Source organism: Panicum virgatum, chromosome 7N, assembly GCF_016808335.1.
Source record: "Panicum virgatum strain AP13 chromosome 7N, P.virgatum_v5, whole genome shotgun sequence".
NCBI classification, from domain to species: Eukaryota; Viridiplantae; Streptophyta; class Magnoliopsida; order Poales; family Poaceae; genus Panicum; species Panicum virgatum.
Genome location: NC_053151.1, coordinates 43,448,666 through 43,518,723, shown reverse-complemented (window position 1 = coordinate 43,518,723; position 70,058 = coordinate 43,448,666). Strand labels below are relative to the sequence as shown.

At 49.0% G+C, this 70,058-nt stretch overlaps 4 protein-coding genes, 2 long non-coding RNA genes and 1 pseudogene across 9 annotated transcripts; 5 read left to right on the top strand and 2 right to left on the bottom strand.

Annotated features, from left to right (window-relative positions):
* The first annotated feature begins 1,799 nt into the window (after positions 1 to 1,799).
* LOC120683116 lies at positions 1,800 to 5,356 on the top strand. Of its 4 annotated transcripts, XM_039965137.1 has the most exons (11): positions 1,800 to 2,267; positions 2,636 to 2,684; positions 2,952 to 3,071; positions 3,170 to 3,264; positions 3,433 to 3,638; positions 3,781 to 3,969; positions 4,047 to 4,256; positions 4,462 to 4,615; positions 4,745 to 4,808; positions 4,892 to 4,966; positions 5,070 to 5,356. In XM_039965137.1, the coding sequence occupies exons 1-11, from the start codon at positions 2,199 to 2,201 to the stop codon at positions 5,147 to 5,149; spliced, it is 1,311 nt and encodes a 436-aa protein (XP_039821071.1). In that variant the 5' UTR covers positions 1,800 to 2,198; the 3' UTR covers positions 5,150 to 5,356. The 4 variants fall into 4 exon arrangements, 2 of the variants coding, with proteins under 2 accessions (XP_039821071.1, XP_039821072.1); XR_005678678.1 differs by having other exon boundaries at positions 2,947 to 3,071; positions 4,047 to 4,615; XR_005678679.1 differs by having other exon boundaries at positions 2,947 to 3,071; positions 3,433 to 3,969.
* Positions 5,357 to 6,497: 1,141 nt separating this feature from the next.
* LOC120681655 (WEB family protein At5g16730, chloroplastic-like) lies at positions 6,498 to 9,504 on the bottom strand. The gene is made up of 3 exons (XM_039963241.1): positions 9,287 to 9,504; positions 8,916 to 9,138; positions 6,498 to 8,831 (listed from the first exon to the last, which is right to left on the bottom strand). The coding sequence occupies exons 1-3, from the start codon at positions 9,304 to 9,306 to the stop codon at positions 6,771 to 6,773; spliced, it is 2,304 nt and encodes a 767-aa protein (XP_039819175.1). The 5' UTR covers positions 9,307 to 9,504; the 3' UTR covers positions 6,498 to 6,770.
* Positions 9,505 to 15,559: 6,055 nt separating this feature from the next.
* Positions 15,560 to 17,210, top strand: LOC120683775. Its single transcript, XR_005678940.1, has 3 exons — positions 15,560 to 15,732; positions 16,739 to 16,814; positions 16,907 to 17,210. It is a non-coding gene; the product is annotated as an uncharacterized LOC120683775 (long non-coding RNA).
* Positions 17,211 to 20,919: 3,709 nt separating this feature from the next.
* LOC120682252 lies at positions 20,920 to 36,055 on the top strand (annotated as a pseudogene).
* Positions 36,056 to 39,837: 3,782 nt separating this feature from the next.
* On the top strand, positions 39,838 to 42,583 carry LOC120680493. The gene is made up of 2 exons (XM_039961988.1): positions 39,838 to 41,151; positions 42,458 to 42,583. The coding sequence occupies exon 1, from the start codon at positions 39,928 to 39,930 to the stop codon at positions 40,543 to 40,545; it is 618 nt and encodes a 205-aa protein (XP_039817922.1). The 5' UTR covers positions 39,838 to 39,927; the 3' UTR covers positions 40,546 to 41,151; positions 42,458 to 42,583.
* Positions 42,584 to 55,471: 12,888 nt separating this feature from the next.
* On the top strand, positions 55,472 to 56,138 carry LOC120682760. Its single transcript, XR_005678598.1, has 2 exons — positions 55,472 to 55,779; positions 55,854 to 56,138. It is a non-coding gene; the product is annotated as an uncharacterized LOC120682760 (long non-coding RNA).
* Positions 56,139 to 57,546: 1,408 nt separating this feature from the next.
* On the bottom strand, positions 57,547 to 58,116 carry LOC120681302. Its single transcript, XM_039962812.1, has one exon. It carries the CDS (start codon positions 58,114 to 58,116, stop codon positions 57,547 to 57,549), a length of 570 nt encoding a protein of 189 aa, XP_039818746.1.
* Between the last annotated feature and the right edge of the window lie 11,942 nt (positions 58,117 to 70,058).

Below are 70,058 nucleotides of genomic sequence, written 5' to 3'. Positions count from 1 at the left end.
AGATGACGAGTACGACACGAGCGGCATTTGCTTAAAAGTATTTTTCCTTTTTTAAATATATACATGTAGATGTTAACATTTACTTTCTTCGTTCTAAATTATAAGTCATTCCAAGAATCTTGGAGAGTCAAATCATCTCAAAGTTTGACCAAAATTATAGAGCGAAACACAAAAATTTATGATATCAAATAGATATACTATAAAAATATACCTAACAAAGAATTTAATGATATTTAATTGGTATCATAAATATTATTTTTCTATATAAATTTGGTCAAATTTGAATTTTTTTGACTCTCTAAAATATTTAAAATGACTTATAATTTGGAACGGAAGAAGCATATATATGTAAAAAAAGCCCTAACCACATGTACAGGAATTGTATAGGAATTGGATCGACCAAGTCACCATCAAGCTCCTCAATTTCGACAGGCTCAGTGCTTACCACTGAAATGCTCATATTTTCGACCATGTGCTTGGAACTTTTATTTGTAAAGTCGCGAAAGGGTGCCTAGTCGGATTGGTTAGGTGGTCTCAATAGCACTCCTCAGATCCTGAGTTCGACTCTAGTGGGAGCGAATTTCAGACTGAGGTTAAAAAAATTCTCTCGTCTGCCTACACGCCAAAACACATGGAAATAGGTCCCGGCTCACCCCGGCTCGCTCTCACACTGGTTACGGTATGGGTTACGTCGCCCTGAGGTTAAAAAAATCCTCCCGTCTGCCTACACGCCAAAGCACATGGAAATAGGTCCCGACTCACCCGGCCCGCTCTCGCACTGGTTACAGTATGGGTTACGGCACCTGAGGTTAAAAAAAATCATCTCGTCTGCCTACACACCAAAGTACATGGAAATAGGTCCCGACTCATCCCGGCCCGCTCTCACATTGGTTACGGTATGTGTTACGACGCCCCGCTCTCACACTGGTTACGGTATGGATTATGGCGCCCCTGTGTAAGTGTGGGGTAGGAGTTCGGAGATTTTCTTAAACTGCGTGAGAGGTGTGTAAAGTTCGGAAGTTTTCTTAACCTGCGTGAAGATTTCTTTTTCTTACATTAATGTCCGCCTTCGCTCCTCCCGGCGGCCGACCACTATGCTCATATTTTGCATGCTCGTATTCACAAAAGTTGGCTCGCTTAAACGCTTGCAGATATGCCATGGCTAACTGTCGGCCCGTGCCGGTGCTGGCAGGGAGTCAGTGTCGCCCACGGACGCGGTCACCATAGTCAAGGCCATTCGCGGAGGCCCAGCAGAGGCCGCGGCGGTGAACATGAAGCGCGCTGCGGTGATGAGAATGCGAGGGGAGCTGGTTAGGTAACGTTTCAATCAACTCCTCTCCATTGGCTCCGGCAGAGAAGGTGGCCGCGAGCCCTCGACGCGACGGTGGCGACGGCCGGCTGCCTGCTGTGCGCGCGCGACGCGGGAAGGGGAGCGAGGGTCCGGTCCGAAAACCCCGGAGATGGTGGCGCCGCGCCGCCGAGACGTTGATTCAAGATGCAGGGAAGAGCAACGACGCGTAAGTTTCGCCTCTGCATGACGGTGTTTCCGCCGGCGAGGCGAGCAGCAGCACGACAGCGGCGTCGAACTGGGCGGCGAGGAGTCCAGCGGGCAGCGGCATCCAGTCCACGGCTGGACGGTATTTCAATTACCATCCAGGCCTTAGATCATCTGAACCGTCAAACCAAGAAGAAACGGCCGCGATTTAATATGAAGACATCGCGTACGAGAGGTTTCTGGGCCAACCCGAGGCCCAATTGCCGGACTCCGTTTTTTAGGGCCATCAGCCCAGTATTTCAGCACGGCAGCGAGCCCGTGCCAAGCTGCTCCGCTCATCGCCCTTTCGACATCTCTGTGCAGTCGAGGACATCGTTGCGTACGCGCCGGCGCCCGCGCCATCGCCCTCGCCGCGCCCGCGTCCTCCAGCGCCGCCGCCGTCTTCTGGTCGCCGCGCCCGGCAGCCGTGCTTCCCTGCAGCTCCGGGCCCATCGTCGCTGCCACCTTCATCCACCAGCGCCGCCGCCGCCCACGTAACATCCCATCCGGAGCGCATGCCTGGTCCGTCGACTGCCCTTGCAGACGAGCGACGGCAACGACTGTAGCTTCCTGACACCATTCAGGGTCCGCCACGGCCCGTCTCCGCCGCTGCGGCGAGCAGCCAGCGACGCCACACGCCGCGGAGCGCAAGCGGAGCACGCACATGCTGCTGGGCTTCCTCCGCCGCACCGCCGCGGCCGCATCGTCCTCGCCGGCGGCGGGCCTCCGACAGGTGCCTCCGATTTTCTATTCCTCTGAGTGTGTGGTGGTGTTTGCGATTCATGCCGCTCGTTCCGCGACGCAACTAATTTGGTTGGTTTCGGAAGTGATTTGGGCGTATAGAAACCCTACAATCCTGATGCATAGAGCTCTGATGTTTTAAATGACGATTCAAGGGAAGGTGTTGTCAGTAGACGACTCGAATAGATGGGCTGTACTTCCGCGTGGCGTGGTTACAAGTATTGGTTAATGGTGGAATTTAATGAGGATTTTGTGTAAATGCCTCTGCTAATAGTTAGGACTGTCTGCTAGTTGTGATTGTAGAAAATAGCAATGTTTTATGTAAAGCCTGACTAAACTTTTGATTTCTGGATTTTGCAGTTTCAGACTGCATACCATAGAAGCAACGAGAGGCTATCACCTGCCCGAGGTAAGTGTGGCCAATGGCCATACTCTCCCCTTATTAGTTGCTAGAGGGCTCTTGATCTAATATCTCTGTTAAGCCTATGAGCTTCTCATATCCAATTGGTTCTTGTCCCAAAAGGCAGGCTATGGCGTGCCACACCAAACTGTGTTTGGGCGATTGTCTATGTCACTTAGTGCTTATTATGTCAAGCTTGATACTGTATTTTATTTCATTTGATCAGCATTACAAATGTCAGCAAATTTCTCACCTACTATTTGTTGCACAGAGAAGACCAAGAAGTTTCATACGGTCTTAATTTGGCCATTGCTGGAAGAGGTGTCATTGTGAAAGATAAGGTCTTCCATAACTTGGAGACATCCAAACTTCAGAAAGCTGGTGCTACTTACCTAGGTATATGCAAATTTTTTCTATCCTGTTGTGATGAGTACGTACCATTGATATGATACTAATTGTGCAACTCTGTGCCTTCCTGCATCTGGAGCATGCAGACAAACAGTCTGGTATTCCACTTCATGTTAGAGGAGATGTCACTGGCAGGGTCCCTGATGTTTCAAAAGCTCAATTTGCAAAGCTTCTGAAACTGGTAGGTTCTAAACTTCGGTTCAACCCTAAATGGGATGTTCAATGATGATTCTCGTGATTGGAGCTGAAACAATTGTAGCCTTTATTAAGCATCCTAAATTTTCAGCTAATTCTTCTTAATTTAGTCAGAGCATCTCCCTGTGTTATGACAGACTGCTTGCTTATATAGGTCACATTTCACCTTTCATCCATCTCATGTCTATATGTTCAAGATGGTGCCATTTCTTCTTCCGGAGAATGTGATGCAAAGGTCCGAATCATTAGTGATAACCCCTCTGCTATTATGTTACTGTCAAATATCCTTTGGAAAATACCAGATCGTGCAATTTCCCATGACACATCCCCTTTGACTATATATGCTACCAGTTCCATAAGGTATATTTTCTTTTTCGTTCTTTCATAAATGATTTTATCTTGTCTCTTCATTCAAGTTATATGTTTATTAACAAAAATGAAAGCATGTTGTGGCTACAAAGGAAGGCTAAATAATACCTTTATTTATGAATGTATGAAACAGTAATAACATCAAGACTATTCTTGGTTCTGGAACACAATATGCTAATGGCTTTGCAGCAGCGGACATTGAACGTGCATCTCTAATCCTATGTGGTAAAGCATTTGCTGATTCAGCTATTGTGAAAGATGCCCTTACTGCTGTGACAGCCCCGATATTATCTGCAAGAGGCGGCCTTCCTGTTCCAGGCTGGTAAAGTTTGCTTATTATTCTTTCTTTGTACTCTTTCAAGCACTTTCTTATTTTTTCTTCCATGTTGTGTGTTTCAGGCTTCTGTGCTTTGGTGGTTCTATTGTATTATTGTTTGCTCCAGTGGAGATAATCTTGTCCTGCTCAGAAATTCAGGATGCTCTATTGTCTATTGACTGTGGTGCAGTCATCTCTTCTAAAGGGTCTACTATGCTTTTCCCTACCAAGGCAAAGAGGGAGCCAAAATTGTTTACCAAACCAACTACAGTAATTATTGTATCATCAGATAGGTAATGAAGAGCCTGTTCTTTAATAACATGATTTCTCTTGTTTAAAACAAACCATCTATGGAGTGCTGTAACAGATCTTTTGCTAAACAGCAACATCAGCATACACTTGTCTGACAGTTAAAAAAGAAATAAACTAGTAGCTGCGACGATGAGGAATGAATCTCCAAGTTTGCTAACAATGTGTTGCTGTCTTCTGTACTTCCAGCACTGGTGCCATACCATCAGTATCAAAGCTCTCTCCTGGCCAGGCTGCTTACCATTTCTTGGTTGGGTACCATGATGGTAAATTCATCCCGGCTTACAGCAGGGGGCCCTCTCCTGCTGACCCACTTGCACTTGCAAGTTCCTTATTCACACATGTAGGTGACTTAATTACATTGCTTTTCACTCTGGTTATTTAGTAACTAATCACCAGTGTTAGCTCACTACCTTCTGCCCAGTATTGTTTTTTCTGGTATTGGTGTCAGATTGATGTGCTACCTTTGCAGTTGAAAGAAGATGATACACCAACATATCTGATCAATGCTAAGCACTCTGGAAAGTTCTTTGATGGTATTATAACATGAGCTTCCTTTCATGTATTATTCAGTTTGCTTTTCTGGATGGACACTAAGATTACAAGCATTGTCAAACAGGCAAGGGGTTTATGAAACTGTTAGAGCTGGCACTATCTCAGAATCTGCCTGACATCAAAACTGAAGACTTTAGAGGTAAAAAGTTCATGGTGCCTACATTTAGTAGATATCCTGTTAAGCCGTATCCCTATGGTTTACTCCAGCTTTAACAAAAAAAAAATACATGTTTTGATTGCAGTTGGCGAACTTAAGGGGAAGTACAGGAGCTTTCTATCCAGGAAATTTGGGAAATGTTTACCCGAGGAATTTTCTTTCTAGGATATGTACTCTGATGCTGTAGTGTACATTTATCTTTTACTAGCACAGATTTACATTTTAACTAGAATATATGTCCTATTCGGCCTCAATTAAAAAAGGTTACATTATTAGCTTAAGTTTCCTCTCTCTTGGCGCTTGGATACTGTAATGGACCATGATTTGGCTTGGGCTGCATATTCATTTCAGTCAAAATTTTGTTAAGCAGCAGAATGTAGAAAAGTTTCAGCACACATATGTCTGAGCTTTCAGACTGCAGCATTCTGTGGAATCGATTCGGTCACCTTCGCAGTAGGCCAGTAGGGTGATGCATATTTTTGCACTACATGTTATAAATCAGTCATGCTGCACTGTTACTATTTCCACTTTACAAGACACTGTCACTTCGGTCCCATTACTGATTTACTTCTGCTGGAGCAATCAGAGTGCAGTAGTGACACATTGGGGGATAGAATAAAAGGCGTCAACCGGCAGCATTGAAATTGAAGCCTACCGTTCAGTTCATGAGGGAGGCGTCAGGCTTCACATGGTTTCACTGAGAACCGGTGCGGTGGTCCTCCTATACCATGCATCTCCGTGTGTAGCTCATCTGCATCCACAAGACAAGAGAAAAGGCAAAGCAGGTTATGCCTGCAGGTAGGGACTTGCACAACTGTTACCGATATCCAATCGCATCTGAAACTCGCAGATTTGGCATGCATTACCAAACGTTTCAACCTATTCGGCGGTGGACATGGTAACAACTGATGACTATTGAGCACCTGATCTTTTGTGTTGCGGATAGGCTCATTTATTCAGGTACATTACTTTGCACAACCGTCTAGCTTCTTCTCCTATACATCCTTGAGAGTCAACTGAATAATTTGGAAATAATATGTCCCCGTACAATGTAGCCTCTTATATTGACTTTATAGTTAGGGCCTTGTTTAGATGCAAAAGTTTTGGGTGTAAAGTACTGTAGCACTTTCGTTTGTATTTGGTAATTATTGTCCCGCTATGGGTTAACTGGACTCAAAAGATTCGTCTCGCAAATTATAGTCAAACTGTGTAATTAGTTATTTTATTTAGCTATATTTAATACTTCATGCATGCGTTCAAAGATTTAATGTGATGGGAAATCTTGTAAAGTTTTGAAATTTTGAGTGCATCTAAACAAGGCCTAGAATAGGGCGGCAAATGCCAAAGGAAAAAAAGAAAGGAGCTGGAGCAAACCCATTATTGAGGAGCAACAGCCTCATCAAGAACCCAACTGGCTATCACATGCTTAACAGGCCTTTTCCATCCAATAATTCATCATGACCCGTAACTATCATCATTCTGTAATGTCAGCTCAGGAACATGGTGGTCATCATTTTCATAAAGCATTCTTTTGGTACTATAACTGATTTGAAAAATCTCTGCCATAGACAGCAACATTAACAGAGCATATATGAACAATTACAAGAGCTAGAATACGAATGATCATCAATAATACAAAATGTAAGACATGAACTCAGGGGTTGTAAATACAAACGACATTCTGTATCCTTTGAACCATCATTTGCTTTACCATAACATGGTGGGAGATAGAAACTAGATGGCTAGTCAAAGCATGGAACAAAGAATATCATGAGATGGTTTTATGCTAATTTTCGCTTTTCTTCTTCAGCAAACCACCAAACCTCTTCAGCAAAGGCTTCTTCTTTTGCTGCTGTTGCTGCTTGGTTGGTGATGTGCTGCCACTGTTCTCCTTAATCGAGTGCAGCCCGTTGCTGTCAAGAGCTGCATCTCCTTTGTTTGAGTCCAAATCAACTTGTGAGTCGCCGTCATTCTCCTTCTCCTTAGACGAGTCATAGTCAGTGTACTTGCTGTTTTCCCACATTTTCGCAACTACTACTACAGGTTCGTCGTCCTCTTCACTGCCCCCCTTCTCATTATCTTCTTCCTTGGTGCTACCATTTATCGTGCCATCTTTTGCATTAGCAAGCTGGGAAGAGAGCTCCTTGATCTTCTCAGACGAAGCTGATTCCTTTGCCTGCAAATCATCATTCTCCTGTTTTATGTTCTGCAGCTCATTCTCTTTGTCTAATAGCTTCTCCTTCCATTGGATAGTTTCAGCCTTGGCTTCCTCTTTGATTCTTTTAGCTTCCATTAGCTGAGCTTCAAGGTGCTGCATCTTCTCCTGCAACTCAGCATTTTCATTTTCCTTATCCTTAACCACCTCCATGGTCCTGTCCATCTGAACCCTGATAGCTACTATTTCTTCTTCTGCGTTCTTAATAGAATTGACAAAACTTAGCTCTTTGGACTGCCATTCCTCGTGCGCGTTCTTAGCTTCTGCTTCTAGTCTTTCAACTGACTTCGTAAGGCAAACCTTCTCATAGTTTGCTTCATCAAGCATTACCTCATAATTCTCCTTTGTATTCTTCAGACTCATGTTAAGTTCCTCTACTTGTGCATGAGCACGCTCAATCTCATCTTGTTTGAGAAGGTACTTCTCCTGTGCTTCTCTAGATTCAACTGACATTTCCTGTAGGGCCGAGGCTAGACCTTCCATTGCTTTCTTAACCTTCTCAACTTCATCTTTGCTAGCTTCAAGCTCCTCGGCCAGTTGGTTCTTCCGTTCAGTCAGGGTCTCTATTTCTGAACTAGCATTTTTATCACTGTTCAGAGCATCCATTTGCTCTTCTTCCGTTGCACGGAGCTTCAACCTTAGTGCTTCGACCTGTGCCCATAAATCAGCTGCCTCTTTCTCTGCAGCAGCTAGCCTTTTGCCCGAATCATCAATACCCCCCTTCTGTCTAGTAACCTCATCCTCCAGGAACCTGACCTTGTCCTGAAGAGCCGCAACTTTGGATTCTTTATCACGGAGCAAACTACTTGTTGCATCCAGTTCTTCCATCGCTGAATTCAATGACTCACCCTTCAAAATGTTAGACTGATCGGCTTCTTCCAATCTGACCTCAAGAAGCTGTGCCTTCTTCTGCCATTGATCAGCTAATTCGCCTGACTTTGAGCCTGCCTTCTTAGCATCAGCAATATCAATCTTAAGTTGTTCAGCCACACGCTCCAATTCAACCGCTTTCTCTTGAGCAGCCTTTGCTTTCTCGAGCTCAAGCTTTAATGCAGAGTTCTCTGTTTCAAGCTTCTGAATCCTCTCAGCAGTCTTCTTTGCCTTGCCATCCAGCTTGGAATCAACCAGCTCTTTGAGATGCTTAACCTCTGCAGTGCGGAGCTCAACTTCCTCAGCCTTCGCCTCAGAGGCCCTAATGGCGTCATCTACCTGGCTGAGTGCTTCGTTCTTGGCATCGATTGCATCAGCCAGCTCATACCTAGCCTTCTCAAGTTGCTCTACCGTCGATCGCAGCGCGGCAGCATCAGCCTCCTGCTGGCTCTGCATGCTCTCCAGCTTCCTCTGCACAGACTCGATGCTCATCTGCTCTGACTGGCTAGCAGGGAATTTCTCAGCCTCCGCGGCCTTCCTCTGCGCGTCCAGAGCCTCGTGCAGCTTGGCATTGGCCTCATCAGCCACCTTCTTGGCACGCTCCAGCTCCTCGAGAACTTCCCCCTTCTCCTTCTCCTTCTCCACCAACTGCTTCTTGGCCTTCACGAGCTCCTCCTGAACCGCGGCAAGCTGCCCCTGCAGCTCCAGAGGAGGCTTCACGGCCTGCTGCTCCTGCGCCGGCTTCGCGGGCTTCCCTTGCTTCTGCAACCATCAAAACAAGTCAGAATTCCGCGAAAGCAAACAGATTTGCGCACCCACAGCGGCAGTAATGGCGAGGCGCCGTACCTCTGGAGGCGTGGCGAGCCGGGAGGCGGCCTTGGGCGTGGGCGCCTTGCGCTCGGCCGACCCGGGGGACTTGTCAGCCGCTCTCGGCGTGCCATGGGCGGCGCTCGCCTTGGGCACGGCCGGCTTGCGGGGCTTGCTGTCCTTGGGGGTCGGCGGCGTGCCGGCGCCGCCCTTCTTCTCCTTCTCCGGCTTGCCGTTGCTCTTCGCCTCGGCCGAGCCAGATCTGCACTCCGGGAAACCAAACCGCAATCAGACGACGGAAAACAACCGCCTGTACCCGCCGAGGCGCCGCGAAGATCCGCCTCACCGAGGCCTCGCGGTGATCAGCAACCGGAACCGCATCACGGAAGGAGAAGGATGGGGGCACTCACTTGGTCTTGGAGCCCTGCATTGCTGCGCCGCTGCCGCTGCTGCTCCGTCTCCTCCTGCCGCTTGGTACGTCACTCTCCAACGGACGGGGGGGGGGGGGGGGGGGAGAGGCGCTAGGAATGCGAGAAATTGAGAGGGGGGGGGGGGGGGGGGGAGTGGTGGGTGAGTGGTTGCGGCCGCTCCGGCACTAGTTGAAGAAGATGGACGGAGTGGGAGGGTCGCGGCGCGGGGCTACAAGACACCGGCGCCGATCAGTATCCCTGTGGGTTGCTGTTGCCGCAGGGGTCTTCACATTTTCCTCGCAGGATTTTTAAGAGAGACAGAGGCAGGCGAAGTGGCCGGATCACCGGACAGGCACGCACGGCCGGCCATGCATGCTGGGTGGTGGTCAGGGAGACGGACGGGCCGGGTGAGTTGGAATGCGTTAATCTTTGTTACGTTGCAGCGGCCTTGCAGCTGTGGTATCACGTCACTCTCGCTCGTTTTATCCTGTGAAAGCAGACGAAATCCTTGTCCATGTGTTTTGTTTTTCTTTCGTTGTCGTGGTGGTTTTGCGTATTGAAGCAGCATGGTCCTTGCAAGACTGCCTGTTGCTTTCGAAAAAAAATTAAAGGAAATTCTTGCATGTTTTATGTTTATACTCCAAGTGATTAGTACTAGTTGGTTGTTCTTATTTGTGATCATAATCGATGTAATAATTGGACTGTGTATGTCTCTAGTAGAGGCCGGATATTTTATCCTTTATCTAAAAAAAGTGATTAGTACTAGTACTCTTGATTTGCTGGTGGCCGCTGTATTAAACCGTTCGGCGCTGCGCATCGGATTCTGGATATGATCGGTGAGGCTTTCCAGGTCGGCGTGTCGTCTTGCTCGTCAGCCTTCCTGGAGAGTCGTGGCCGGCCCACGGAACGAGCCCGACACCCATGATTAGCAGGAGTAATTTACCGGTTGGTCCTGGGAACGAGCAGTCACCGCCCTCGCTCACCGCGTACGATGATTCCTCAAATGGCGAGTGCTCCAACAGCATAATTCTAGTAGTACGAGCAAATTCACCAAGGAATATGGCCACGGTGTGGACTGCGCACGGCAGGGCGGCGGCTATAGCCGGCCGGCTACCGTAGTAGGCGCGGGGTCCTGCTCCCACAGGTGGTCAAAAAGTGGCGTGTCAGGCTAGCACATCGGTTCTCTTTTAACCAAACATCTAAAAAATTACACAAAAATAGGAATGTGCCGGAGAGCTCAGAAAATTTGTGCATATCTCAAGAACTAGAGCTCGAGGTACCAATGAGCATAGCAAAGCGCTTGGTGTTAGTTAAGCAGTTTAGGTTGCATGAAGAGTTTTATAGAAGTTCCATGCATATTAAATAAATTGACACATCATCTAATTTGGTAATGTAGCAGAAAATTTAATGCAGGGGAGCGAAGGAACCAATTTCATCTGGATGAAACCAGCTTGACACAAATACCACTCTGCATGAGTCATGAAGTTAAATATCATATGAAGTCTATAAAATAATAATGCCAAACTATGCATTGAAGGATAATTTGAGATAATATGTTATTTCTTTTTTTTCTGATGTGGCAATCTTGTAAACGTCGATATGAAATCCTCCATGGCGATTATCCTTACGTAAGAGGATTTGCCATGCCTCTTGCCGGGTTCATGCGAAACTCCGAGGAGTCCCTCGTTTAGGAGTTTTTTCTTATTATTTTGCGGCCAAACATGTGCTCTAGAGGATGTAAACATGTAGTGATGTTGTGGGGACACTCAGATTGGGCAGCAGCTCAGTGCAATTATTCTTTCCACCAGTTACAGTTTGCACGAAAGAGCCCGGAGAACATCGGGGTAAGAGGGACAAAACCATTCTCAATCTAGTGTCCTTAAGAAAATTAGTCACACTAACGTTTTAAAAGAAAGAAAAGAAAATCACCCACACCCAGCGTCCCAGCGTGTACACTGCCAGATCAGACGGACAGGAGGAACAGCTACAGCCATCATATCGGAACATCATCGAGCCCCAACCGAAACACCTCCATATATAAACTCGGCACTCTGTCCAGCTCAGAACCCGCAGATCCGGCAGCGATTTCATTTAGGTCCAGCTGGTTATGCTCCCGTCGTCCCATGGCGCTAACCACTCGGCATGGCCAAAACCTCGAGTCCCTGACGCCGAACCTCCACCAAGAAAGGAAACTGGTCGCCGTCGTCGTCCACCTCCGTTCCAGCTAGCTAGAGAGAGCTAGCCGTGGTTCCTGCTCCTGCCTCTTGCGCATACTAGTTGAATACCCCGCGCGTTGCTGCGGAATTTGTGGACAAAAATGTTGAAGTTGAGTGTATTGAAAAGATGGAGATATGAAGTTGTAGTCAATTTTAGCATTGAAGATATATGGCATGGTTGTATATAAGATATGCTTAAATACTAAAATTGAAGTGCATATAAAAAATTCAAGTTGATGAAACTGATAAAAAGAGGAATCGTAATTGGTATGGTAAGATTGCTTTAATTTTATTCTAGGAGAAAATGGAAAAAGTCTGCATCATTTTGTGAAGTGATTCGACTTTGTATCGACTTTCTACGGCCCTGCTCCGCCCAGGCGGCGTCGCCCTGCGGTCGCGATCGCCTCCTCTTCGAGCATCGACGGACGAGCTCCGCCCTCATTCACTCGCACGCGCCCTTTGCTCCACCCCAGTTGCGGCCCTGCTCCGCCCAGGCGGCGTCGCCCCGCGGCCGCAGCCCCGCTTGTTGGAGCTCCCGATTGCCGCCGCGAACGGCGAACAGAGCTCCGGGGGGGGGGGGGGGGGTCGACGGTGAACTCACACCTCCGGCGATCCCCGGCCAGGAACTTATGCGCAGCCTACGCACCACCTCTCCCTCTAACTCACCGACCCGCTAGCTTCGCGAATTGGCACACGGACGCGACGAATTTCGGCCGGCGAGAGGTGGAAGATGAACAGTAGGCACGGGAGGATTTCGCGCTCAAATGCTCGACGCCGAACGCCGTTTTGCAATTCCTCGCGGTAGCTTGATCACGGGGTTGCAAGGAGGCTATATAGCCGGGCGGACGCGCCCCACGACCACGCGCTGCCCTATCTCGCCGCCACGACCTCCTCTGCTCCGCCGCAACGCGCTCCTACGTGCTCGACGTGCTCCGGAGATACTGCGGTCAATGCGGGCGCTCTAACGACCCCAACGGCCTCCCTTCTGCTCGCTCGGACGAGCTCGATCACCCCCGATCTTGATTCCACTCACGCCACGACGATCGCCGAACACGATCGTGTTCCGCTTGTCCCGGTGCGCACACACGGCCGGACCCGAGCTCACACCCACGCGCACACACGCGCACACATGCACCCCCCAGCCGCGAACACGATCGCGCTGGGTTTATTTCCAACAATCACCCCCTAAACCCAGCGCCACCGACGCCGGTCTTCACATGAGAGCTGCTTCGGTCGACTCCTCGCCGACATCCGCCGTGGCCGCCATGACGACCTCCTTCTTCGGTTTGTGGCAGTCGCGTGCGAAGTGGCCACGGACACTGCAGTTGAAGCATTTTCCAATGCCGGACTTCGCCTTGCGCCGCACCCGCCATTCCTCCTCCGTGAGCAGAAGCTGCCCGCCGTCGCCTTGGCTGCCAGACGCCACCTGTCCGCCTGCGAGCGGAGCGCGCCACCGCGAACGCTCATCGAACGCCTTCAGGCGCCCAAGCGCCTCCTCGAACGGCATGGTGGCCACATCACAAAACTATTCGATGCCCGCCACCGCCGGGTACAACCAGTCAGGCACGGTGTCGAGCAGCTTCTTCACCATGGCGGCGTCGTCGAGCGTGGACCCGAGGCTAGCGAACCTCGCGGCCATGCCGCTGATCTTCTCAGCGTGCTCGTCCAACGCGTCGCCGTCCGCCATGAGCAGCTGGTCGAATTCCCCCTTGAGCGTGGCGAGGCGCGCCGTCCGCACCCGGTTCGCGCCGACGAACCGAGTCTTCAACGCCTCCCACACCTCATGCGCCGTTGGCTTGCACGAAACCTGCATCAGAATGTCCTCCCGCAGGGCCTGAAGAAGATGTGCGCGCGCCGTCTTGCCACGCCGCACGTCCACCTCGGCGCCGCTCGACGAAGACACGACCTCCCAGAGGCCTTGCGCGTCGAGGATAGCCTCCACCTTGATCGCCCACGCCGTGTAATTGGTCTTGGTGAGCATCGGCCAATTCGGCGCTCCGCCGAACTCACGAACAACGCGCACAATCTCCCCCTTCCCGCTGCTCTCGGCGTCTTCACCGCCCTTGCCGCCGAACGGCTTCTTCGGAGAGCCTGGAGGAGTCTTCTCATCGCCGCTCGCCATGGTCGTCGCCGTCGCACTCCGCCGCGGGACCACGCGCTTCTTGTTCGCCGGCTGTCGAGGTGGGCTCACCGATCCGCTGTAGAACATGCACCAGCGCACCGCCCTAGCCTCGCCCTAGCCTAGCTCTGATGCCACTTGTTGGAGCTCCCGATCGCCGCCGCGAACAGCGAACAGAGCTCCGCCGGGGGGGGGTCGATGGTGAACTCACACCTCCGGCGATCCCCGGCCAGGAACTTGATGCACAGCCTACGCACCACCTCTCCCTCTAACTCACCGACCCGCTAGCTTCGCGAATTGGCACACGGACGCGACGAATTTCGGCCGGCGAGAGGTGGAAGATGAACAGTAGACACGAGAGGATTTCGCGCTCAAACGCTCGACGCCGAACGCCGTTTTCCAATTCCTCGCGGTAGCTTGATCACGGGGTTACAAAGGAGGCTATATAGCCGGGCGGACCTCCTCTGCTCCGCCGCGACGCGCTCCTACGCGCTCGACGTGCTCCGGAGATACCGCGGTCAATGCAGGCGCTCTAACGACCCCCAACGGCCTCCCTTCTGCTCGCTCGGACGAGCTCGATCACCCCCGATCTTGACTCCACTCACGCCACGACGATCGCCGCACACGATCGTGTTTCGCTCGTCCCGGTGCGCACACACGGCCGGACCCGAGCTCACACCCGCGCGCACACACGCACCCCCCAACCGCGAACACGATCGCGCTGGGTTTATTTCCAACACCGCTCTGCCCTGGCAACGTCGCTCTCCGGCGGTGGCATGCGGGCGAACTCCGCCTCGCCAGGGCCGACCGCCTGCCGCGCCATGCTCGGCGCCGCCGCCAAGGCGCGTGGACCACTGAGCATCGGTGGTGGCAGCTCCGTGCGGCCTCGCGCCAGCGACGATGCACCCGCCTTGCCATACGCGAGCAGCAGCGGCGGTGGAAGCCCTGCGCGGCGTCGCCCGCCCGGCCGCATGCCTCGCCGCTCCGCCGTGTGTGCCTCCTCTCCCGACTCCCGACGCTAGCCCCGCTCGGCCTTGTGCCTCCTCCACCGCCGGCGAGCCTCCGCTAGGTTGTTGCAGCATGCCGTCAGACCGATATGAGCTGCAACGTAGCCACTGCTCACGCGTGCTAGCCGTCGCCGGCTGTGCCCTCCACCTGCACATCGTGGCCCGACGTCCACAACCACGTCCCCGGACCCTGGCAGGTTTTGACGCCTTCGTCCGCTTCGTCTCATCCGCCGAGATCGTGGGGCCCGCTTAGCATTGGGAGGCGTGCTAGCAGCTCTCGCTAGCAGTAGCGGCATCCTACAGCCCATCTTTTCTTGAAGATGCTGCTAGCCATCCGAGATGTTTTGTTTGATGAGACATGGAACACTAATGAGCTCCTCAATGAATTGGCTGACAGGATGCATACCAAATTCCAGAAATATTGGACAAATCCTAATATTGCTCTTCTTATAGCTGCTGTGCTAGATCCTTGTATGAAAACTGACTTCATCAAGTTCTACTTCCACACAATTGGTGAACATGTTGATCTGAAAATGAGAGAATTAAAGCGGTACTTGAAGAAGTATTACCAAGAATATGAAAAAATTGTGAGGATCAACAATTTACCTGTGGTCAATGTATCTGATGAGCAGGCCATGAGCGAGTCTGTTGAGTCTGGTACTAGTTCCTTAGGTCTGGTATGTGGTAAAAGACGCGTGGAATTTGCATTTGCCCAATTTGCATCACAAAATTCAGATGCTCGTTCAGAACGATCAGAATTGGATATTTATTTGGAGGACCCAAGGATCCTTGTGAGGTCAGATGAGAACTTCAATGTTCTAGCATGGTGGAAAAAGAATTCAGATGCATATCCAGTCTTGTCTTTGATGGCTAGAGATTTCCTCGCTATCCCTGTGAGCACAGTGTCCTCAGAGTCTGCATTTAGTCATTTAGTGCTGCTGGAAGAATCCTTGGTAAAGATAGGACTTCACTCTCCCCTGAAACTCTTGAAGCCCTAATTTGTACTAAAGATTGGTTGATTGGGTTCAATGATGAAGAGGAAGGCGAACAAATGAGTGGAAAAAGGATGTTCGGTTCAGATGATGATGAAGATGATGAGTGAAGGTAAATGGGCTTTACAATTGTAATCAATTAACATTTCACTGTCTTAATTCTAATGCAAATTCTTGCTTGGTATGCTTAACTTTGGATTTATGTCATCATTTACATTTGCAAAGTTCTTATTCTGAATTCAGAACAGGAGAAACTTTTATTACAGATTGAGAATTTAAGAAAGAACAGAGTTAAGTAGATGCTTATGACCATATTTTTTTTCAACTATGAGATCAAAAGATTTCAAGTTGTTTGGTGCAAAAGCTTACTGTTGGTTGAATTTTTGAAAAGAAAATCAGGGTTAAAAGGTATTTTCCAGGCATCAAGTTGATAGTTGTTTCTTTCTTGTAAGGAATAAGTTGGTCATGTCAAGTAGGCCGGTTTTGGTTACCTGTGAGCTACAAATTGCATCCACAGAAAAATACTGCACATATTTAGGTAACATAGCAATACAACATTATCCAACCTTATCAGTTATCTGAAATGGTTTTATTCGGGTAAGATAAAACATTATCAGTTATCTGTGACTGCTCATGTAGCCAAACTTTGAGCCTATTGGTTTGTACAACTTAATGGAGCAGCATGCATTAGTTGGCAGTGGAATATAACTTTGGTGCTTTGGCAGCTATCTATGCTTCATTGTGGCCTGTTTGTCTAATAAGATAACAGGTTGCAGGTTGAAAGTAATGTTATTCGTTGCCTCTTACCCAATCTCCTAGTGCAGCACACATACTAGTTTAGTTTTTTCACTTAATTAATGCAAGTTAAATATTTCAGCACACATACTAGTTTCCATTGGTAACATAAGGTACTGAAAAGCTAGCAGACTATAGCTAGTCTGAATTAGAATGGTAACAAGATCTGAACTCTGCATTTTAAACTCTGGACATTGTTAGCAGGCTACAAGTGTGCTAGCTATATCCATCATTGTCATCCATCAGCTAGATTATGGTTTCTCTCTGATGTATCACATTTTAAGCATTTTATATTATGCTAAATTGCTAAGTGCTAACTGCAGGTTACTTGGTCGTGTGAGGGCATTTGATCGGCATTGCAACATGGTTCTTGAGAATGTTAGGGAGATGTGGACTGAGGTATATCAATATATGGCATGTTATCTGAGCTGCTGTATCAGTTCCGTCTCTTGTGTTTATTTGTTCATTAACATCTGTTGCTCCTGTTACAGATACCAAAGACTGGTAAAGGCAAGAAGAAGGCTCTTCCGGTGAACAAAGACAGGTTCATAAACAAGATGTTCCTCCGTGGGGATTCAGTCATCATTGTTCTCAGGGACCTGAAATGAGTTGGACAACTTTGCTTTGTTCGCTGTCTAGTCTGTATGCCAAACACTCCAAACATGGGTGTATAAGAGACGATTCTTGGTGGACTGTTTTAGTTGGATGCTGTGATGCACCTCTTGTGTTCAGTGGTACTTTTTATTTGGCTCGATCATCAGTATATCAAATTTAGAACTCTACTGTTCCATTTTTCGATTCCCTGTGTCAAATGGTAGCAGGGTTTGAGAATTGGCAGCTCACGGGCTACTTGGTCATCATGGGGTTTAATAATGGCAGCCTGCGGGCTGTGCTCCTTTAGTGAAAATGGATTGGCCCATGAGCATATACAGGATCAGGGCTGGGCTAGGATGATATTACTTAAAGGATGGGATTGGATAGAATAAAACTTATTATTTGAAGGACTGGATAAGGATCGGGCCAACTATTTAATTAAATAGGGCTGGATTGGGGTTTGGACAGGATCACGACCCATTCCCAGGGCTAGTCCCAGGCGCCGGCCAGCTTGGCCGCGTTGACGTCGCCGCACCGCGACTCGCAGAGGCGCACCCACTGCTGGTCTGGCGTGAGCAGCCACAGGGACAGCTTATCGTCGGTGGCGGTCGCCACGCACAGGCGGCCGGAGACCTCCATGAGCTTCGACCTGGCGTGCCGTCGCCGTTTCCCCGGCAAGCGCTCGCCGGGCAGGTCGACGGTCGCGACGGTCTCGTCGTCGACGTCGAACACGAGCACCCTGGAGTAGTCGGCGAGGAGGTAGACCTTCCCGTCGAGGTAAACTGATTTGCTGCTGATCTTGGCGTCGAGCTCCGGCAGCACCGACCGCAGCTGCCGGTCGTCGGGGGCTGGATGGGCCGCCGGCGCCGAGAGTGTAGACCAGTAGCTCCTTGGCACGGTACATCGCACGACGCGACTTGCGATCGTTGGTGTCAAGGCACTCCTCCTCCCGCGCCACGAGCACCATGTGGAGCCTTCTCGATGGGCCGTACCCGAACCCTGAGACGCGGTAACGGTTAGGCTCGGGGAGATCAGGCAGCTCCATGCGCACCGCCTCCTCGCTGCCGGCGATGGCCGGATTGAAGAGGACGATGGAAGCGCCGCAGCCGTCAAACCTCTCGGGAGCCAGGAGGATGACGCCGTTGCATGTGCCGACGTACTTGTGGTGCAGGTGCACGCGGTTAACCAGGGAGTATACCTCAATTCGTCGTTGTCGCCGCCGGGACGTCCGCCGGCCAGGTGGAAGTCGAAGAACATGTAGCCAGCGGCGGCAGGCACGTGATCCAGGGGCGCCGGCGCCGGCGCCGGACGCCTCTGCTTGCTCGTCGGGTCCGACGCGCCGACGGTCGCCATGTAGGCGATGCTGGGGCTGGGCAGCGGCGGGCCGAGGCGGCGGTGGTGGAGCCAGAAGTCCACGCCGCCGACGAGCTGCCGGTGGCGCTTCGACAGCGCGGCGCATCGCGCGGCGTCGCGGGCCGTCAGGCGCGAGAAGATGCTGAGGCAGACGTCGTTGCAGATATCCGGAGGAGCCGTCTTGGCCTTCTTCTCGTGCTCATCTTCTCCTTCGCTGTGGCCGCCGTGCCTGGACCTTCTTCCCCTCGAACTTTCTTCATGGTGGAACCTGGTGTGTACCGTGTACGTAGCTCCAAGTTATTATTTACCATCTGTAAAACAAGTTGGTAATATATATGGTAACCCTGACCCGACCCGGCGTACGTAAGGTAACCCTCTGTTGAAACTGAAACGTGCCGTCCTCGGAAAGTGAAGTTTGCGCGCAGTGTATATCCATGGTTCCATACAGAGTTCCAGTATCAATAATACAGACGTTTTATCTTCAAGACTCGAGAGAGATCATATCCGATACATCTGAAGATGCACAGGAACGGAGAAGTTTAGGGCTTCTCCAGTGGCTTTGACTCCTACGTGAAACTTGGATGAGTCGATTTTATCGTTGGAGAATGCCGACTCGTCTGATAAAATAAATAAACCGGCCACACCACGCGGGCTCTCGACCAATGAAAAGAGGCAGCTACTAGATAAGGGCACCCGCAACAATACAGAGAGCATACTCTCTATAATACAATCCACGTCATCTATAGAGAGCACTACAGACTAGTCTCCCAACAACCTTGCTATAACATTTATTTCTAATTTTAGTGGGTCCCGCATGTCATAATTTTTTAATCCCATTCTTCCCCTCCCTCCCATCTTCCCCCAGCATTCCAGCCCAGCGGCCGGCCCCCTCCCTCCTCCCCGTCGCGAGCCGGCGGCGACGCCCCGCCCTCCTCCCCTCGTCGCGCGCCGCGGCCGCTTCCTTTGTGAGCATCACCGGCCCCGCTCCACCCTCCTCCCCTCGCCGCGCGCCGCGGCCGCCACCTCGTCGAGCATCGACGGACGAGCTCCGCCCTCCTCTCCTCGCTTGCGCACCTTGCTCCACCCCAGCTACGGCCCTGCTCCGCCCAGGCGGCGTCGCCCCGCGGTCGCGATCGCCTCCTCTTCGAGCATCGACAGACGAGCTCCGCCCTCCTTCACTCGCGCGCGCCCTTTGCTCCACCCCAGTTGCGGCCCTGCTCCGCCCAGGCGGCGTCGCCCCGCGGCCGCGGCCCCGCTCTGCCCTGGCAACGTCGCCCTCCGGCGGTGGCTTGCGGGCGAGCTCCGCCTCGCCAGGGCCGACCGCCTGCCGCGCCATGCTCGGCGCCGCCGCCAAGGCGCGCGGACCACTGAGCATCGGTGGTGGCAGCTCCGTGCGGCCTCGCCCGGCGACGATGCACCCGCCTTGCCATACGCGAGCAGCAGCGGCGGTGGAAGCCCTGCGCGGCGTCGCCAGCCCGGCCGCACGCCTCGCCGCTCCGCCGTGTGTGCCTCCTCTCCCGACTCCCGACGCTAGCCCCGCTCGGCCTTGTGCCTCCTCCACCGCCGGCGAGCCTCCGCTAGGCTGTTGCAGCATGCCGTCAGATCGATATGAGCTGCAACGTAGCCACTGCTCACGCGTGCTAGCCGTCGCCGGCTGTGCCCTCCGCCCGCACATCGTGGCCCGACGTCCACAACCACGTCCCCGGACCCTGGCAGGTTTTGACGCCTTCGTCCGCTTCGTCTCATCCGCCGAGACCGTTGGGCCCGCTTAGCATTGGGAGGCGTGCTAGCAGCTCTCGCTAGCAGTAGCAGCAACCATTTCTCTCTCATCGTTTCTCTTTTCCTACGTGGAGGTCTTAAAGAGAGTCTATCGACCCATTGCGGCTGCCGAACATTTCAGATGCAAATTAATTTCTCTGTGTAAACCATGCAACAATCTAAATCATCAGATCAACATCCAAGAGATGACGCAGAGGGAGTAGGGGAGGGGATTTGCAAAAAATATGATTAACCATTTTAAGGGCGGACTAATTGTAAAATTATCAAATCCTCTTATGCCTCTTGGATGTTAATTTGGTGGTTCAAATTAGAGTTTGCACAGTTTGTACGGAGATGTTAGTTTGCACTTGATATGTTCTCCGACAAGTAAATGCCGTGTTTAGTTCGGTGCCCTGTAAACGTAAAATTTTTTTGCGATAGAATCTTGCTAATTTGAAGTACTAAATAAAGTCTATTTACAAAACTTTTTGCACAGATGAGTTGTAAATCGCGAGACGAATCTAATGATGCTAATTAATCCATAATTAATCAATAATTAGCGGATGGTCACTGTAGCATCACTGTTGCAAATCATGGATTAGGTAGGCTCATTAGATTCGTCTCGTGATTTACAGCCCATCCATGCAAAAAAAATTTTGTAAATAGATTTTATTTAGTACTTCGAATTAGCAATATTCTTTCGTAAAATTTTGTGTTTTTATGTTTTTGCGTTTAGAGGTGGGAAACAGGGCCAAAGGACTCATTTCCCTTCCCTTTCACGGCCGCCACTCCTCCCTGCCCTTCTGGATTCCTGTGCGCCGCCGCTTGCTTGTTCCTTCCCCTAGCGCAGCGCCGCCCCTGGCCGCCTCCCTGCCTCGTCTCTACCTCGCGAGCGCCGCCCGTCCCCTGGCCGCCGCCGCTCCCTTGGCAGCCTCCTCCGCGCCCTGGCGCGCGGCCCTGCGCGCCGCCCTCGCCGCGCGGCCACAGCTTGCGAGCAGCCGCCGGCCCACGCGCTCGCGCCCTACGCTGCCCGCGCGCCGCTGCCGCGCCAAGACCCGCCGCCCGCGAGCCGCCGCTCTTGCCTCGCGCGTGTCGCAGAGCGCCGCCGGTCTCCCCCGCGCGCCCCAGTGCAGTACGCCGCCGCCAGGAGCTCAACGTCACCGCCGTCGAGCCGGAGAAGAAGAAGGAGGAACACCGGCCGCCGCCGCGCCCCTGCAACAGAGGAGGAGGGGGAGCTCGGCCCCGCTGCCCTTGCGCCGCGCAGCCGCCCGCGCGGTCGCCGCCGCTTCTCTGGCCGCGCCATTTTCCCAGCGCCGCCGCGGGCCACGAGCAGAGAAGGAGCAGGGGGAGGTGAAGAAGGGAAGAGAAGGAGGGGGGCACCAAGCGGAGCAAGAAGAGAAGAGGAGCGCCGCCGGCGTCCACGGTGAGAGAACCCAGGGAGGAGGAGGAAGCTGCCACCGCCCGGTCGTCGCCAAGCCGAAGGAGAAGGACGCGAGAAGGAGGAGGACCAGCGCTGCCGGACGCTGACGACCCAGCCAAGCTGCTGCCCGGCGTCGCCTGCAACCTGTTCGTCGAAAGGCCCGAGCTGATTTGAACCGCGAGCCTTTGTCACGACGGCCACGTTCTACTCCTTTGCCCCCCGGTGAGTCGCCGCTGCCGCACATCCTTGCCCGACCTCCTTGTGCTGCCGGCGTTTGCCGATGAACCCTCTGTAGAGAGCCATACTATCCCCATCCGACCGTTTCTTGCAGGAGCCCGATACGCCGGGTTCCAACCCCGCAGACCCGCTAACAGCCATTGACCTACCTCGCCGCCGCTTCGCGCCGCGGGCTCGGCATGCCAATGTCGCGCCGCACGGCGTGGCGGCTGCGGCCCTGGGATGCCAGGTGCCCGTGCGTGCATGCCTCACCCCATTCGCATTGCCGTCGTGCATACCCCACAGCCCGCGAAGTCGCATTGCGACATGGGAAGCCCTTTCAAGGATTCCATCGAACACCCTTAGGGTGCCATACATGTGCACCGCACCGACCAAAGACCGGGTCTTTCTGCCCCTTCGTAGGTGCTCGCCACGCTGCCATCGGGCGTGGGCATGAACTCAGCCCTGCCGTCGCGTTTGCGACGAAGCGAGCCCATTCGGGCATTGCGCCGAATACCCTGGAGCACCTCCTGGCTCGCACGCACGTATCAATGCACTAACAGATGTGTTTATTAATTTGCAACAGCAGAGCTTGGCATGTTATTTGTTCCATTGCTTTTATTATTCTTGCCTGTTTGCAAATGATTAGTAGCTCAGTTACATCGCCAGTGCTACTGTTGCACTCCTTTGTTTAATCATTATCATTACTTGCTTGTTTTGAGAGTTGAGTAGTTTATCAGCTTTTGGATTTACATGAAAGCACTTGCAGTAGCTGTACTAGTTCAAGCTTGGGTCTCTATTTTGTTTCCTCTAGCTATGATTAGTTTCCAGTTCACATGCTTTGGAGACTTTCTTTGCTATTGTACGTATTGTATGCATTTCTCTCTCAGAAATGAGCTGTTAAGACTGGTTCTTTCTTTGGGGTTTTGCATTTGTTTCCTCACACGTGATAGAATCTGTGCGTTTGTTTCTGCATGTATTATCTGTGTGACAGAACTTATGCATTTGTTTTCCCACGTGTGACAGAAACAAGTGCATTTGTTTCTGCTTAGTATTATCTGTGTTAGCTTTTTGTATTCACCCCGATCAGAATATGATAGTTAGGTTTTGTATTCCAGTTGTTGGCATTTATTTTCTCAATGTCAGAACAATGCACAGATTTCAGATCCCTGCACTATTTCTGCATTGTACTATCATCTTGTGCCACAACAAGAGCGGGCAGTGACAGCCTAATTACTGCACTGGGATTGGGTGAGAGGCGGGGGTTCACCTGATCCCTGGGAGTTTTATTACACGTGGGTTTTTTCCCCCTAGTTGCCAAATAAGGCCTAAGGATTTCCTGAGAAATCACTTCACTTTTGGTTCTGAAAATAGATGCTCACTCAATTCCCCTGCCCATCCAAGCGGGCTGGATGGGCCTAATTCCAGCCCATCTATGCAAGATTGCATTTTTACTATGTTACAATTGTTTTTCTGCCTTAAAAATCTGCTCATGATTTCTCTGTTCCTGGATTTCAGTTTCATTTGAGGATTGGTAATCATGGAGTGGGAGTTAACTGAGGTCCCTGGCAACCTGATTACCTCCATCCAGGACACCACAGGTATTCTCTTTTGATTTCTCTATTCTTTGTTTTGTTTTTTTGTCGCTAATTTATTTTCGTTTTTCTTGTTGGGCCTCTCAGTTGATGTGGTGGCTGCCAAGATTGAGCCCAGGCTAGCAAATACACTCATTAGGTAAAGGAATTTCCATCCATGTTGTTTTAGCTTCAACTCAAACTTTTCAGTTAATCAGTACTGCTTTGGGAATTCGGTCTACAATTAAATACAGTGCAGGGGGCATTATTTCTTGTTTCATTAAAATTCAGCTCAAATAATAGTTGGAGGGCTGTGCGTTTGGTTAAAGAATGGAGTCCATAAAAACCTGATGGACAGAATCGCTCTGTCCCGCTAATTTGTCGGAATAAATCACTCAATTCCTTCTTTACTCTCTTTAACTATCTTGAACGCACACAAGAAAAATGAGAGACCACTCAAAACTATTTTGATCTTGTAGCCTCACACTACAAGCTTACACAATGCAACACACTAGGTTGTCACAATCTAGAACAACTTGCTTGATCTTCACAATCAAGCACTACCCCGCTCTAGCTTGATCTTCACAATCAAGCACTATATGCTCTATATCTCATACTCAACACATGAGGGGTACATGTCCTCTTATAGGACCTACAAACCGTCATACAAACAAGAGCACAACTCATCTCTAGCTAATCACTAGCTAGCATACTCACTTTACAACTCATGGACAACTACATAACCTATCCAATATGATTTTGTATTAGAGTATATTTGGGATATCTCTATAATAGGTAGTTAGGATTGTATCCGGACTCTACCTTACAATAGGAGGCTTGCCCTCCAAGTCATGTACCCCAATATATACCGGCCGAGGCCTCAATGCAATACATCCACAACATTACATCAATTCTATTCCTCCTACATGATATCACGAGTTTGGGTTCTAACCCTAGGCCTCAAACCCTAGTTTTCCGCTGCTCGCGCCGCCGGCGCTCCTCCTCTCCCGCCGCGGCGGCTGCCCTGTTCCCACGACGCCCCTCGAGTGCGCCGCCCTCACCTAACCCTAGCGCGCCCCCGGGGAGGTTGCCCATGACCTCCGCCGGGGGCAGCGCCCTCCACCCTCTCCACGGCAGATCGAAGGTTTGCCGATCTTCTAGGTATTGCGGCAGATCGACCTGATCCACCGCCGTCGTCGTCAAGCATCAGCGAATCGTGATGGAACTCACCTTGGATGCGTACCGGTGGCCTCCCCTGCTTCATCCTCCTCGTCGCGTCGGACCTCGTCGAGATCCGCCGCCGCAGGAAGACCTCATCGCCCTCTCCGCGCTCGCCGTGGAGGACGCTGGGCATCGCCTCAACCCGCGTTGCCGTGGTGGTAGCCCGGGCCAAGTCGACCCCGACAGCAAGCCGCCATGGTGGCGGCTGGCCAATCTGCGCCATCCTCGCGCGACCCCACGGGCTCATCTACATCGGCGGTGCTGCTCTGTCCCACCTCTCCAGTGCTCCTCCATGGCGGGATCCGCCGCCCCGCGCCGCGAGCCGTGCCGGGTCCCCTCTTCTCCGGCTCCTCGGCATCGGTCCCAGCAGGCAGCTCCGTCCTCCCTCTGCGCGTCTCCTTCCTGGCGGACCGGCTCCTCCAGGATCCGCCCCCTCTGTCGGGAGGTCGCCGCTGCGGTCATCCGCCGCAGTCGCACCACCTCCCCGGCGGGATCCGCACCACCTCAGCCTGGGCTCACCGCTACTCCACCCACCCGCCCTCTGTCTCCCTTTCACACTTGCGTGCAAGTGTTGAAGAGGAGAGAGAAGGGCTGACATGACTTCTACTCCGCGCACTCAAGGATTCCTACACGAACTGTTGCTGCATGCATCTTTTTTAGGTTTTTCCCGATTTGCTTATCGGGTTTGAGTCGCCCACCGCCTGTCGACCTCACGCCTCTACTTCGACGTCGGCGTCGACTTCACCGGCCTCTTCTTCCTCTCCGACCCTGCGGCATGGCGAGATGGCCGGCACCCTAGGGGGCGCTTGTTTGCGCCGCCGCCTACATCGCCGCCTCGTTCGCACGTCGATCTTCGCCGGCTCGTCGTCGCCTTCACCGATCGGGACACCTTCACCGACTTCGCCCACCGTCGTCTCGCCTCACGCTACTCGGTCTGATCAGCCGATGTGCGTGATCCACCCGGCTCCCGTGACGTCCGTCCTCGTCGAGCACCCTTCACCGAGCACGGAGGGCTGTCACTGCGTCGCCTCTTCAGGCAGCAGTGACATCACCCCGTGGTCTTCTCCGCCGTTGCTTCCTCACCGCCGTCGACCACGTCCCCGACCTCATCGTCGACTCGTCGCTGCGCGCCCCGCGCATGGTCTTCGTCAAGCTGTACGAGTTCTTCGCCGTCTCTTTCGAGCGCCGCCGCCGCGCCATCCGGATCATTCGGCCTTGTGCTGGAAAGTCTGGATTCCCCTCCTCGCTTCGTCTAGCACAACCACGTCGCCAGCGTCGCCATCTCGTCCCCGACTACTTCGTCTACTCCAGCAACAGCAGGTGTTGGCATCTTCTACCTCGCCTTCTTCTGCGCCTGCGACCGCCATGGAGGCCTTCTCTGCCTGTCCCCCGGCGACGGCGTCTGGTTGTGCATCCTCCCTTGCATGTCCGGTATTGGCAACACCGGTCGTGCCCATCGTCCCCAATGCGTTCCCGAGCTTGGCAAACTCGGGCATGTGTTGCTCGATGGCCTGACTGCATCGACTTCGGCATCGCTCCCTCTACGACTGCCTCGACGCATCGCCATCTTCGTCTCCGGCGTCTTCTCCATTACGCCACCACCATGGCGCCTCCTCGTGCGCCCGCGGCTTCATGTGCGGCTACCTCGTCTTCGGCAACTTAGACAGCTCTACGTCGACCACGGCTGCTCTACGCACGACATCTTCGACCATGGCTCCTTCAGCTCGGCTATCTCGACATCGGCACAAAGGGCTACCATCCGCATGAGTTACTCGCCGGTTTTCTCTCCAGTCGCAGCATCCGCACCACACCGACGTTATGACTGCGGGGGGATGTTAGTCCGTTGGCTCCTGCTTTCGGCTTCTTCTCCAGTCTCACCGTCTGCGGTGCTTCCGCTGTGACTGCGGGCGGGATATTAGAGTATATTTGGGATATCTCTATAATAGGTAGTTAGGATTGTATCCGGACTCTACCATACAGTAGGAGGCTTGCCCTCCAAGTCATGTACCCCAATATATACCGGCCGAGGCCTCAATGCAATACATCCACAACATTACACCAATTCTATTCCTCCTACACTTTGATCTCTTTAGGGCTAACCTACCCAAAGATAACCAAAGTACAACCTAGTGCCCCGTTCGGCTGGCTGGTGGCCAGCCAGTCAGCCATTCGCGACAGCCAATATGGCACAGCAGGCAATGCAGCAAGCGACCAGCCAGCCAACTGATCGGCAATGCAGCAAGCGACCAGCCAGCCAACTGATCGGCACAGCAGCCAGCCAGCCAACTGAACGGGTTGTAGAAACTTCAAGTAACCAAATCCAACTTTACTACCTAATGCTAGCTAAGCATTAGCTCAAGGAACAAGTCAATTTCCTTTTGACTTAGACAGCTTATGCCCATAGATGCATGTAGATGCATCTACACATTTCTTATGACAAGTTTATTTCCAACAAAACCAATTTTCATCTGAAATTTCAATTCTATTGGAAGAAATTTACTACTGTGTCTTTCATTTTTTGTTATGTTACATCCACACGACATAAAACCTCATGTTTATATTAGTTCTCTACTTCAATCGAAAAATCGACATAGAGCTTCACAAATAGTAATGCTGATACCTTTCTTTGAATTTTTGCGGATGCGACTATCCTACATCTTTGTATCTTTGTGAGTTGTGCCATTTTCCTAGTTGCTCTATTTGACTCAAAATCAACCTGGTGTGATAACCATTACAAGAAATGTTTTAATGTTATACCGGTTCCAGGCAGTTGAGCCATATATTCCCTTTGGAGAATCTGAGGCATGTAAAGCGGGTCCGTCGACATAATGAATGCGGTAGAATATGCACATTCATCTCAATCTTGATTTTCTTTTTGTGTTCTGAGCACACTAGTCATGGAAGATGTGTCATTAGCTTTCTGAAAACACATGTTTTAAGAGTCATGCAATATGTTTAGAAATACCCCTGAACATCAGATACAGAAAGTTTATATTCATGCACAACCTTGTGATGAGTCAAATTTACTTTGTACAATCATCAGTATGATTTTTCCTTTCAGATCATTGTGATGCAGGATGCCTCTTCTTTTTGTTCATCTTGTAAAATTTTTACATGTAGTGTAGTAATTTTTTTTTCAGTCTATGCAAAGTTCCCTTTCTTTACTGATGTTCATGTGAGATACTGGCCACTTCTTATAGAGACTATAAGGATGATAATCGTTAGATGGAAACAAAACTGTAAACTTCACAGTATTGAGTCTACCATGCAACAAGAAATTATGTCAGAATCCTTAATCTTAAACTATTAACAGTGGAACCATCCACCACAATGTGGAACTAAAATTGAGCAGTTAAGATTTTCAGCTTGGCGAACAATATGAATAATAATTTTTACTTTTTTTCATCTAGTTATGTGTTTTATTATGTTTGGCAGGAAAATCTGAGCTATCAATAATCTTATGTCTTTCTACTGGGTATGAAACTTGTAGCAAACAGCTTCCTGATGATGTGCAAAAGATAGTGGATACTTATCAGTTGAATCCTTTCACTGCTAAAGTAATTCTTTTATCCTTGGGTGAACTTTCATTTTGTCAATTTTGTTGGGCATTGGAAAATTGTAACCATGTGATTCTGGCATGATAGCTCTAGGTTTGTGCCTGCAGGTATGTTATCTTATACCAAATCACTCTAGATGCATAAAAGTTGAACCCCTTGACAGAATATGTGCTTAGTTTGCTATACTTATTATGTCCCTATCACCTATTGACATTTACTGTTTGAAATTTTTTTCACAGGTTTCCAAGTGTCCTGCTACATCAAAAGAGGAATGGGAAGAACAGTGCAAACTTTAGCCAACTTCTTACCATCCTGCGCACGAGTATGTCCCAACGCCTACGTGTCATGAGTATATATAATGTCGGTTGCCAAAAGTAGTTTCTCCGCTCAAACGTGCAATATTTAGTGGAACAAATGACCTGTGGGACCCTGTTTGTACAGAAGAAACGTATCAATAAAGTTAGAGAAAACAACTACAACTACAACAACAGCATAGCTTTTTTTCCCAAGCAAGTTGGGGTAGGCTAGAGATGAAACCCAAAAGAAAACAAAGTTAGAGAAAAATCTCAAAAAAAAATTTAGAGAAAGATAATCATGTCTCTTAATCTTGAAATGAGTCAATTTCTTCAAAATTTCAATCACCATCAAACGACTTATTTAGAAGTTCTACACGTCCTAGCCAAGGTTTCCAGAAAAGCTGTTTCAATTGATTGTGAAAGTGGAACTCTAGGCTCTATCCTATGGCTCTGCGCTTAAACTGGCAGTGCTCTACTCCATCAGGCGTCATGATTCTATTCTTGACGAGCCATTTCGACTGTTTGGTTATCTCTGCATCTGCAACTTTTGCTATTATGGTCGATAGTTGGCGTTGTGGGTTTGTTCAGTGATGGAATGACATTGACTATGTTAGTTGCATAGCTTTTGGGTTTTGAGTTCAAGTGGATGGTGGTGTGGATGGGCTCCTGTTGTTAACATGAAATTAATCCAATCTTTTTACTGAAGTAACTATTTGACAGAATGGGTTACAGCAAGGAATAAGTCTACATAACTGTTAGAGGAGTCAAGGGCCTATTGGGCCTTAGCCCATTAGGGTTAATTAGTCGTTTGCTTAGGGGTCAAGTAAACCTCTCTATATAAGAAGAGGAGATGTATCAATCTAATGAAGCAAGAGATTAGAAGGAAATCCCTTTCCTCTTGCCGGCCGTGCGCGAAGCCCCGCGGCCGGCGTTCCCAGCGCCCCCCAACCCTAGCCGCCGCTCTCTCGCCCTCGCAGCCCTCCATCCCGTGAACAGTACCCGCGGGTACTGTAGCACCGCGGGTACTGTAGCCGTGTAGCGCGACAGCAGCCACCGCCCTCTCCCTTTCTCATGATCTCAATCCCAACAACAGCCATAACAATCTAGTATCAGCTTTGCCAGGCGACGGCAAGTCCGAGCCACCATCGCCGCCGCCAACCATCGAGGGTCTGGCCGCCCAGATGACCAAGCTGCTGAGCAGCATGAGCGACATGGAGACGCGCATGGAGGCGAAGTTGCTGAGCAGCATGGGCGACATGGAGACGCGCATGGAGGCACGCATCACCGCTATGGAGTCGCGCCTTCAACCGCCGCCGACCCTTGCGGCGTCCATGCCCTATGGGATGCCAGGGTACGGATCTACAACCCTGGCGAGTTCTTCATCGACGACCGCCGCCACGCTGTCCACGGCACCCCCAACGTCTTCGCCGACCCTGCCGATCACCAAGGATCTGTGCGCCGACGTAAGGGTTACAATAGTCCAGATACAAGCCGCTCTCCAGGAGATGATACATCTTGAGCGAAAGAGAGAGGCGGTCGTGCACCTACAAGCGGCAACGCGCAAGTTCTTGGCGCGACGGCTCGTCCGCGCGATGCGCAAGGAGCAACAGGACCAAGCGGCTTCATTCATCCAGGCGGCGGTGCGGCTGCAGGCTGCAGCATGCGGCCTCCTAGCGCGGAGACGGCTGCAGAAGATGCGCTTGGAGATGCACGAGGCGGCTTTGAAGGCGATCGACCTCGGCAAATGGAGGCGCAACCTCGCCCCATCGGACGGCCACCAGCGCTCACGCCAACTCGCCGTTGTCTTCAAGTGCGCGCATGATAGCGAACTCCAATTCTACAGCAGCGATAGGGGAGGCGTTTTCCTCCTTGTCATCGGCGGAGGCACATTGCCTAGCGCCATCACGTTCCGTCACCGGCCGCCACGAGGACGTCTCCGCTGGTCGCTGTTGCGAATAATTTCCGGTGGCCATACCTGTCCTCCCCTCTCGTTCCGATGGTCTCCCTGGGATCCAGGTGGCTATAGACGTACAGGTCCGCTTCGCAGATGGTGTCCACCTTCTGTTCAGGAGGCCACAAAAATAAAGAGTCCCAGTCTATTTCAGGTTGAGAATAATAAAATAAGCCGAGATGTAAAAGGCTTGGTTTTAGGTGTTAGGTTTATATCGAGTCGACGAGTCGAAGCGTCATCATTAGGTTGCAGCTCGAGGACGAGCTGCATGTCCAGGTGGGGTGTAGTGTTAGAGGAGTCAAGGGCCTATTGGGCCTTAGCCCATTAGGGTTAATTAGTCGTTTGCTTAGGGGTCAAGTAAACCTCTCTATATAAGGAGAGGAGATGTATCAATCTAATGAAGCAAGAGATTAGAAGGAAATCCCTTCCCTCTTGCCGGCCGTGGGCGAAGCCCCGCGGCCGGCGTTCCCAGCGCCCCCCAACCCTAGCCGCCGCTCTCTCGCCCTCGCAGCCCTCCATCCCGTGAACAGTACCCGCGGTACTTTAGCGCCGTGGGTACTGTAGCGCGACAGCAGCCACCGCCCTCTCCCTTTCTCACGATCTCAATCCCAACAACAGTCATAACAATAACCCCCTGAAGTATTGAGGTCCGTCTGCTTACCCACCTAAACTATGAAACCAGATATTGAACATCCCAAACTATTCAAAACCGTTTAAATAACCCCCTAGATGGTTTTGCATAACGGTTTGGTTGATGTGCCGTGCTGACATGGACAAATTTATGTACGTGGCATGACAAAACAGTTTGGACATGCGCATGCGTCTAACCTTTCAATATCTCTACCCTCGACATCCCTTTTATCTCTTTCATCACAGATAACCAAAGTACTGAGGTAGGCTAAACAAACGCTACCTCCAAAGCATCCATGTAATGCGCCGGTGGCACCACGTCAGCAGAACCACATTTCATAACCTCTCAGGGAGTTATTTAGACGGTTTCAAATAGTTTGGAGTGTTCAATATCCGGTTTTATAGTTTAAGGGGCTAAGTAAATGAGTCTCTATACTTTAGGGGGTTATGTAGACTTATTCCTTACAGTAACGAACATTTGCATCCAATTGACAATTAGAATTGTTCAGTAGTTCTGTTATTTGCAGATACAGTTTCGGTGCTAACAAATAGAGTTGTCTGGCGGTAGCTTTACTGAGTAGTCTCCATGCTGGTTGCTTCTGTGCTATAGGCATCCTTTCTGATGGACTTCTATGTTAATTTACAGCCTTGATATTCTCCGTGGATTTCGAGAGGAGGAATTACCATCAATATTTAATAGCATGAAGACTGCTATTCTATTATCAAAGGTGATCACTCTTGGTTTTGGATTACTTTGTCGAAGTTATATTATATTGTGCTCCATCATTTTCAAATGTAAATCTCATTTGGGGCTGGGATGTTAATAAGGTAATGTGCAATTGTCAATTGCATTCCTAATATATCATGGCATCAGATCATTGCAAACCCACCCAACTTCACTTAAAAGTTAAAACCACTACGGCCAAGCATGCAACTTATATCAGTGAACTCAGCACCACCCTAACCACCTTTGCTCACCTTACTTGTGTCATCCCCTTGACCATTATATAGGGCTCAAATTTCCCCTTCAATCTAAAGCTTAGCGTTGTTATATGTGTAATTGTTTAGGCCAGGCATAAATGTTTCAGAAAGTTTATGTACATGTAATTTATTACCTTCTTTACTCAGGTAGTAACTACACCCAACACCACTCGGCAATAAATACCAAACGAGAAGTCCGTGGTTTTGCATAGACACCATTTGATGACATGAACAAGCAGAGTAGATCACTTGGAGACCGAGTACACTTACTACCCACATGGGAAACCAGATCGGGCAGCTGCGAGACTAATTCCTGAAAAATAATACCTGGGTGACAACTAAATTGGTCAATATATGAACCAAATGGACGTCCTGCTGGCTGCTGCTGGATTGGAACAATGGCGATTGGCTGGGGCTGGCAGCATAGTTTCGCAGAGCAATCATGGTGGACTTTTGTTGCAGCACTAGACTAGAGACCAGCAATAACTGATCGGAACTCGTGGGGTGATGACAGATTCGATACCAATGGCTTTAGATTGAAGGGGGAAATTTGAGTCCTATAATGGTCATGGGGATGACACAAGTAAGGTGAGTAAAGGTGGTTAGGGTGGTGCTGAGTTCACTGATATAAGTTGCATGCTTGGTCGTAGTGGGTTTAAGTGAAGTTGGGTGGGTTTGCAATGATCTGATGCCATGATATACTAGGAATGCAAATGACAATTGCACATTTCGGTATTAACATCAAAATTTTTGCGAGACGGTGAGAAGGTATACAATATACACACCTCATATACAAATCTTGTATACCCTCTATATATGTTAGTAGCTGAATTCTTACTCTCATCGAGAGGATGACACTAGGAGTTGGGGCAATTTTCTGGTTTATTTCTCACACAATATCATGCCAACCTGAGGGGTTGGGGATACATATTTATAGCTGGCCAGGGCAGCCAAACATATGGTAAGATGCTAGTCTAAGATGATGTTCTAAGACGTTGTCCTAGATGCTATCCTAAAAGCTAGTTTAAGATGTTGTTCTAGATGCTGTCCTAAAAGCTAGTTTAAGATGATGTCTTAGATGCTGTCCTAAAAGCAGTCTAAGATGTTGTCCTAGATGGGGCAGCAAGACCACTATGCAGCACATGGATCACAAGGACCATGCGCTGTAGCATGCAGAGATCCACAAAGACCAACAGTATGAAGTCTTATTCCCATTATTCGCCCCCTAAGTCTTATGCGTCGTCTTGTGGGAAAGTTCGACCATCCCGGTCCTGGAGCAAAGCTCAATGAACTTGATCCTCCCAAGGGGCTTGGTGAGCAGGTCCGCAAGCTGATCCTTGGTGTTGATGTAGCTTGCCTTGATACTCCCTTCCTCCAAGCAGCCTCGGATGAAGTGGTACATCACCCGGATGTGCTTGCTTCGTTCATGAAAAACGGGGTTCCTTTCCATCCACTCTGAGCTCTACCATTTCAGTGTCTCTGCTGAGGAGATCACCAAGCAGTCGAGCGAGCCAGAGCGCGAGTCGGAGCGGTGGAGGCCGCTATGTACTCAGCCTCGCAACTGCTGCTTGACTGACTGCCAGGTAACAAGGCACCTGCCGAGGAAGAAGAGAGTCCCGCTCGTGCTCTTGTTGGTGTCGATGTCGCCTTAGTGGTTGCTGTCGCTGTACCCGACGAAGTGTGCCGCCCCAGGGCACCTCGGGTAGTAGAGACCGTGGTTGAGAGTCCCCGCAACATAGTGGATGATCCTCTTCACAGCTTGCCGGTGCTCCGTCATCGGTTGCTGCATGAACCGACTAACATAGTCGACTGAGAATGCTAAGTCCGGCCGTGTGTTGGCAAGGTAGCGAAGGCTCCCCACAAGACGCTGGTACCACGTAGCGTCCACCTCCCACAAGACGCTGGTACTATGTAGCGTCCACCTCCGTCATGCTGTCGCGGCTCAGCTTCAACCTCTCCTCCATCGGAGTGATGGCTGGGTTGCAGTTGGGGAGCCCAGTTAGCTCAACGACGCGCTTGGCGTAGGCGGTCTGTCGAAGCGTGATCCCGGAGTTGTCCTGGTGCACCTCGATCCCCAGGTAGGAGAGAGGCCCCAGGTCGCTCATCTGGAAGATGACCTTCATCTCTTCCTTGAACGCCGCCACCTCCGTATCAAAATTTATATGGCACTGAAGGACCTTCTCAAAATTTTGTGGCATAGAAGGGAGTCATTAAAATTTCTATGGCAGTGAGGGAATTTACTCAAACATGAGTGTGTGTGCCATTGAAGCTGCCCTTAGAGTTGATCTTGTTTACAATGCTGAAATCAAAGAAATCAAAACTGGGTACTCTTTGATCCTCCAGCATCACTAAAGAGAAAAAGTTTTAAATATAAACTCATACCACTGCATCCCTTGGAGAGGAGCTCAGCTATCAAGCACCAATGATGCGTGTACGAAGAGGATAGGACCAGCTGAAGTTTCTTCTTGTGCTTTTTCTCAAGAAAACAGCTTGTGGAGGCTAGAAACCACAGCTGCAGCTATGCCAAATGGACAAAATCTGTCTTGCTGTAATATCAAGTGTTCATACTAAGTTATTTGCACAGTTTTATTTTATCTTGCTGTACGTTTTCTGTTCATCAATTATTTTTTTGCTAACCTCCACTAGGTTTATCTGCATGGACCAGGTGGGCAACGCTGCCATTATTGTTGATCCATCAAGTACACAAATAATTGCGAAGGCTACAGACCAGACACACCAGCACGATACATCTGAAGAAGGAAACAATTTTTCTGAAGTCAGAGCAGATGATACCTGCCCTTCGAGTGAAACAACTGATAATGATGGCAATTTGTTACTTCCAAGGTCCTATCTTTCTAAACCCAACAGTTTGAACATGGAAGTATCATGTATAAATCTTTGGGGATGGACGAAACAAAGGACTATGGAGCAGAAGCCATTGCTCGGTGAAGGCTGCTTTGCATGGCATCCTCTAAGACATGCTGCCATGGTTGCCATTGAAAATGCTGCTGAGAGGGATAGAATGATATTCCCTTCTTCAACTTCAATAATGAAGCCAGTTTCAAATGGCACTCTGGAGAACTATAATGAACCGGCAAAAAGACTAAAGACAGATACAAAAGTGAGCCTTATTACTTGTTGGCATAAATTTCGCATTGCAATTATGCCCTCCATCCCGAAGAGTGCAATCCTAATTTTTTCAGACAGTATTATTGACAAATGACCATACTACCCCGAGTCTTTGTCTTAATCCCATTAATTTAGTCATTGAAGGTGTTCAATTTTCACAGAGTTAGTTCCTAAAAGATCTATTTGAAAGGATAAGACAGTTGTTTTTACTATGATTGCATTTTTTTGTGGGATTTTCTTTTATGAATCTCAGAATTGCACTCTTCATGGGACTGAGGGAGTACTTGTTTACTGTTTTATGAAACTGGCAATGATGCATATTGTTTGCTCTACTTTTTTTCTGACTCAATCAATTTGAACATCAGGATAAAGAGCAATCTGTGGATGAATCATGCTGCGGCGATTTGTCTGAAACCAGCGGACCGTATTTGTGCACAGGATTTGATATCTACCTTGTTTGGGAACCATGCACAATGTTAGTTCGATCTTCATCCAACTTTGACATCATTTCCCCTCATTGTTTGTGTTGCTTACCTGTTACTTCATTTGAAGGTGTGCGATGGCACTTGTACATCATAGATTCAAGCGTGTGTTCTACGCTTTGCCTAATCCAGTTAATGGAGCATTCGGTGGAGTCTACAGGTTGCATGGGGAGAAAAGTCTTAATCATCACTACAACGTATTTAGGATTTCAGTACCTGAGGCATACTTGAATGGTTTGAATGATGGTTCAAAACAATGCTGATGGCATAGAACCTCCTATTTCCATTTTTCTTGGAGGATGGATCCGTGGGTTTCTGTTTTGCAACATGGATGTCATTTTTGGTACAAGGGCTGCAGAGTTCAGATTAGGTTTCCATGATAGTGTCCTGTTGTATCATTAGAATAATACCTCTGTTTTATCACTAAAATTTGCTCCATCTTCTCTCAATAATATAATTGGATGCTGTTGACTTCTTACGGTCTTGGAGATGTGGCATTGACCTAGAGCTATTTTTGCCTTTACTGGGCACAATGTGCGTCATGAGTCCCTATTGCTGTTTCATGGAGCTATGGGCTATCCGATCCTGATTTAGCTGTTCAGTCTATAGTATACATCCTGAATAATATACATCAAGAAGCTGGCAACATGAAAAGTAGTAATGCTCATTTCTCTTATACAAAAACTTAATGCTAGTCTGCATCTTCTGAAAGACGCAATCATCATCACTCTCCATTTTACATCAAAACAAGCTTTGAGGCTTGAAGTATTTCAAACACTGCTAAATCTTGCACATCTGCATGAGCATGCAACCAAATTTTCATCTTTATTCGAACAAACATACACTGAGCACTCATGGAAAAAAGGCATTAAAGCCTTTGCTCCAAGGTATAATCCTAAGTCCTCCAAAAAACAGAAACAAATGCAAATAACCTATCCTCTCATTTGCACAGCTCACCACCATCACTAAGTTGCTCCAAAACAGTCTCGAGACATTCTTCATCTGCTGAGAACTTGGTGTTGCATCACATCACCTCCCTGCATGCTTAGTTGCAGGCCTGCTTTTGCTCTGGTTCAGCTTCAGCCAAAGGGCGGCTTGGCCTTGTTGGACGAGGAGTAGACGGCAGAGAAGCATGAATCTAATTTATAACTTAAATCTCTCTAGAGTTGAAAGAATGAAAAATTGCTCTTTTCTGCTTAGTTTGTCTGTCTAATTTATAACTTTGAGCTCTCTTGAATCTGAGTTTGATGGCTTGATAAACTTCCTGCTAAAAACCTGAAAGTCTCATGGGTTGCACATGTTTAATCCAAGTCTGAGTTGTTGTGAATATAGATATGGTAATTAGAGCAACATGACCTTTTCAAAGTGATGCTTGAAGTTTGGAGTTTGATTTTTATTAAAAAAAAAGAAAACGAGTTCCTCGATGATGATAATTACGTACCAAAGCTATATGAGTAATTTGTTGCAAAACCTTATACATATTCTGCTTGTTATTTCATTGAATTTTGTCAAAATGTGTGACCCTAGCAAGAATCTTTTTCATACTTTTATGATTAAGATAACGTGCACGCCCATGTTCATTTGTGACATTCTTACACTGGGAATTAGATTATTCACCCTCCATCCATCAACAAAATAAAAAACTCTATGTTGTTCCCTGATCACTCTCTCAATGTAAACATCAACGGTATGGGCTATGAAAAAAAAAATGAAAAGATGCATACCCAAAAATCATAAAACTGTATATTTTCTTGAAGAAAAAAGAACACAGCAAGTAATATAATGTTACACTGTAACTAAGACGAAGACTCTTAAACAGTAATAAGATCATCGCAGAGAGAGTGGCAATGATCACGGCTGTACTCCCTGGCAATGTCATTTGCCTTGTCGGGCAGCTGCCGCATGATGTGAAGCAGCGTGTCCATGAAGCACACGGTTTCCAGAGTCCGCTTCCTCCCGGCATTCACGTCCCGCTCGATCACAGGGTTCAGGGCCGCAACCACGCCGGCTCCGTGATGGGGTGGAGGCTCGCCGCCGGCGACGCTCCTCGGCGTCACGAGCGTCGGCCGGTAGCCCCAGCAGAAGACGTGTCTCGGCTCCTTGGTGCCATACAGGATGCTCCTCGGCTGGAACGCCTTGTCAATCCTCGTGTCATACAGGATCAGGTCAGGCTCCTTCGTCGCGAAGCCTTGGAAGAACAGGAGCAGCACGCCGCCGCAATCCCAACCGCCGGCCAACCTGCCGGCGCCGTGCCTCGAGAGCAGGCAGCGCCGCTCCCACTTCTGGTCTTCCGTGAGCAGCCAAAGGGCGAGGCTACCCTCACCGCTGGCCGTCGCGACGCACAGGCGTCCGGACATCTCCATGAGCTCCGACTTGGCGTGCCCCATCATCAATTCCTCCACGCGCTCGCCGGGCAAGTCTATGGTGGCGACGGTGTCGTCGTCCACGTCGAACGCGAGCACCCTCGATTGGTCGGCGAGGAGGTAGACCTTGCCGTCGAGGTAGACCGACGAGTCGCTGACTTGGTGACGAGGAGAACGACACCGTTGCATGTCCCGACGTACTTGCGTCGGCGGCGGTGCGGGGGCTCTCGATCGATGAGAGCGCGTCTCAGGCCGTCGTTCTTGCCGCCGTAGCCGACCAGGTGGAAGTCGTGGAACAGCAGGCCGGGTAGCACGGAGCTCGCCATGTAGGCGATGTGCGGCCGGGGCATAGGCGGGCCGAGGCGGCGGTGGAGGAGCCAAAAGTCCAGGCCGCCGATGAGCCGCCGGTGGTGCCTCGAGAGCGCCGCGCATCGTGCCGCGTCGCGGGCCGGCAGGCGGGAGAATATGTTGAGCAGGGCCTCGTCGCAGATGCGGCGGCCGTTTCTTCTCTTCCTCGTCATGGTGGTTCCCTTCCTCCTGCCCCTCGAATAAGCATGCGATGCGATGATTCTTTCTCTGAGACGACTCAAAAGTCGGGACTATAGCTAGCGATGCGACCTTGAACGTGTAAGGCAAGACGTGCGGTTCTTGGAAAGTGAAACGTACTTGTCCTGGACTAACGACGATCTCTCTTTAAAATTTGAAAAAAAGTATATTTTTGACCATCGAACTATCCCACAGTTCGATTATAGCCATCAAACTTGAAAATGGGGTATTTTTTTACCATTAGACTATGGAAACCGGAAAATTTTGACTATGTATGCGGTTTCAAAGGTGGTTTTGCACATATGCGTATTTTCTAAAACTAATAGAACCTGATTTAATCTCTAAAATTTCACAACTAATTTGGTAATTTGGTTTAAATCAGAAAAAATTTGAAATGCATATCAAAATTTCTCAAAAAATATAATCTACATGATCATGCCCTGTTTGGAGTTATCTTAATCTTATATGTTCCTTTTGCTGGTGTTTTATTGCTTATAATCGTGACATTGTATATTTAAATTATCATTTGATGCTATAATAGATCAGGATATTGACCCAAAGGATTCATATGCAAGAGGAACTTTTTATACTAATTTCATATTTTTTATGATTTAAAATAAATTAGATATAAATTTTTAGAGGTTAAACTATATCTATTATTTTTTAAATATATATAATTGTGCTCTGCAAAAGGCTATTTTTTCCAATGCCGCATCGAGTAATTGTGCTCTGGTCCGGCCAGCGGCCACCACCAGCTTTGCAGTGATACAAACAGTCAGTGCGACTCGATGTTATTTCAGACCTGCAGTTCCAGATACTGCTTATGCCCTCGCGACAGAACGAAGAAGAGAGACATGAAAGAAGGCGTAGGTGCGGCAAGCTCTACCTATCTCGGAGATGGCACGCGGCGATGCGAGGTCGATGAGCGGGACGTTGCAGCCGTGCGCTGGCGCTTCGAGCAGGTCCGGAGCTAGATGCCAATGAGATGTGGGCTAGGGATCATCCATGAAGGTCGACTTTTTGAGGTCGTTGGTCGAAATCAGCAGTGTCATCATCAACATCAAAGCGGATCTAATCTCCGTGTAAGCACGAGGCTTGCCTTGCCTTCAGAAGTCAGTGGCGATCCTAATGTCGAGGTTGGGAGCCGAGCGGATCACGCGTTGGAAAACAAGTCGGAAGCCGAGCCCTTCGCGGTCGAGGAGCAGTCACCGTCCGATCCGCAGGCTGGGCAGGTGGCGGGCATCGGGCTAGGGATCGCACGAGGGCGCCCCGCCCTGCGCTCGGTGCCCACCGAATTTTCTTCCCACAAACCCGTCACGCTAATTTCGGATCTCCGGAATCCAGATCAAAATCTTATCATGCTATATGTGGCATACACAGGAATCTTCTTGTATCTACAAATAAAAACCACGAATCCACAACCACGACGGACGATCGTATCATGGAGAAGGCGGCAGGGGAAGAGGAGATCGCCGGTGAGGAGCGAGAGAAGGCGGCGCCGAGTGCTCCAACCCCGAGGAAGAGGAAGAGGAAGAGGGCAGCCACCACCATCGATGGCGGCGCTTCAGTTGCGCGGATCTGCGACGACGTCGCCGTCAACATCCTGGCCCGCCTGCCGGCCCGCGCCGCGGTCGCGTGCACGGCGCTCTCGAAGCACCACGGCGGCCTGATCCGCAGCCCGGAGTTCAGGAGCCTCCACTGCCGCCTCGGCGCGCCGCTGCCCCGCCCGCACATCGCCTACGTCGCGACGGCGCCCATAAGGAGGAGGCCCGAGCAGGAGAACCCCGTCAGCGTGTTCCACGGCTTCCACGTCGCCGGCGCCGGGCTCATCAGCGGCGACGCCCCGATGCGCGCCCTCACCGGGTGGAGGCACCTCGGGACGCAATACGTCGGCACGTGCAACGGCGTCGTGCTCCTTGCCAGCGAGGAGTTCGCGGCCCCGTGCAGGTGCACCCTCTGGAACCCGGCTGTCGCCGACGCCGCGAGGGAGGTGACGGTCCCGGAGAGCGAGTGCCTCGTGCTGGGGTGTAACAACCCACATAATAATTACCTTAATTAGGATTAATTGAGAGATTGATATAATCATTAGCACTAATTGTGGAAGCATCCACACACACAGAGGCCAAGTCGTGCCCAAATTGGCCACGGCGCACACTCGCGCAAGCTCGCGACGCGCGTCCCCGCCCATGCCGTCCTTATCTCGCTCGCAGGCCCAGCTCGCTCCTCTCCCGAAGCCTCTCCATGCTACCGAGCCGCCCACGCCTCTTTCTCTCCTTCTCGCGCGAGCGCCGAGCCATGGCCGCCGCCTCCGCCTAGCTCGCCGTGGAGCTCCCTCCTCCGACCTCCCTCGGCCCGAACCGACCCGCCCACAAGCTTCCTCACGCCCCACCAGTGCTCCTCGGCCCGAGCCCGCCCCGAATCGGCCGCCGAAACCTCGCCGTGGTCGCTCGCCGCCGCCGCCCAGACCACTGCACCGTCGCCGGCCCTTCTTCGACCGTCGCCGGCCCTTCTTCGACCATCCCCGGCTCCAACTCTTGCTCTAAATCGGTCGCAGGTGATGCTCTCATGCTTTTCCCCCGCTTCCTATCCGCCGGAATGGCTCCTCTCGCCGGAATCGAGAGCCTTAGGCGCCTCCTCTGCTTCCAGCTCGCGAGAGGGACCCCAGGTAACAATAGAAAGAAGTACAGGGTGTTCTCTGCGAAGTCTGTGACTCGTTTGAATAGTTCTTAACAGTGCTGCGTAATGCTAGAAAAATTCAGGGGCCTTGCTGTAAAGTAGTCTTTTCTTTTATGCATAAATTAGCTGCTAACTTCTAAAATTCGTATAAAATCATATAAAAATCAGAAAAATACAAACTAAAATTTTTTGGATTCCTTGTTCTAAGATCTACAATTTTTCTTACAGGTTGATCTTCAGTTTCTAAATAGTTTTTGCTCTAGTTTAAATAATAGTTTAAGTGGCTGTAAACTTTGAAAATGCATAGTAAATCATGGAAAATCATAAAATAGAAAATAAAGATGTTTTGGAATCCTTGTGATTACATCTATACAATGAACCTATAATATGACATGGGTTGGTGGAAAAATATTGTCCTAGAATTTTTTTCATGCTTGTTAGGGATAAAATCATATATGTAGTTATGTTGCTCCTTTTGCTGTGAAATTTTTATGGTAAATTAGTCATGTGATGTATGTGATGTGGTAATAGTTTCATATTTATTAGTGCACTTGTGCATGAGTTATTGATTTAACTTGGATAGTGTTTAATAAATAGTTTATGAGTAATAGGAATATGCATAAATAATTATGCTTGCTGATGAATCATGAAAACTTCATGCTAGGGTTGTTTTCTATTTTTTTGTCACTAGTAAATATTTTATGTTCGGAACATATAGGTTGCTAATCAAAAATAATTTTTATTAGTACTTAGGCATGTTGTATTAGAAATATTAGTTTCTTTCCATATATAAAAGATCATAATAAATCCATGTAAAATAAATTGTTAGGTATAATTATATGTTATAATTTGTAAGCATTAGTTGTGCTATTAAATTGTATTCATGCAATTTAATTTGTTTCTAGCATTTGTAGTTTCTCTTGTTTTCTGCCCTGTAAATGTAACATTTGGTGTATAATCTTGACATAATAATTCTGTAGGATGCTAATCATGATAGAATGGACTAGGAGCAGAGTGTATACTATACCAGTAAAAACCTAGTTTAATGTATGCTAAAGTCATTAGCTAGCAATTTTCCTTTTCGGTACGACGATCGGGTAAATTGTGTAGCTTTGTTTATTTGTCTATAGGTTTAACATAGAAAATATTTCATACAAGATGTGTGTCATTGCTATCGTGTTCAACCTTGTTACTTTATGTACATAACTAATTTGATTATTGCTCGATCAATGATTGCATGTGTATGTGTAGAAATATGCATTGCATTAATTGGTATCTCATATGCACTCATGTAGAATCGTAGCCGAGGACGTCGTCTATGAGTTGGTCGTGAAGTCCAGAACCAGCAATACAGGACCAGGAAAAAGTTCGTGAAGACCGAGCCCAAGGCCGCAAGTAATACTAACCTCGCTCAGCAAAAGGCAAGCCCCGGTGCACAACCTATTATTTCAATTTATGACACCTATATATGTTTCTATTACTTGTGCATTAGGTTTAGAAATTGTTTGGAACTCTAATTGCATGATCCCTAGGTTCCCTGTAGTTATACTAGTATGTATAGGACGATAGAAATGCTATGCTTAATAATATCTCGGTAGAAGTCGAGTGATTTCTGGTCACTAGCGAGATATATGATGTATCGTTATTTGGAGTATATGGAATAATGGAATAGGTTGGAGAAAGAAAAGAAAATGGAGACCGGGCGGGGAAAGGCTAGCCCGTCTGTGACGATTAAGGACCGTTCGTTGTCTGGCCCTGTGATCGAGTTTGAATTGTACTAACTGCATGCCGGGAGTAGGAGGTAGTCGAAACCGGTAAGCCGAGTACTGCCTTGCTTCGAAAGTACAGGACTCCAACTCACCTCCTGGGGTAGTCGAGTAGTCGCGGAGAAATGGGATTGCATATGTTTACTTTTGGTGGTCTCACGTTGAGCTCGGCTGACCATATGATGGTGGGGCGGTCCTGTAGTTCGAGGCGGGGAGGGGAATGGTTGGTCCGTATGGTCCGACGGGGCTAATACGTGCCGTGTTGGTTAGGTTCACCTTGCAAGGTTAAAACGGATCGATTCGCCGTCAGTCGCTCTCGGATATGAGCACCTTTATCACAGCACCGCATCGTAGTGATACAATATAGAATATGGATTATACATTTATGATGATGGTTACATTGAATTATAGTATATTTGCTCTACCATGTGTGCTCTAGTTGGTTTAGGCAAATATTAGATTATAGTTAATCTATATAGAATATGGAACTAAAATATTGAAAATAAGGATCCACCTTTATGATGTTTTTTCTGCAAAATAAACCACCAGCCAAATGCCTTGCATGTCTAGATATGTGGGCTAAGTATACCCAGAAGTCGGGTAAGTCTTGATGAGTATTAATATACTCAGGGTTTGTTGTTTACTCTGTTTCAGGTATAGAAGTTAACCAGGATTCGCATCAGTGGGCTCGATGTGACGTCCTTACGTGTTCATAGTTATCGTTTTGTTTTATTGGTTCTCAATCAAATTTCCTTCTCTCAGGTCATATTCTCTTCCGATGCTGTCATTTATTTTATGTAAATTCTAAATTTAAATCTATTTTGTAAATATTTATGTTATTATTTATTTTTGTGAAATTATATTATGCTGGTACCGTCTGTGCTCGCCGTCGCGCGGGACTTCTGGTGTGTTTCCATCGGCCTGTGGGTTGGAAACAGACTGTCAGGTTACACTTAATTAAGCTAATGCGTCTGATGCGTTCAAATAATGGCCATTACGCTTAATTAAACCGTTTAATTTGGCGATTCTGTCACATGGGGTTAGGTTACGGCCGGAGGAGCAAGACCTACAAGCTTCTTCTGTTCCGCAAGGACGCTCACCGGACCGACGAGTACGTCCGTAATAGTCGTACCGGCAAAATGGTCCGACTTTCCTACGGCGGCGGCGGCGGCGGGCGAACACATCGCTTCGAGTACTCGCTAGCAGTCCGCTCACTCGGCGACGCCGACAAGCAAACACCGCCACGAACTGTGTTATCTGCCGGAGTGGACGAAGGAATCAAGGAGAAAAAGTCAATCTACATGGACGGCGCAATCTATCTTCTACACTTCGGGCTCGGGGAATCTGCGACGACGATCCTCGCTTTCGACGTCGACGACGAGACGGTGAGCAGGCTGGACATGCCGCGCGGGCGTCGACAAGATGGAAGCAAGCTTGGAAGTTGGGAGTTGGAGCTCATCGAGATGTCCGGTCGTCCGTGCCTGGTGATGGTTGAAGGTAGCTGCGTAGCGATGTGGCTGCTCGCGGCGGCGGATCGCCGCTGGGAGCGAGTATGTGTCATCCCCACTCAGGACAGCGCGGTTTACTTTGACCGGATCATCGGCGTCTGGGACTGCGGCGGCGTGCTAGTCCTGTGCTTCGAGTTCTCAGAGATCGACTCAGACTGCAAGGGCAAAGTTTGGCTGTACGATGTCGCGACGAAGAAGCTATTCAGAGCAGACATGCCTGGCGATTTGACGGTAACAAGTCTCGGCTGCTATGAGATATCCTGGGGTTACAAGCCAACCCTCGTGTCACCGGGAAGCATCGTCGGGGAATTCGATCAAGACCTGGAGGTGGAGCGGCGTCGGAATCGCTCGGCGCCGGCGCACATTACGGGTGCCATAAATCCCCTGGGTCCGCTAGATAGGAGGAGAGGGCAGGAGGCGACTCTGAACACCGTGTGCCTGATGGAGTTCTTGATTCGCATCATGCAGAAACTGCCCGATGACCTGCAAGACGTGGTGGAAATGCCAAAGATAGATTCAGAGGACCCAGGTTTCCTTTTCGAGAGCGTTGCGTGCTCAGATTAATTGTTTCGCGTTTCGTTTAATTTTGCTATTTGTACGTTGGCGTCTTATATAACTTATGGCTAAACTGTGACAATGTTAGTTGAGATTGTAGATTGATCAATATAAAAGTAGCATTTTTCCTTCTGCATTTTAAATTTATGAAGTTGAAAGTTGAAACCACCAAGCAAATGGAAATTTCATCAAATTTCTTTGATATATTACAAACACATCAATGTTTAATAGCATAGTTCTGATATATCCATATTGTGAAAAACAACAGCATTCACTGAGAGATTAGGGATACAGGCGTAGTACAGCTAGGTTTTTGCAGATGGGCTTTTAGCCCAGTGCTGAACCCTCCCAGGGAGGAGCTGAGCCGGCGAGGGTTCGAGCCCCCATCCCGCACCTGGTCTCCAAAGAAGACCGCGTAGTGAGCGCCTTTCAAAAAAAAAAAAGTACAGCTAGATTTATTATTAAAAAGAAAAACTGAAACCATACTAATCTCTTTGTCACTCCTAGCATGTCCAAGGTTCCTTTACATTAGGTTTCTGATCCTCTGAATCCTACTTTTTTAAGTAGGGGTTGGTCCCAACTTTCTGAAACTATGATTTTATGTTCAACTCCAATAATAGCCTTCCTACTTGCAGTCTCTTCTTTTACTATAACAAGTGGAACCCACACATCAGTGTTTATTTTTTTCTTTCATGACAGGTGGGACCTGCCCGCTCTTTCTTTTACCCACTCCTTTCTTCCTCATCTTACCCTGTCCCTACCCGATCCAATCCGAGGACGGCAAGCTCGGGAGGCACAGATGACGGCGAGCTCGGGTGGCGGCCAGCCCGTGCGGTGGAGCGGAGGAGCGGGGACGCGGCGGCCGGCATGTGCGACGGCGCGGCGTGGCGAGCCCGGGCGGCGGGCATCTACGGCCGCATTGAGGAGCGGGGTGGCGTGCCCGTGCGGCGGAGCGGGGACGCGGCGGCCGGCCCATGTGGTGGTGCGACTCGGCGGGCATGTGTGGCCACGGGGGAGGATCAGGGGCAGCGCTGCCGTCCCGGTTCGCGGCGGCGGTGCGAACGAGAGGGGGCGCCAAGCTCAGAGCCCCGCCGCATGGGTGCAACTTCGACCGACTGCGGATGGAAGCTCCACGTGCGTGCTGGCGGGCGGCAGTCAGAGTTCCTTCGCATGGCGGTCGAGCGGTATGGGCGGGCACCGGCAGCTCGGAGGCAGCGGCAGTACGGATGCGCGGCAGCTTAAGGGCGGCGCCGCGACGGGGTGCTTGAGGTCGGCAGCGTGTACGGCGGGGTGCTCAAACTCGAACTGCACAAGGGAGAGAGATAGTAGGAGAAAAAAAAAGTACCCTATCCACCCGTGGAGAAGGGGCCGGGCAGGGGAATTTGGGTGCCTCCCTACCAATGTTATTCTAAACATTAAACGATAAACAGTCGGTCACTTTTTGTTTAGTGTTTAGTCCGTTTAAACAGTGTTTATACGGAGTTAAACAGCCTAAACGGTTTGGCACAATAACATTATATATATATGAACGTAAATGTCAAATATGCTAGAAAGTCTACATATTTTGTAAAATGTAATTATTCTGCCAAATAATCTTTTTTGGAGAAATCTAAATCCCACAATATTTTATATACTTATGATGCTACTTGGTTTGGTATTCATTGTGGCTGTTGTAATCCTCCTATTAACTAAATTATGAATTAAATGATCATTAGCTCATTTAATCATGTTTAACTTGACTCTGTTTAGACAATTTAGACGGATTTTAACAGTTTAAACGGGCCAACCGCTTAATTCATCGTTTAGGGCCTAAACGACACAGATGAGCTCTGATTACCGTTTAAACGTTGTTTAAATGGACTAAACGGCTGTTTAGGCGAACAGAGCTCCTACTCTAAGGTGTTGAATAGGGGCTCTATTGAAGTAGTGAGTTTTTTTTACCCCTAGTCCTAGTTCTTGAGTAGGGCCTTGCTGGAGTTGCTCTATACTATATATCAAAATTAAATTAGTAGTTCAAAAAAAGAGTATTATCATTGTCCTTGTATCAGACCAAAGATTTATTAACATTAATTTTTTACATGTTACTCAAATTAAGCGCCTGTTTAGTTTCCAAAATAAAAAATTTCATCCATTACATCAAAAAGAATTTTACATGCATGCATGAAGTATTAAATGTAGATGAAAAAATAAGTTATTATACGGATGGGCTGTAAATTGTGAGACGAATTTAATGAGCCTACTTAATCCATGATTTGCAACAGTGATGCTACAATAACTTCTTCTAATCATGAATTAATTACCCTCTAGCTACCCTCATTAGATTCGTCTCGCGATTTACTGTCCATCCATGTAATTAGTTTTATAATTAGTCTATATTTAATACTTGTTGTCGGTCAAAACCCACCGGCGAGTAGCGACAGGCAACACGAAGAGCCGGGAGGTCGCCGGGGCGCTGGCAGGCACTGCTCCCTCGTCAGCGGCCCGCAATTCCAGCACACACCGCGGCTTTCGAAGACGCGGGGCGTGCCACCTGACCTATACCCGATCAGGAAGGTGCGAACGTGCTTGCAACGATTTGCCTGCATACACAAACACGTGGAAACGTAAGTCCGAGCCGTGGTCGGCTCCCCGGGACGACTCTTGCATCGGCTTTTAAAGAGCCGATCGACTCCCGGTGTCAGATTGGATCTGCTTGTATCCGGATATTGATAAATAAAGCAAATAATTGTAAAGCTGCTTCAATTAAATCTAGCTAATCTAATCCACGACGGTAAAAGGTTCACTGCTAGATCGGAACGTCCTACACGTAGTTAGGCCTAATGAGCGTAATAAATAACTAAACCTTAACCAAAATAGAGGCTTAAGAACAAGCTAAAGCTGATTCCCGGATCAATTCCCTGTTAAGACTAAGGCAAAGCATCTAATATGTCACCGGATCATCCAACCCGTTTGCAAGGCCTAAACTAGCAGATATTACGCCAATTCTTAAGTATAAGAACAAACCGTAACAGACTAGATCTACTAGATATAAAAGAAGCAGGGTGTTATCTCCGTGCAACTAATTCTATACAACAAGAATTAGCATAAGATTGAAACGTAACTTGCACAGAGAGAACATGATATTCGCAGATGATAAGCAGCAAAAGCACGATAGATCTATTAAAAGCCATGCTACAAACATCAGGATAACTAGCACTACTCGCCATAAAAAACGCTTCAGTACGAGTAATACCAAGGTAAAAGCAAGAACAACGTTGTCCTGATCGCAAGAAACGATCAGGGCAGCATGGCGCTTACTTGGATGAAACCCTAAGATTAGGGGTGGCGGTGCGCCGAGAGTTGTTGATTGCAAACGTGATGACGTTCCTCTTCTTACAAACACCATAGGGTACATATTTATAGTCCGGAGACTTGTGAAACAATCTAAACTAATGTGTCCATATCGGACTCTATTTCTAACTCAATCTGAACTAAATCTAAGGATACATGGCCCACATGGCCCAAATGCTCACGCAGGAGCCGATTTACAAGCCTCCTTAAACTTCTGCTTTAAGCTCAACTCGCTTATGGCCCATTAATTAACCCTGTTAATTTATGGCGATAACAATACTCCAAATTTATGTTGTAAAGTTGCCAAAAATTTATGGCCAAAATTTTTGGGCATCTAAACAGACCCTTTATTAGTGTACTTTTGGTAAGGATTTATTAACATTTATACTTAACATTAAGTTCTTTTATCCCGAGTTCCATACCTGAATCTAAGAAACATTTATTATATTCTATATATCAAAATGAATTGAATGAAACAGTTATTATACTCTATATATCATAATGAATCAAAATTAAATGAGTTGTTCAAAGAAAGAGTCTTATCACTATTGTCCTCGTATAATGTCCAAGATTTTTCTTAACATTAATTTTTTAACCGTTACTCAACTTTTGTTGGAGTACTCTTGGTAAGAACTCCATGTATTAACATTTATGTTAAGCCTTATGACTCAGTAGTACTTTGATCAATACTATCTGAAGATTCTTCAACGTTAATATGTAGTGACACTCAGCTTCTGATACAATATGAATAGAAGTGTAAGGTGTAAGCATGGTATACATAACAACACAATACTAGTACACGATGGATTTTAAAGTGGTGCGTCAAGTCGTGGTCTTTGCTCTAGTTTTTACCATGATTGCCAAGCATCAAGTTTGGGGTGAGATAGATTGCCATGACGAGAAGGTATCAGTTATGCTCAATTCAGGGGCGAAGCCAGAAATTTTTTGCGTCGGGGTCCGATGCATTCGGCGTTGGGTCCACCACACCTATAAACAATACTAAATAGTGATTTCCCCTTGATTTTGACGAAATCCGTCGGGGTCCGACGACCCCGGTGCCTCCATGCAGCTCCGCCCCTGGCTCAAATGCAAGAACAGTATCAAAATTGGTGGCCCTTATGTCCTTCCAAGACCAGGAGACAAATGCTGCACCATTGTTCAACGGGAAAGCTAAATGGCACCCGAGCATTTCTCCCATCCTTTGCACTCGAATTCCGTGAGTCCTATTTTTGGAAGGGGAAATCCCGATCTCCGGCGAGTTTCTTCTTCTCCATCTCCGGCAAGATCTTCGATGAGGTTAGGGTTCGGGGTTGGGGTTCCGGGTTTGGGTTTGGGCTCCGGCGATCTCCATGGCCGTACTTAGAAGGAAGGCCGGGGGTGGCAGGCCGGCCCGGCGGTGGTGGCGGGTGCGGGGCGGTGAGGCCGCCGGCGGCGGCGCCGCCGGCCGGGCGGTGGAGGAGGGCGGTTGGGCCAGGCCGGGGCGGGGGCGACGACGACCATGTGGCGGCGACGGCGGGAGGGGCAGGCGGAGGAGCTGCGGGCACGGGAAGGACTCGCCGGAGCCCCGCGCCCGCGGCTAGGGAAGCAGGGCGGCGGCGGGGGCGCCGGTGCTGAGGAATGAGGAGGTCGGAGGTTGAAGATGAACAGTGCAAGGAAGATCCACCACCGTCATATCTTCATCCGATGGTAAAAAAAATTCGGGTGTCGAGAAGGGAAAAAATACCCGGGTGTGGTATAGACATCCCCCTGTTCAAGCATCTGACATGGTTTGCGTTTGTCATATTCTTACCGAACACGATGAAACAACAGTAGACCCAAAAAGGCTTGTTAAAGTTGCAGATCGTTGTGGAAAACCACTGCCAGTTGGAAGCGATTGCCGAAGTAAGTTCATAATGCCATTTATTTTTCTTAAAAAGATTCTAGTGTTGTTGAGTAATCATCAAGATAGAAGTTTAATTATAAACTATTTCGAACCGCGTCATCTATGTAAGTTGGTCAATAAAACATAACATTAACGTTTTTTTCCTCAGCTTGGACTGTTGAACATCCACCACCATCGTCGAGAAGACATCCATAAGAGTTCGTCAAGGAAACAATCAGCCAGGGGATTCCATCAAAAGAAACAATCAGCCAGAGGAAGAATAATGAAATAAAAGAACAAATATGTACTAAGCAGACCATTAGTGTCATGTCTTTACTCTTTTTTATTCATGGCAAAGTAAATGTAACCGGTGCCACAATATATTTGATAACACACCTCCTTTCTCGGGTGTCTGAAATTTACAAAATTTGGGTCGATCCATACCCAGCAATGGAGCGGTTAGAGAGAATAATGATTGCCCGATACTAAATCTTCGGATAACCGTAAGTTGCAAAACTTACAGCTGAACTCCACACCCTGAGTCCCCGCACCCCCCACCTCCCCCTTCCCCTTTCCCCTTCCCCTCCGATCCGTTCTCGCTGAGTCTCGCAGCCCCCCTCCACCTTTCCCCTTCCTCTTCCCCCTCCGATCCATTCATCTTGGGATGGCACAGAGTGGCGGCGAGCTCCCCCGAGCGAGGTCGTGACGGCAGTGGCTGGGCGGAGGCGGCTCGGCACGGAGCTCCTGCTTGCAGCGTGGTAGCGAGGAGCTCCTGCTCGCGGCGCGGCGGCGGGGGGAGCTCTCCAGGCGCTCGCCCCCGTTGACGGTGGCGGCGAGCCCCCCGGTGTAGCAGCTCCTTTTTTCTTTTTTATTTTTTTGATGCAAAAGTTTTAATAAAGCATTTTTTGCTTTGGATGCTAACAATTTTTCTTCATATTTTTCAATTTTTTACTCAAAACTTTGTCTTTCCATTTTTTTCTCATGAAAACTTTTTCCATCACTCCAAAGTTTTTCTTAATTTTTTTCTTAATTTTTTTGTCCAAAAATATAAAAAGGATACTAAAAAAAGTTGTCCGAAGATCGACCCTATGGAGAGGCTCTTTACCGTCGACTGTAAATTAGTACACCCCTACTTTTTTTTTGAATACGCAGGAGAGCTGCGCATTATTGTATGAAACAGAGATAAAAGCAGTGATTACAGACCCAACGTTGAGGCGAACCCACGCACCAACAACACCTCGTTCCGGCAAAAGCTATCGGAAGAAAGAAAAACACCGGCCAGAAAACAGACCTAGCCTACTCCTCACGCTTCAAACAACCTAAGCCAGTGGCTCTTGCCTCCACCCAGAGCTTGATTGGGATTTGATAGACTCAAGGAGTGTTGGAAGAGCACCAATCGAGCACCCAGAGCACACCCCTACTGATTGGGGTTTCTGACGAATCTCCGACCAGCGATCGTCTACTTGATGGACTCATAAACTGAATTTGATTTCGTCACCTCAAATCCGGATCTCGTCGTATCGTGCTATATTTAGCAATTCCTCGGATGAAGAAGGCGTCCGCGATCTACATCGGTGGCACGGTGTTCGTCCTCGACGTCGACAAGCCGGTGATCCTAGCTTTCGACGTCGACGATGAGACTGTCATGGAGATGGACGGGCGGCTGTACCGACTAATTATGATGCCCATACTCTGTTTCGTTTAGTCCTCGGATATAGTAGTGCAAAAACGGAATTATTTTTTTCCTCTTGTAAAACTGATGGCGATGCTCCGCTGAAAATTTTCAATTTTGTTAAAGAAAATTTATAAAACTATAGATTTGAACCCTGCAAAAGGTAATTTGGTTTCGAATTTATCTACCATCTCTCCCTCTGCATATTGGCATCCCAGTTCCTTTTTCCAAGCCCCTCCTCTGTAGTCTATTCCCCTTTCGCCCGCGGGTTCTGCCCCATGGGAATTTCCACCGGCCTTCGAGCGTCCACATCAGTGCCCGGCGCCGAATCAAAACCTAGCCTAGAATCGTTTTGCTTCAGATGAGCAGCTCGGGCTCGGCTATACCAGATGTTGTTTGCTTTCAAAGCGCTAGCTAGCGCTACAAAAGAATATCATATGTATGGTGTACTAAATGAAGTCTATTTGCAAAAAAATTTCAGAGATGAGTGTAATTTTTCGCGACGAATCTAATGATGGTAATTAATTGATGATTTGCTACAGTGATACTACAGTAACCATCCTCTAATCGCGCGGTCTACAGTCTTCTTACGAGTTGGTTTTTTAAACTGACTTTATTTGACACCGTAATTAATATCATTATTCACTAGCGCGTCTCGGGCTACCTAGAGGCCCGTCCAGCCATGTCCCCATCCACGTCAGCTACGTCCACGGCCCGAAGGCTAGCATATAAATGCACCGTGTCCTCCGCCGCCTCCACTTCACAAACCAACCGCTACACTTCTCGCCGCCGCACCCAGCTGCAGCTGCGCAGCACAGCTCGCAGCTCGGGCCACAGGCCCACAGCCCATCTCCGGAGCCAAGTGCGCCCGACGGCGGCGATGGGTCCCCTCGACGTCGAGGCCGTCGATAACACCGTCAGCGCCGACGCTGTCACCGCGGCCGACATGGCGGAGGCGACCCTCGACGTGGCGAAGCTGCGGCGCGTCCTGGTGGCCGGCGGCGTCGGTCAAGCCGCGACGGCACTGTACATGATGCTCTTCAGGGCGCCGGCGGGCCTGTTCCTCCTGTTCGGGTCGCTAAGCCGCGCCGCCTACTACTGCGTCCTGGCTGCCATCGCCCTCTTCGGCGTCGCGGAGGCGTGGACGGGGCTCTGGCTCTCCCACGGCGATCCTGCCCCGCCCCGCCGGCGCGCGGTCGGCGTGGCGGTGCTCTGGGCGTCCCTCCTGCCGCTGCTCCTCCTGGCCGGCGTCGGAGGGTTCGCGGTCTTCAAGTTCAAGTGACGGTGCGCTGTACACTGGGCTGCACTTGCTGCGTGCCCCCGTTTGCAGGATACAAAGCCAATACAAGCCGTGTGTGTTTTCATGCCTGTTTGAACTAGTTTGTCACAATACTCCGCCCTGTATTTGCCGCACATGGCTAAAGCAAAATGTGAACTTGCTGTATTTTGCAGATGATATATATAATGTATTGCAAGTTTTACAACTATGTTGATGCTATTTAAAATATTTTGAAGTGGCACTGGCATGTTTCGTCTCCTCCGTATAATCTTTGTAGAAGCGAAAGCCTGTTCTGAATGAAATTCGAGAGGTAACGATCGAGCTGGCTGGGCACAGGGGATCCACAACTGAATAACTGATCAGCGAGGAAGCGGTTGCAGAGCGGGCGGGCAGCCCGGCCCACCAAAAAACTTTTCCTCTAGACTGTCAGAGGTTCAGAGTGCCAATCGAGCGCACTAGCTCAGCAGGTGCAGCCGTGTGAACTTCGAATTTTTTTTAACTGGCTATCTGTAATACAAGACATAGCCCATAAAAGGGTACAGATTTTCCTAAACAGTTGGCTACCAAAGAAAAAGGTTAAGCAGCATAAAAGCTTGAACCCGATGAATCAACCCATATGATGGCTCCATGATCGGTTTGTGCAAACTATACAACACAACACCAGAGATGCCGAGGCATCTTTGTAAAAGTTGCCCATTCACTTGTGCAGTTTGGGATTAGTTGGTTAATTGGTTCAATTTACTCTAACTACCGACCAACGGTTCAATGAGTTCTATTTACAAATTAGATTTACTTCTTTTAAGGTGACTTAGATTTTGTATTTGCGTAAGTCACTAGTGTTGGGCTGCCTATGCTGTGTCTACCGATTCTTTTATTTTTTTTCTTTTTCTATTTTTCTTCGTCTATTTTTTTTCCTTTCTTCTATTTTTGCGATGTAGATGCATTTTCCTCTGCGTAACTAACTTGTTCGTAATGTTCACAATGTTCGCAATGACGAATCATTTGTTCGTTTTGTAGATTAAATTGTTCTGTGATGTTGATTTATTTATTCGCAATGTTCGTGATGTATAATATTTTGTTCATTGCATTATTATCTGTTCATCATGCTTAACATTTTGTTCGTAGAAAATAATTATTTGTTCGTGTTGTTAAAACATTTATTCTCGTAAGTCGAACAGGTGACTTACAGGAGTGCAATATCTAAATCACCTGATGAGGAGACAGATCCTTTACAAATGTTGGAAAAAAATGTCGAGCGATGGTCGCAAAAGATAGAAAATCAATTTTTTGATGGTCTCATTATTTATTTCTGGTAAAACTTTTGGAAGGATCACAACAGAAGAACATTCAGGCAGGAAGAAAAGATCGTGACAAAAATAACTTATCTAACCAAGTAACATGTACAGCAGTTTCAGCAGGGCGATAGAAGCAATCAACAAAATTACCCCAACCTCTAGCGGTTTCTTCGGTTTTTGCTGCTTTTGCTGTTTGCGTGGTGTTTTCTTATAAGAGGTGGTGGTGCGTAGTCAGAATAGGTATAGTTGTATTATAATATCTTTTTTCTTCTAATAAAAATTAGACAAATCTCTTGCCATCCTTTCGGGCAAAAAATGAATCAACACATATGGAGCAGAATAATCTAGGCCGGGCAGTCGCTTTCCATGATTCCATCCTGCCCTGATGCAGGTGCGGATTACTATTTCCCTTGTTGATTGTTGGCTTAGTTTTCTTCATCAATACCCACCATCGGAAAATAAAAATTCTATTGCACGAAATGGCCTTCCTTTATTACCCACACGGGCTCGGGCTCGGGCTCGGGCTCGTCGAAACCGGTTCGGGCCACTCGCTGTCACATCAGACCCGATCGAGCTTGCATATTCTACTCCACCAGGTAGCTACTGCAGCCCGAAACAGGAAGTCATACTCCGCCAGACCGCCACGCGCTCGGGCCCTCGGGCTACTCCTTTTATACACTCCACATGCTCTTGCACCGGCAGTCAGTGGCGGAGCCAGGAATCATGACAGGAGGAGCTGTTTCCGCTTCTTCCTCCTCTAGCACCTCCCCTCCTTCTTCTTCCTTCTCAAATTTGTAGGAGCGGCTTAGGGGGGGCTTTATGAAGATCACAGTGGTAGGGGGGCTTGAGCCCCTCCCGCCCCACCGCTGCCTCCGCCGCTGCCGGCAGTAGTCTATGACTGAGCGGTCAGCAGAGGCTCCGGCGGTGGTCCCTACTCACTAGCTAGCAGGGTTCGACTTACCGGTCGGTAACCGTCGGTTAGCGTCAAAATTTACCGATACCGCTACTAGACGGCAACACGTACCGGCGGTAAATTTAAAAAAAATTGAAATAAATTAGGAAAAAATATGGTAAGAAAGTAGAGATGACATACATCATTCTGATATAGAACATGTTCAAATATTTGAGCGTTTGGGCACTGAAAAAAATAAAAAAATGCGGAACCCGTTAAGGCCCGTTAAAAAAATGCGGAACATGTTAAAAAAATGCGGAACCCGTTAAAAAAAATGCGGAACATGTTCAAATGTTCAAAAAAAATATTTGACCTGATCCACATGCAACATTACCCTATTTGCCACCTCCATATGTTGGCTATAGATTACCCAACATGCAAGATGCTTCCAATGTGCAGGTAAATGGCGGTTTAGCAACTAGTTTGTATTAATTTGATTGTTTCATCGAAATTTCATCACCTTCATTATGCAGGATGAAGGGTATGCAGCATATGGCGAATATGGGGCCTATGGAGGCTATGGCTATGGCTCATATCAACAGGATGATTCTGAAGAATAAACTCCATGTGGTATGTATCGTGTGAACTACTATGTATTATGAACTTTAGCGATGATGGTTTGTAAGGACTATGGTTGTGATGATTTGTATGGACTATTGTTGTGATGATCTATATGGATTGTGGATGTGAATTTCTATTTATATGTATATGAACTTCTATTCTATGTATGTGTGAATGTTATAAAATTGTTTGATATATACCGTGTGCAATGATATTTATAAAATTACGGGGAAATGCTGCCAAATTTTTTTATTTTCCGACGTCATACGGTGTTTACCAGTAAAAATCAAAGGTTACCGACCGGGAAACAGCGGTTTCCGGTCGGTAAGCAACGGTTACCGTTTTTTGAATTTAAATTTCAATTTCGTCCGGCATTTAGCAGTTACCGGAGCTTACCGGTCGGTTTACCGATACCGCCAAAAGCCGGGAACCGCCTTACCGATACTGCCATGTGAAATGAGTCAACATCACGAAATATTTTGATCTACAAAGCGAACAAATAATTTGGTATTGCAAACAAATTCATTACACGCAGATAAATAATTTTACGTGACGACAAATTAGCATATAAAAATAAACAAATCATTTCACACACTAATTTATGAATCTATAATACAAATAAATTAATATACATTGAGTATAAATCACTCTTAGATGTCAACAAAAGAATGCAGACTTATTTATATATAAAAAATAAATTTGTATATGCAGACTTAGAATAAAATAGGAAAAAGGAAACGAAAAGAATGAAGGAGAGAGCTAGAAAGAATAAAGAAAAGAAAACAGTCATAACGAACAAATAATAATACATAGCAAAAGAAAAGTAATCTGTGCATAGGGGTTGCATGCAATGTATTGGGCCAAATAAAATTAAAAACAGCCCAACTCATACTTCAGACGATGGATGCTAATTTTGTAGCCTGAGCAATATACAGTCTTTCCGCACCAAACGCTAGGGGATTCCTTTCAAGACGCACTGACGTGGGGATGCAAATTCGCGGATTGTTCCGTTCGACTAAGAGGCGAGCCATCGCATAAGGGCCACGAGGATTGGAATTGTCATCTCTGCTCTTTGCATTTGCATGGGATGGAATCGCGGTGCCAAGACGCGTGATGGCCATTGGACGCAGCTTGGATACTAATCCTGGCAGACTGGCAGTGCCTTTCCTCAAAAAGGAAAAAACGAGAGGTCATCAGGCGCATCGACGGATCAGAATAGCGGACCATCCATAGTTCTACGCAGACGCAATGAGAACGAAGCATCTGAGTATAACAACGTGCCTTGAGTCGGGAGCTCAACATATTAGTGCTCTATCTACACAATCGTATCAAAAATTTCAAAATCGTGGGCAGAGAAATGCACCATCGGAAGCCACCAACATATTTACATTTGCTCTGATTATAACTTGCGGCACCAAAAACAACTGATTTATACAAAAGATAATGTCTCGATCAGCAAATTAGCGCGGCGCCAGCAGACACGCACGGTCAAGAAAACTGAAGGACGAAGAAACAACCGATGAGCCACCACCGCCTAATCCAGCGACGAACAACGTAACAAACTCACCCGACCTAATCGCGCACCCGGCGGAATGGCGATCGGTCTCACCTCGCGCTGTCCCGCCAATCGCCGCCGCCGCCGCCGCCGCCGCCGCGGTACTTCCGGTTCCGCAGCGCCTTGATCCTCCCGGGGATGAGCCTGCCCCAGCCTCCGGCCTTGGGCGGGCCCGCCGCCTTCGGCTCCGCGGCCGCGGGGTCCGCCGACACCGACCTCGACCGCGTCAGCGCCACCGCGTCGTCGTACTCCTGCTCCACGTCCTTGCACCCCGCGGCGGCGTCCGGCGTCGGCGGCTGCGGCGGCTTCCGGAACGACACCCAGCCCCAGACCCCGGACCTGGTCCGCCCCCGGTCGGCGGCGGCGGCGCTGTGTGCGGCGACGACGGAGCGCGAGCGCGCGACCCGGCGCTCCCGCTCGGCGAGGCTGCGCGGCCGGTCGGCCGCGCCGGCGCCGGGGGACGAGGAGGACGACGGGGAGGACGCGCCGGAGGAGGAGCAGGCGCAGGGCCGCGCGCACGCGCACTCGGGGCAGAGGCGGAGGAGGCGGTCGCGGAGGCAGTGCGGGCACACGCCGCCGCCCGGCAGGGGCGGGTGCCGCCGGCAGCGCCACTCGTCCATTCGCGCGCGCTCGATCCGCTCTGCGCGGCGGGGGGGACGGGCGTTCTGGAGAGGGGGAGGCCGCGCGTCCGCTCGCGATCGGGATCGTGGGGGAAGAGAGAGAGAGAGAGACGCTGGGAAGGCAAGGGAGCCCGACTCCGACGCTCTCTTATGTGCGAGCGTAACGGCGTTTCGGCAGGACGGTTCGTGAGGACGGCACAGGGTTCGTGGTCAATTGGTCATCTACGAGAGGGCCAGGCCAAATCCAGATCAACATCAGCAGCAAAACGGTGTGGTGTGTCCCACTGTCGGGGAGTGACGGCGCACAGCTTTTGGTACCACGTAGAATTCACTACTATTCCGCGTGCTTGTGGGGTTCTTCACCTCCTTACAACCCAAGCAAAATATATATACGAAGGTGGCACTGACCAAAACAACAGAGTTTCGCCCTTATATAAAACACGTGTCGAGTACAGGTTGGTTAGGAGTATTTATACCCCCAACCTTTATTAAATAATGACCTCAATACTGTTGACACCGTTTTTCGGCACGTGTCAAAGAATCGGTAGAAGAAAGGAAGGCATGTTGAAATAACGATGGTGCATGGAAGATAAAGATCGGGCGCAGTTTAGTACCGATAAGGCGTCTCAGTGTTTTCTAGGCAAATTTTGATACGGGACAGTCTCAGATTAGAAGGCGGTATTTTCTGTTTATTATAATAAGTTTCTTTAGATAGAATTAATATTTTGCCGTAATCGGCTAGTATTGTGTTAGCGTGGGGTATAAATATGAACCCCCGAGCTATTGTAAAGATTGATACACATCCAACAAACAAAACTTTACTCTACTTGCAATTTACTTTTTCGGCGGCGACTTCGCCATCTTTTTCTTTCCACATGTTCTTTCAAGCTGATTAAAGAAGTCTCACATTCGAGCGACTTGGTTTGCTGGTAAGTTTTCGTTTACCGAGTAAATCTGAGCTCTAGCTTCCGAGCGCATCTCTGTAGCTTCGTTCAGATCTATTCAAAATTTATCAAATTTATCTAAACTTTGATCTCTGGGCGCATCACTGTTTTCTCGTTTAGATTAATTCACAAACTACCCGGTTTAGTGATCTGTTTAATCGGTTGTAAGCTCCTTATTTATCACGTTAAACCTTGTAAAGTCGATTAGATTGAATCATAAACTTAGCCTTGTCCAGATCCATACATTCGTGGGTTTGTACATTGTTACCTGACACGTGTCGGCTTTTAGATCTAGCCGTCTGGTTGCTCATCGGTATCGGCAGCTCATTGCCGATCCATAGTAGATCGCTTTTATCATACGCTCATCTTACACGATCTTTTGTTGCCTTCTGTATCGGCAGAGCCTTGCCGATACCCTGCGTAAGAGTAATTCGGAAATCCAGACGATACACTCAATTTACAGGTCAAATTGACTGGCACGCTTGGTCTGCATTCTGAGGCTTGGCGAATGGTGCCCTCAGATTCCAATGCGTTGATTTTTGCGTCAACAAATACCCCTACCTGCTCAGAATATTCTTCGAATCTCCCGGGCCGTAGGTCATTTTACAGGTTGGAATGTACAAGTTGTCTACTCTATCCGATTCGTGCTCGGGACGCTATCCCGAAGGTCCTCTGTAACCTTCGGATTAGCTCCGGACCTTCGGGAGCCCTCTTGATTCTTTGGAGAGTCCCTAAGGCTTCGGGTCTTCGGAGTGACCTTCGGGCTTCGAGAACCTTTGGTTTCATCCGAAGACCTTCGGCCACATCACTTGACCTTCGGCTGGGAGGGTGACCTCCGGGCTCTTGAGACCTTCGGTACCTTCGGCTTCCGTCCTGCAGTCTAGGGCAACCTCCGGTATGCGCGGTATTGATCCCCAACAGTAGCCCCTCGCGGGCGAGGGCCGACTCCGACGGGCCGAACCCTCGAAGCCTCTATCACCTGCAACCAAAAAACGTCTCCCTCCGTCGGAGGTTGGGACGAGCCGAAGGTAACTTTTATATATGTGTCGATTTTTCATTGGGTGACGTTTGGTATCTTTCTCAATTTTAACGTTACTGTTACTATTCACTTTCACCCCCTTATATAAGTTGGGGTGGGGGGTGAGGCGTCGCTTTCACGCCTTCTGATTGTAGCGAAGCTCTGCCGGATTTTTGAGCTTGCCACGTGGAGTGCTGTGATTTGCCGGGAGCTTCGAGCTTTTTGCTTCAGCAACTTGGCTTTGTGATCTGCAAGCCGGGAGAGCTTCGCGTTGTCTGCACCGTTTGTATGTTTTCTTTACTGGTGTTGTGTGCTGCCGCAGGAATGGCTAGAGTTAAGATTACTGCCAAAGACATTACCGAAGGTGCTGCTTCGTCCGAAGAGGCGGAGCATCTTTCGGAGGGGGAAAAATCCTAGTCGAACGTGGACGGCGATCCTTCGAAGCTGATGAAGAAGGAGAAGCCTGCCCCGACTCTGAGGTTTGGACCTTCGCTCATGTCTACGGCTCTTATTGAGTCGTATGTTGAGCGTGGGTACTTTCCTTCGGGAGTTTGTCGCCCACCTCAAGGTGAGGAGACGCCAGACCCTCGAGATGGGGAGTGTGTAGTGTTCCGTGACTTCTTTGTCGCCGGGCTGCGTTTTCCTCTTGACCCGAAGGTTCCAGAGATACTCGCTCATTTCAAGGTGAAGATTCATCAGTTGACGCCAATTGCTTTTGTCATGCTGTCAATATTTTTCTGGGCCGTGAAGTCTTTCAGAGGGCCCATTTCGGTTGACACATTCTTCCGCATGTACGAGCTTCATCCTCAAGGTCGGAAGGTTAGATTCGAGGACGAAGATGATGCTTTCAGCGCTCAGAGCGGGTGCTGCACCTTCGTGTCTCGTAGGGCTAACAGATCGTTGAAGATTGACCGACTGCAGCTCTCGTACTGTCAGAAGAATAGATGGGATGACGACTGGGCACAATTTTGGTTTTATGCCAAAGTTGCTTTCCCTAGTGCTGAGGACCCAACTAAGGTTTCCTATCCCCTGGCTTCGAAGGTTAGCATGGTTGAGCACATTAGTCAGGCGGAGTTCCGGAGGTCTGGTATTGGGTACAAGGATTGCTTGGACGCGTTCTCGAAGGCTGCGGTGCTGATTAGTGGCAGGGACTTGATTGAGGAGTTTGTTTGTGCGAAGATCTAGCCTTTGTCAGCTAGTTGGGGCCCAAATTCCTTTGTGAAGGTTAAGGTTCGTGCCTCAAAGGAAGCCCTTCCCTTCCCGAAGGTTGATCTGGTCAAGCCGCCCGGGGAGACGGACGAGGCTATTGTGGCGGGGATTGAACGGAGGGCGGCCGAACTGGCTGGGCCGTACTTGTCGAAGGAATATGAATCTTTTGTACTTTGCTGTCCCGATAGTTGCCGAGTAAATCGGTCTTTAGTTGTTATGGGTGTGAAATATGTGGATCGGGAGGAGCTTGAAAAACCAGAGAAGAGGAGCAAGGGGGTTCGAGTGAGGAGCCCGCCGCAAAGAAGAGAAAGGTTTCTTCTGTTGATGCTGCTGGCTCTTCGAAGGCTACCCCGATGGTTTTGGCGACAAGGCCGCCTCGCCCTTCTCCGAAGGTTACGTCGAAGAAAGGTAACCACATGACTCGGTACCTTCGGGTGTTTCTAGTCGTGAGATGTGTAGTGAGTCTTTTTTGCGGGAACTAGAGGAGACCATGAGTCTTTCTACCCTTCGGGGGGATCTATGGAGCTTTATCTTGATCAGTTTGGGTCTCCCTTTTCAGGCCCGGACAGTGTTGGTGACGTGGTCGTGAAGCTTAACCCGTCGAGCGGTGCGAGCCTGAAAAGTGTTAGCTTGTTAGATTTTGATAATGAGGGTGCTACCATAGACCCTATTGTTCCTGTTGGCATGGCTGGTGACAGGTCTGATCCTGTGCCCTCGAAGGTTGACGCGAGGGTTGCCTTTGTGCCGGCTGCAACTTCTAGTGCGCAGCCTTCGGAGGCGCCGGGAGGTTCTGGCGAGAAGACTGATGCTGCTGTTGATGTTGCTGCTGAAACTCACGAAGGTTTTGCGAGGGCGGAAGCGGGGCTGATGGGCGATGATTCACGTGATGAAGGACAATATTGCTTCAATGATCTAGGTGGGATTCTTCTTCCTCGTCCTATTAATTTTCAAGGGCCTGATATTGACCCTTATCTTCCTTGGGTTCGTGAAGTAGATGTTGCCACCATGATGGCGACGCTGAACCACGAGATCGAGTTTGGGTCCACGGAGGTTCCTTTACCATCACAGACCGCCTCGCCTGTGGAAGGGCAGCAGTTGGAGAAGGAGCTCTTTGATGTCGAAGGTAATTTTGTTTGCTTTGGTGAAATGTGTGTGGTAGGTTGTGTAACGGCTGTGCTTTTTGTAGGTTTTCAGAAGGAACTCGAGGCTTATGGTACTGGTGATCTTGGCCGAGTTGTTGTGGCGATGAACGCGAAGGCTCTTGTGGCCGGAAGGGTTTTGCTTCGAAGGGCGAAAGCCAAGTCGGACAAAATGCTCAAAGGTTCAGCTGAAATACTTAAGTTGGTGACCGAAAATGACCGATTAAAGAAGGAGATCGCCATACTTCAGAATCTTGATGATCTTCGCAAGAAACAGATTGAGGATCTGGAGGAGAAGGTTAGAGGTCAGGATATTGCTCTTGTGGAGGCACAGAAAGAGCTGGACTCAAGGGAGGAAACCATCGAATGTTTGCGGCAGGAGATCGTCAAGGGGGTTGACAATGTTAAAAAGGCTGAAGGCCTTGCTGTTCAACTTTTTGTTGAGTGCTCGAAGAAAGACAAGCAGATTGAGAAGCTACAGGAAGAAGCTCAAGAGAACATGCAGTTGCTAACTGATGCGACTGATGAAATTAATGAGAAAAGTGATGCCATCTATGAGGCTTACAAGGACGCTCTTGCGACCTTCGGATCTGAGCCTGAGCCTTTGGCGAGGTCCAAAGGTCTGGGAGTTTCTGGTTTGCTGGATTGGATGCTCCAAGAGCTTGCTGTCCTTGGGAATATCCTGACGAACATTTCTGAAAATTCTGCTGTTGTCTCATGCGAGAACGCTTTTGCGTTGCTCGAGCACGAAGGTTGCCAAGATATGAGCAAGATTGCGGACGCTGGGTATCAATTTCCCGAATCTTCGGAGTTGCAAGCTTGTTCCAGCCGCATTCAGGCTGTGAAAAAGGCTTTTATGCGAAGGTTTTGGCTGTCAGCTGGGCATCAAATTGTACGAGACACAGCTCGCCAGCGCCTTGAAGAGGTGAGGGTGATACTCTTTGGTTTCGCTTTGTTTATTGATCATTTTCTAACTGCTTGTTCTGTAGTCCAAGTGAGCGCGTGAGGCCGCGAAGGGAATTGTCAACGAGGGTGTGGAGCCTGGAGAACTTACTGGGACATCGGGTCAAGCTGGAGATGAGGACGAGGAGGAAGATAACCCGAAGGTTTAGGACTGCAGTCTTTACGAAATGAACTTGTTATTTTGTGATGTGAATTCTAATGTAAATATTCCCACCCTGGCCAGGCGGTTGTGCCGGCAGGTCAAACAATTTTTGTGGCGCCGCTTCGGGTCGGGCGCGATGGTGTTGCTGCGCTTTGGATAGATTGGGAGCATTTCAGCTTCGCCCACCCGTATGCGAGTGTTGCCGAGTTTTTGAACGCTAGCGGTGCTAGGAGTATCTGAACTGTGACGAACGATATCTTAGTTAGGGAAGATACTATTGATCTTATGTAAATAGTCGCTGTGTTTGTTCTGCTGTCTTCTTTTTTGCGGTTTCCTGCACTTGCTTTATGTGTGACGGCTGTTTTTGTTGGCTTCGGCTGTCGGGCTTTGAAAAAACGTCTCCCTCGAGAGTTCGTGGTGGTTAGGGGTGAGCGAAGGCTGTTTTGGGCTTCGTAACCACATGCTTTAGACAGTATGGGCAAATTATTTCTGAGGGAAAAACATCTCCCCCACCTTGCACATGCTAGTCGAAGCTGTGAAAATCCGCGTGCTTTAAGCGGCACGGGCAAATTTACTTGAGAAAAACATCTCCCCCCACCTTGCACATGCTGATTGAAGCTGCGCGAAGGTTCTTGTGGGTTGTTGTGCTTTAGTTTTTAGGGCGAATGTGTTGTGGTTTCGACGGTAGGTCGACAATCCCTTGCCTTTTGGTGCTTGTTGCACTTAAGTTTTAGGGCGAAGGTGTTTTGGCTTCAACCTTTGGTCGGCAGCCCCTTGCCTTTTAGTGCTTGTTGCACTTAAGTTTTAGGGCGAAGGTTTTGTGGCTTCGACGCTATGTCGATAACTCCTTGCCTTTTAGTGCTTATTGCACTTAAGTTTTAGGGCGAATGTATTTTGGCTTCGACCTTTGGTCGGCAGCCCCTTGCCTTTTAGTGCTTGTTGCACCTTAGTTTTAGGGCGATGGTGTTGTGGCTTCGACGCTAGGTCGACAGCCCCTTGCCTTTTAGTGCTTATTGCACTTAAGTTTTACGGCGAAGGTGTTTTGGCTTCGACCTTTGGTCGGCAGCCCCTTGCCTTTTAGGGAGAAGATTTAAGCCTCTTTTAGATAAGTATGCTGGGCTCGAGAGGGAAGCGAGCCTAGCTGACTTAGTTTTGCAATTTATATCGAGCGACGGTCGAAGTTTGCGATTTTAATGTTGCTTCGACTGTTGAGAGCTTCGGAGATAGGGAAAAATATTTTCATTCATAGTGATGAAATTTACAAAGGGTCCGCCTCATTAAAAACCTCACCTCCTGAATGGAGTCCCCTTTTGTGAGGAAATGAGTACGGCCCGAAGGTTCAAAGAAAAACAAATGTAATAAGTTCCTAATGAGTCTGGACCTGCTTATAGATTCACAGTCCAACCCTTTTTACAATTGGCTAGATGTAGTACTTTTTGAGACTGTCAGCATTCCATGAATGTGACAGCTCGTTGCCTTCGGAGTTGGCCAGGTGATATGACCCAGGCCTTTTGCTGGAGATGACAAGGTATGGACCGTCCCATTTTGGCTCCATTTTCCCTGCGTTTTCTGCGTTTGGGTTGCGCTTGAGGACCCAGTCTCCCACGGAGATGTTCTTTTTGATCACCTTCTTATCTCTCCATTTGGTCGTTTCTTTCTGGTATTAATTCAGATTAGAGGCCGCTTGTAAAATGTCGAGCTCTATCAGGTCTGAGTCGTCCGGAGGTTCATTGCCTTCGGGTGCAGAGATTGCCCTTAGACTCTTATTCTTGAGCTCTTCTGAGCTCATAGCTTCGGCGCCGTAAAGGAGCCTAAACGGGGTGAATTTGGTGGTTCTTGTTTCGGATGTGTTGTGTGACCACACAACCTTCGGTAGTTCATCCACCCATTTGCCTTTCTTCTGGTCAAAAAGGCATTTTTTTTATGCTTGTGAAGATAACGCCATTGGCGCGTTCCACAGTCCCGTTAGATTGGGGATGGTAAACTGAGGCGAACATGAGTTTAGTTCCTATGCTTCAGCAGAACTCTTTGAATAGCTATGAGTCGAATTGTTTGCCGTTGTCTACCATGAGTTCCTTTGGAACTCCGAACCTGCATATGATGTTTTGCCAGAAAAATTTTTGAACTGCTTCGGAGGTAATGTTTATCAGGGGCTTAGCTTCGACCCATTTGGTGAAGTATTCAACGGCCACCACTGCGTATTTGTAATTTCCTTGTGCTGTGGGCAGAGGGCCTACAAGGTCCATTCGCCACCGCTGGAGGGGCCAAGCGGGGGCTATCAGTTGCAAGGGTTTCGAAGGTCTGTTTGATTTTGGGCTCAGCTTTTGGCAAGCTTCGCAAGTTTTGACCACTTTCTCTGCGTCTTTCAGCGCAGATGGCCAGAAGAAACCCTGCCTGAATGCCTTGGTTGCGAGAGGTCTGATGCCTATGTGGGATCCGCAGATGCCAGCGTGGATCTCTTTCAGAAGTTCGATGCCTTGATTGACTGGGATGCATTTTAGCCAAGGGGTTACTACCCCTGACTTGTATAGTTCGCCATGTGAAATCACGTAGCCTCTTGCTCTTTGGGAGAGTCTTTTTTCTTCTGCTTCATCAGTGGGCTCGTAGTGTCCCCGAAGGTACGCCATTATTGGCGCCCTCCAATCTTCGCTAAAGATTGCGTTGATTCTGCTTTCCTTCTTTGGCCTGGTCGAAGGTGTAGAGATTTTTTCGAAGAAAACATCTGGTGGAAGTTGTTGCTTTCTGGCCGCTGCCTTTGCGAGCCTGTCGGTTCCGTCATTCTGGGCGCGAGGGATGTGGATGATTGTGAAGCCCCTAAAATATTTTTCCATTGCCCTGACAGCTTTCAAATACTGGATGAGCTCAGATTTCCTGTATTCAGATTCTTTTTCTATATGGTCTGCAATGACCTTCGAGTCTGTCTTGACGATACAATTATGGTGCCCGAGTGCCTTCATTTTGCGAAGTCCGAGCATAAGAGCTTCATACTCGGTTGTATTGTTTGTCGAAGTTGCCGACTGGTCGAAGTTGAGACCGGCCGCGTATCTTATTTTTACTCCCGAAGGTGATTCAAAGATTGCTGCTGTCGGTACCCCAGGACTGGGGTACCCCCTCTTGCTGTGTCTAGGCAAGAGTCTCGTAGTTATCCTTAACTACGCCCTGACGGCCGAGCAGCCGGACCCCTGTGGTCCGGAGCCATACTCTCCCGCTGGGGGCCCCGGACCTCCCAGGGAGTGCCGGACCCTCGCCGGGTCCCGGACCCCCATATACTATCCGGACCCCTCAGCGGGGAGGGAACAGACACCCCGCCTAACGGGGTCCGGAGCCGCCACATGTCCGCAGGCGCCGGCATGCGCGCGTCACCTAGCTTCCTCGGGAAGGCTCGCCCACCTACCGCATTCAATGCGGGAGACGTTAAGTGTGCTCTGCCACAGCAGAGCCCGAGGAGACATTTGCCAGACTGTACTGCTGATTGCGTGTTACCAAGGCGCACAGTACAACTGCTGGCGCCGCCCACGCCACGCGTGTTAGTCTGTTACGTCAGATAGACACGACAGCTCGGCAACGGAGTATCATAAGGCCTACGCGGTAGACCCAACAGTCTACGCCGCAACCTACACTACCTCAACGGGCGCCTCGCCGATGGGACAAGTGAAGACTCCCTTCGGTCAGAGAGTTTATTGTGCAATGAAGCGTATCCGGGAAGAGATTCTCAACCACTGTAGCACCATTAGTGTCTTTTTGATAGTAAAATATACATCCTTGTTGGGCCCATCTGTCGGGGTCCAACACCTATGTGCGCGTCCTCCTTGCACTATAAAAGGGGGACGCCCGCTAGAGAATGACTCAAGCCCCAGCTGGGCAGAGGATAGACTCATTCATACTAAGAGCAATACATCTCACAGTGGATGTAGGGTATTACGCTCCGGCGGCTCGAACCACTCTAAACCCGAGTGTTCTTGCATTCTTGCCCCCAAGCGAGATCGGCCTAATCGCTTAGCACTCTCCCGAGTACTCCCCCTCTGGGATTAGGCGGGTGCATTCCGCCACCCGGCTATGGGTACCCTAAAAAGCCCACGGCAGCTGCAATGCTGACACCTTTGTTCTGCCTGGCTCCGTCACAGTGAACTGTCCATGTTTCTTTGAGCTCTTCTTCCTGAGCTTCGGGCGATGTCCAGTCTACTATGAAATCAGCCAGGACTTGGGATTTGATTGTTGTTCTCTTTTCAAAGTCAACTACCAGCTCTGATAGTTCCGAAGCCCATTTTGCTATTCTTGGCGAAGCTTCTCTATTGTGTAGCAGGTCATGTAGGGGTTGATCGGAGATGGCTATAATTCTGTGAGCTTCGAAATAGTGGCGAAGCTTGCGGGAGGCCATGATAACTGCATAGGCTATCTTTTCAAGTTCTGAGTAGTGTAGCTTGAACCCGGCCAGAGCTTCGGATGCGAAGTACACTGGGTACTGTTTATGAGTGCCATCTGTCTTTCTTTCGATCACTAATGCGGCACTAACAGCTTTCTGAGAGGCCGAATTGTAAAGCAAGAGTACCTCCTTTGGGTCTGGGGAGGTTAGTTTGGTCATGCTCTGCAAGTATTGCTTGAGGGAGTTGAAAGCTTCTATCTGCTGCTCGCCCCATTCGAATTTCTGGGAGCTTCGGAGGACCTTGAAGAACGGCAAGCTTCGGTCGGCTGAGCGTGGGATAAATCTATTCAGGGCAGCGATTCTGCCCGTGAGTTTTGCACGTCCCTTATTGACTGTGGTTCTTCCATGTTGCTGAGGGCTGCAATTTTGTCTGGGTTGGCTTCGATGCCTTTGGTTGAGACCAGGCATCCTTTGTGGACCCCAAACACACATTTTTCAGGGTTAAGACTCAGGTTTGCTTTCCGAAGGTTCGCTAAAGTTTCTACAAGATCTGATATGTGATCTTGTCTTGCTGCCCTGATGACGACGATGTCATCGACATAGGCTAGTATGTTTCTTTTCAACTGTGATTCCAGAACTTTGGAGGTCATTCGTGAATATGACTGGCCGGCATTTTTTAGACCTTCGGGCATTCTTACGAAGCAGTAAGTGCCGAAGGGGGTTATAAAACTTGTTTTCTCCTCGTCTTCCGATCTCATCCGAATTTGGTGATACCCAGAGAAACAGTCCAAGAGTGACATCAGCTGGCTATTTGCGGCATCATCAACGATTTTGTCAATTCGTGGGAGGGAAAAATCGTCTTTCGGGCAGGCTTTGTTTAGGTCGGTGAAATCTATGCACATTCTCCATTTGCCATTTTTTTCTTGACGGGCACTGTATTCGCGAGTCAAGTTGGGTACTTAACTTTGCGGATGACCTTCGCATCCAGCAAGCGTTGTACCTCCGCCTTGACGGCGGCAACCTTTTCATCGGACATCTTTCGTGGTTTTTTGCTTTTTTTGGCTTTACACCGGATCTGATGTCGAGACAGTGCTCAACTATATCTCTGCTGACTTCACAAAGGTCATTGGCTGACCATGCAAACACGTCCTTGTTTTTGTTCAGGAAGTTGAGTAGTTCTTTTTCTTCTTCTTCGGATAATGTTGCACTTATCGTTACAACTTTATCCGGGAGGTGCTTGTCAAGGGGTATTCTTTTGACTTCACAGCCTTCGTCGAAGGTTACTTTCTTTTTACTGGGCTTTTGAGATTCGAGGACATGTACGCTTCTTTGCCCCGGAGCTACTCCTCGCTCTATGTCCCTAGCGAGCTGCTGATTGCCGCGCACAGTGATAATGCCTCTTGAAGCCGGCATTTTCATGCACAAGTACAATTGGTGCACGACTGCTTCAAATTTGTTTATGAGCCCTCGTCCGAAGATGGCTAGATAGGGATAGTTCATCTCGACAACGTCGAAGGTGATGTGTTCTGTTCTTGGATTGGTGATGTCACCGAAGGATACAAGGAGTGAAATTTTTCCGAGGGCCTCGACCCTTTTCCCTTCGAATCCAATTAACGAAATTTCGGCTGGCTGGAGGAGGTTTCTATCAATGTTCATTCTGTCGAAGGTGCTTGAGAAAATTATGTCGGCGGAGCTGCCAGTGTCGACCGGTATTTTTCCAAGGTCCAACCTTGAATGTTGGCTTCGATGACCATTACATCGGTGTGGGGGTAGCTATTGAGGCTCATATCCTCCTCTGAAAAGGTTATCGACATGTGAGACCAAGGTGTCTTCTTTGTCGGGCCATCAATCAGGATGTTGTGGACTTGTCTGAAGTAGTCCCTGTGCTGCCTTTTGTTTTGAAACTCTAGGGTGGATCCTTCGGATATGGGCATGATCATGCCAAAGGATGGTAGTGCAGATGTCTGCGAGGCTTGGGAGCCTTCTGGCTCTTGCTTTGGGGGTGGGCCTAGAGGGGGCGGAGGTATCTCTTCCTGAGCCTGTTGCTGGCTCGGAGGCGGAGGTAGGGATAGCGGCTTGGGGTAAGCTGGTGGCTGAGGGGGCTAGTTGTTTGGGTATGGGTTGTAGGTGAAGGCTGTTGTGGGTTGGAAGGTTGGATTGTATA

Coding starts and splice junctions, on each gene's coding strand:
- LOC120681302 (XM_039962812.1), bottom strand. CDS start 58,116: ATGGACGAGTGGCGCTGCCGGCGGCACCCGCCCCTGCCGGGCGGCGGC.
- LOC120680493 (XM_039961988.1), top strand. CDS start 39,928: ATGGAGAAGGCGGCAGGGGAAGAGGAGATCGCCGGTGAGGAGCGAGAG.
- LOC120681655 (XM_039963241.1), bottom strand. CDS start 9,306: ATGCAGGGCTCCAAGACCAA. Junction 9,139..9,286: donor ATGCAGGGCTCCAAGACCAA/GTGAGTGCCCCC, acceptor CCCGGAGTGCAG/ATCTGGCTCGGCCGAGGCGA. Junction 8,832..8,915: donor GGCTCGCCACGCCTCCAGAG/GTACGGCGCCTC, acceptor TGATGGTTGCAG/AAGCAAGGGAAGCCCGCGAA.
- LOC120683116 (XM_039965137.1), top strand. CDS start 2,199: ATGCTGCTGGGCTTCCTCCGCCGCACCGCCGCGGCCGCATCGTCCTCG. Junction 2,685..2,951: donor GAGGCTATCACCTGCCCGAG/GTAAGTGTGGCC, acceptor TGCACAGAGAAG/ACCAAGAAGTTTCATACGGT. Junction 3,072..3,169: donor AGCTGGTGCTACTTACCTAG/GTATATGCAAAT, acceptor TGGAGCATGCAG/ACAAACAGTCTGGTATTCCA.